Source organism: Canis aureus, chromosome 25 (genome assembly GCF_053574225.1).
Source record: "Canis aureus isolate CA01 chromosome 25, VMU_Caureus_v.1.0, whole genome shotgun sequence".
In the NCBI taxonomy this organism is placed as follows: domain Eukaryota; kingdom Metazoa; phylum Chordata; class Mammalia; order Carnivora; family Canidae; genus Canis; species Canis aureus.
The window spans coordinates 24,394,210-24,466,298 of record NC_135635.1 but is presented as its reverse complement, the minus strand read 5'-3'; positions in this window follow the sequence as shown (position 1 = coordinate 24,466,298).

The window sequence follows — 72,089 nt, the reverse complement described above, 5'->3', positions numbered from 1 at the left end:
AAAGAAACATGGATCTTCACTGGACAGCAGAATAAAACATACAAGAAGAATGAAAAAAAATAGAACAATGTCATACAAACTGGCATTAGAGAGATATAATGAGAAAAGAACATTTAGATCTTAACAAAGAAGAAATATGTAAGCCTGTTGTGTCTCTGACTGGCTCAGACAATATGCAACCAGTTAGTATCATTACAGGCACATGCTCCAAGACTGTTCAGTGACATTTATGTTCTTATTGGTGTTTATAAACTGGAGTAGCCTGCTGTGTTGACTGTTCTTCCTATTATAATTCCAAGGACAACAGACCACTTTGAAGATTGGAGAGAACCATGTCAGTAACTATATGCTATGTGCTATGTAAGTTGCTGGGGATACAAAGAACATGTGGTCTTTTCATGAAGACTAAAATCAGCTGAGAGAGACAGATATATAAGTAGGAATTAAAGTTTTCTAAATGAAAAAAAAAATGTTTTTTTTTTTCCACTGGATGTTAAGACAGGGTACCAAACCACACCTAACCCATGGCAGGGGATTTGGCAATACCTATCTGATTTCCCTGAGAGCTAACTAATGAGCTGAGTCCTGAAATGTGACCAGAAGTTCCTCACAGAAAGTAAAAGATGAAGAAATATCCATGGACAGAAAGAATATGTTCAGTGATAGGGGAACAGAGAGCACAGAGAAGGTGGGACTATGGGAGTGGATCACAGAGAAGGTGTGACTATGGGAGGATTTGCGATGTGTTCATAAAAATGCTTCAGTTGGGATCCCTGGGTGGCGCAGCGGTTTGGCGCCTGCCTTTGGCCCAGGGCGCGATCCTGGAGACCCGAGATTGAATCCCACGTCGGGCTCCCGGTGCATGGAGCCTGCTTCTCCCTCTGCCTATGTCTCTGCCTCTCTCTCTCTCTGTGTGACTATCATAAATAAATTAAAAAAAAAAAAAAAAGCTTCAGTTGACCAAAATGATGAGCCAGGAGACAACATTGTCAGTGAATTAAGTGGAATGACCAGGAGGGGCTATATATGACAAAAATAAAGACAAGAAGAGAGCATGTAGACAACATTAGAATAAGAGAGAGAGAGAGAGAGAGAGAGAGAGAGAAGCACTCTGAATCAGACCACGGAGGTGAAATAGTTTGGAGGTAGGTGGCATGGAGAGAGGACAACATTCCCACTTCCCAATCTTGACTTTTATAAAGTATGAGAGAATAAACTAAAATGAAAGACTAACCAGAGATGTGTTCTTCTCAGTAATTACTTAGGATTCAGATAATTTAGGCAGTTGGAGGAATCCTCAGGTTTGGAATAGATGAAAGGCAGATTGAAAACACAAAGACATCAGTGACTGTGTCAGTTAATAGATAATATGAGTAGAGATAAGTGTTGATCAATGATGGAAAGAAAGAAAAAGAAATGTCATGAAGGCCAGCAGCTATCAGGAAGCAGCTTCCTGAGTGGTTACTACATGACAAACTTTAAGAATTACAATTCATAGCAAAGCTTCGGTCATTGTGCTCGATTAATACCTGTAGAATAAGAGACGTTGAATCTTCAGGTGATTCTTTTATGCATTTGAGTTGTTTAACAAGTCCTTTGCACTGACTTCATGCTTATGGAACAAACATTTGATTATAATTTTATTTATAATGTGGGTTTTCCTATAGGGAGAGCATACCCTGGTCACACTGATGGGATATTAGAGCTGCAATTTATTAAAATGACCTGGCTTACAGATTTTATACATCAGTTTGATGATAATGGTTTATTGTGAGGCAGCTCCTGATGAAATAATCCTTCTGAACCTGTAAGGCCGAAGGGCAGAATTTGGACTCAGGGAAATTCATTAGATGTTACTTCTCTGCTATCCTTCCTCAGGTCTCACCACTTTTCTCTTATTTCTCCCTTGTTTGTTTGTTTTTAGTTTTAGTGTTTACAATGTTAACTTTATGGGATTCAAGAAAATAGAAAGTTGAGGATGGTGATGGGTTGAGTTTCAATGATGAAAGATTTGATATTCAGGATAAGAGATATAACATGCAATTGAAATATATGTAGAAGTTTCTCTGGGCTGGAGACATGGATTTGGAAGTCACCAGCACATTGAAGAAAATAATATTAGATAAGATCCCTCAGAAAGAGTGAGTACAGTGGAAAGACAAGAGTCAAGCCTCAAGGATAGCCAACATTTAAGAGAAAGACCAAGGAAGAGAGAAAAGAAGGAAGAGTGAGCTGAGAGGCAGGAGTGGATTTCAGCAGCATAAAATAGGAATGAGAACATTCCAAAGGTGTGGTCCAGAGTATGGAAGAGAAGTTAAATAATATGGAGTTAAAAGAGTTCATTGGATTTAACCAAGCAAGTTGTTGATATTGGAAAGAGTAATTTCAGTAAAGTCATTGTGCAGAGGCCAAAGGATTTGAGATGTGAATAAAACTTGAATAAACGGGAGGATTTATTCAAGAAAGTGGATGAAGAAAGTATTAATGCCCTGTGAATATTGAAAGTTCCAGGCCAATTAATGGAATTAATTAACTAATTAATTAACTTCAAGACTAGAAATGACTAAGAGGTGCTGTCAAGGTGTAAAGGGTAATGAGTGATTTTTATACTTCAATTTCCATTCACAGATAAAGCAAACTTTCTCAACTTATATTTGGTAAGAATTCAGCCTTAATGTACTAAGGATTCCATTGTATATGATCAACTAACTTCTCTCCTATGAGTTTAGAATGGTCCTAGTTGTGTAGTATCCTTGGAATAATGTAGACAACAGTCCACAACTCTGGGTTCTGGGTTCTGATGCGTTAGTATCACCTGGATTGCAAAAAAAAAAAAAAAAAAAAAAAAGGCAAAATCTTGGGCTATCCAGACCTACTGGATCAGAATCTGTATTTCAACTATATATTCTTATGACTTCTCCCCACATTACAGTTTGAAAGGCACTGCTTTAGAGCAATGGTTCTGAACCTTGGCTGCAGTTGAGGATCACCTAAGGAGTTGAGAAAGAATACTGATGCTCAGGACCCACCATCAGAAGTTCTGATTCAATGGGTGTCAGAAGTGGCTAATGGGTGTGGGTATGGCTATTTTTCAATAGTTTACCAGGTGATTCTTGAGTGAGGCCAGGATAGAGAACAACTGAACCTAGGAAATAAGAGCCCAAATAACAGGAGCCTTGAGCAGCATTTGAGACAGAAGTAGTTTGACCACTGTTCAGTAAAATGAGGGCAATGATGCTTCCTGATTCCTTGGTTCAGCAGGTGGGAGAAAGATAAATTATACAAAACCCATTAACTGCTTTGAGTTTTGTAGGGGAAAGTTAACTTATAAATGTTATATAATATAATTATATGGTAATGAAGACAAATATGCAAATGCCTAATTGAAACATAGAGAATAAGATACAAAATGAAACAGACCTTGAGAAAGCTTCTTAGGAATTGAAGAGTAATAAAAAATAATAAAGTGCTTGTCTGGGAAAATACATTTAAACTCTAGCTTCCAGATGAATTTTAACGATAAATTTAGTACCTGTTCTCACAATTTTTAGGCAAGAGCATAGATACTAAAACTTCTAAAGTAAATTTTTTAATCCTATAATAGTTATGGTAATTATTGAAGTCCAATGGGTTAAATGAGCTGTTTTAAAGGTTTTATCTATATTCCAATGGAAATAGAGATTTGCACATTTATCTATCCAGTTAAGGACAATCTATGCATCCATAGGACCAAGACTTGCTTAGTCCACAGTAAGGTATTCTGGTTGGTGTGAATTATTGGTACAACTGAGTCATCTTCCAAACTCATGAGGAAGAATGCAAAACCTGAGATCTGAGATCATTACTTCCTTCATTCTGAGAATGAGTCATAGCTCAGACCTTACCCCCAGGGGGAAATAGAACAGTCCGCTTGACTGTTTTTCTTTCCTTTTTCCTAGGTCATAGGCCACCAGAGTTTTGGTGGTGTATTGTTCTAGACTATTTGTTTTCCTGTAATAGGATTCTAGTTTTAACCTTCAGAAAAATATCCATGCAATATTTGTATGATGCTTTAACAACCATTTTCTCATTTGAGACTCACTAAAACTATATAAGGTATACGACCAGAAGTTACATTTTCCTCTTATGGATGACAAAACTGATTGATATTCAAAAACAGAGTGAGTTCCCTAATGTCTCAGTGCTGCTTGACTTCACTATTTATTGCTAGTAATGTCCTTCTTCTGTTGAAAACATCCATGTCTAGAACCTGGGTTTTGTTCAGAGATCCAAGTGCTCCTTTTCATTTTCTTTCACTTACATTTTATCTTACAGGTTCCCTGTTTTCCCCTCCATTTCCATTCTTTTTCTTCTCTTTTTAACTTTATGTAATTTGTCATTTGTTGTCTTATTTCCCCCTTGTTTTATATTACAAAGTTTTAGTTTCAGTCACAGCCTTGTCTACCCTAAATTGTACTTTTATACATTCCTCTCTATATCATGGTAATAATAGTTGAGTTAAAAATTTAAGAGTAGCTAAACTATTGGTGTTTTGTAATTGGATTTAAATAACTGAGTAGAAACTTTTGGGAGGCCATTGGCAGTTTTCAAGTAGTTGCATACATTACACCTGTTAAAAGGGAGATAGCAGACTCAAAATAGAGTCATCTGTGCTAAGCTCTACATCAGCAACCAAGACTTACTGCAACCTAACTGCAGTCCTACCCTTCCTCCTCTCCCCCGCCCCAGGAATGTGACCTTTAACCTGTTAACCTGGAATTTCCTGATCAGCACTAGGAGATAATCCACTGATAGACCCCTCCTCTTTGCCTTAGGAGGGTGACCTTGTCTAAAACAATACACTTTTTGCTAATAATTTCCTTTTTTCCTGACTCCTCTTTCTTTGAAACTTTCTAGCTTGTACATCTCCTTGGAGTTTCTTTCTATTTATTAGATGGGATGTTGCTGATTCATGAATGATTTAATAAAGCTGATTAGATCTTCAAATGTACTTAGCTGAATTTTTGTTTAACAGATTTGGTGGAACCAATGGGAGATTTCCAATGGAAGGAGACTTCCAATGACTTTGGGGACAAGAAGCACAGGTGTGGTACCTCACAAATCCTTTGAGTTCACTGTCTTGCCATTTCTGAGAACCATGAAAGTTCTCATGGCTCTTCTCAGTTCTGAGCTCTGCTGTCTGCGTTGAGCTCCTCATCTAATTAGCTTTTCTCTACAGGGCAGATTCAGCTTGAGCTGGCTTGAGATTCTGCCTAGAGCTAAACTGCTAGCCTTTCTGACTGCAATTCCTAGGTTTTGGAGTGGAAAACCCAGCCCTTGATTCTGCCTTCAGATTTCACATTGGGGACTATTGGTGTTTTAGTATGAAGTTCTCCATTTGTTTGGAATCCTTCCCTAGATTCCACAATGGAAACTGTTGGTGACAGCGATTATCCTTCATTTTGTTTGGAACTAGTCCACAATCCCTATTCCTTGAGGTTTGCTGGTTCAGTCCTTTACTGAGTCCAGTGTTCCATCAGAATTGGTGGTACACACAGGGCCTTCTTTTGGTCAAGACACAGTAACATCTGTTGGTTACTGCTGATATATTAAGGTGCACAGGTTTGTTCATCTTGTTTTATGTAGATAATGGATGGTTATTGCTAAAAGGGACCTTGGAGATGAAAAAGCTACAAAAATAGGTGGGCATGGGTTGAGCACTTAAGTGTTAGAGTGCTACTTAACCCAAAGAATCTTGTATTATGATAAACTCATTGTGGAATGGGTCAGATTGATATGAAGTCATTTGCCAACCTTAGGGAAATTTTGTGCAGCAAGGTACACTGTAAAAATACACAGTCCCCAACCCCATGACACATTCCTTTTAGATATTAGTTTGGTTCTGACACATCCAAAAGCTTAGCTAAATGAGTAAGTAGATAAGTTGATATATAGATAGGATCCTTAAAATACAGACTTAAGCCTGCCACTTTCTCGCACACCAGTTTATTTTGTCTAAAAACTATGGTCCCAGTAGCTATAAATATCTATGAAAATGGCAAAATCTTACTGAAGACAACCCAGAATTATAATGGCCATTATGGGGAATATTCTAGTTAGACAAGGTCATTGATTAAAGAAGTGCACTTGAAAATAAGGGTTTCTGAATTAAACAATATGATACCTATTTTAATTGGTATGCAAAAGCTTCCAAAAGTCTTCAAGATTCCAAAATAGTTTCATTAAAGGATTCCTTACAAAAGGCTAATGAAAAATTAAAGAGGCAAGAGGTACCTAAGCAAAAGTCGGTACGACTGACATAACTCTTACTCCTCTCCTCTGTAGTTTACCTGAGCGCCCACATTTTACTAATTCTCTGTCTGAATAGTCTTTCCACTCTGAAGAAACTATATACAGTTATCTTTTAAAATAAAACTGCCTGAGATTGTAGCAATCTTCCTCAGATAGTTTTCACTCCTTGATCAAAGATGGAACTAAAGCTATTGTTCAAGATTTTTCTAAACTCAGTGAGGATCCTCAACATTTTTTTAAAAGATTTTATTTATTTATTTATTTGAGAGAAAGAGAGGGTGAGAGAGTAAACATGAGCAGGGGAAAGGGCAGAGGGAGAGAGACAAGCAGATTTCCCACTGAGTGGGGAGCCCAGCATGGGGCTTGATCCTAGGACCCCAATATCATGACCTGTACCGAAGTCAGATGCTTAACTGACTTAGCCATCAGGTTCCCTTCTTCAAAAATTTTTGAAGAGTTTAGAAACCTTACTGGAGCCTATGACCCCAGCCTACCAGATACTTATCAGTTTGTGCATATGTTTGTAGGACCTGGGGAAGCCAAAAATGGATTCAGAGAGCAGAATGGCATAATCTCAAAGATGATATGTGAGATCCTTAATCTCCAACATAGTCCTTTAATGGACTAGAAGCTCACAAAATAGCAACTGACTTTTTTTTTCTTTTTTTTTTTTTAAGCAACTGACTTTTAAAAGAGTCTTTCTAGAGTCTTCCCTGCCTGCACTGATTCATCTATTATTCAAACATGCAAGCAAAAGAAAGATGAATCTGTGGCTGGCTTCCAAGCCTGTTTGGAAGCTCTCTTTCTGTGATATTCTGGATGCTATACAATAAACAAGGCCACTCAACCTGCTCTAGCCCCCTTATTTGTAAATGGATTATCTCCTGAGATTAGTGGCTTAATAAAAGGACAAACACTAGAATGGGTAGTCACCAGGCTTGCTGAACTCATGACCATAGCTGAGCATTTTGGAAGAACTTTAGAAAAAAATCATAAACAAAGGTCCATTAAATATTGACTTTTTAGCTACAATGCTCCAAGGCTAAAGACCTAAAAGAGAATAATACCTGGATGTCCCACATAAATCTTCCTAGGGTCCACCATCAAAATAATGGCCCAAAGATCAATGTTTCATTTGTAATGGACTGGGACACTGAAAAAGAAATGGTCCTCAAAAATTCTATGCAAATTCTTCAAGGGAGGACCCTCATACTGGCTCTTCCTTCAAACTAATGGGACTTCCAGGAACCCTCCTCTAACCTGTTACAAGAAATAACCTTAAGTCGCCAAGGAGAAACTAAAATTGAAATTAGTAGAAAGCCTTACTGGATTCTGGTAGATACTGGGGCTACACTTTCTCCTTTAAACCCCACCTTCATAGGACAACAAATCCTTCAAGGAAATCTAATAAAGTTTAGAGAGAATTTGTGCCTCAATCACTACAAATGACTCTGGGAAATTTTACTGAAAAACATTCCTTTTTTGCTATATGATATAGCCCCAATCTATTAGGTATATAATTCCTTTCTAAATTAAAAAAAGCTAATATGTTTTTCTCCAGTGGAAGCTTCCACCTTAAAGTTTCCTGACCGTCTCAAACCTGATCTTCTATGTTCTTTACAATCTGTCCTGGACATAGAAGCAGAAGAATTCCAACAAAAATTTCCCAGTTTGATTGAGGTGCCCCCAAATCTTAAGCTACTTCTCATACTGACATTGGGAGAATAAAAAGTACAGAGACCATAAAAATTCAAATAGACATAACTAAATCTGTTCCTGAATTGCCTTGACATCGATTAAAACCTGAGGCCATACAAGGTCTCACAGCAATAGTAAAAGACCCAATGGTCCAGGGTTTAATCATTCCCTGTACCATACCTGTAATACACTGATCTTGCAGGTCCAAAACCTAATTGGTGGGGATGAGGATATATCTAGGACTTAAGAGCTATTAACAAGGTAGTTATTTCCCATTTCCCAGTCTTTCCAAATCAAAACATCCTTCTGTTCCACATTCCATCAGATTCAAAATAGTTTACTCTTGTAAGCCTTGGTTCAGTCTTTGTCATCATCCCTATAGACTCCAAAACTCAATATCTATTTGTTTTTACATGGAACAATCAATAATATCCCTGGGCAGTTTTGCCTCAAGGCTTCACTGAGTCCCCTTCTTATTTTTCCCAAGTACTCTACCAAGATTTAACACCTCCAGTTCCCCAGGAAATTGATCCCTTTACAATAAATACCCTATTGCTATGCTCAGTTTCCAAAGAAGTACCCATAAAAGATTCCATTTATTTTCCAACAATTAGCTGAAAAGGGACATACAGTGTCTAAGGAAAAATTACAATTATATCTGGATACTCTTCATTACCTGGGTCATAATTTAAGGAATCCAGTTGTCTCCAAAAAGAATTAAGCTAATCCCAAGAATTTCCCAGACCCACAAATAAGAGACAGCTTCATATATCTTAGTCCTGGCTAGTTCTTGCAGTCTGTGGGTTTCTAACTTTCTCTATTGGCTTCCCCACTCTATGAACTTCCTAAAATTTCTTGAAACCTGAGATTAAGCATACCTGTGTTTGTTACTATGTTCTTGCATGAGCAGATATGCCTATTACAGCTACAACTATAGCATATAGTGGATCACTCCTATCTCAGCTGTCTTCAGGCTACAGATGCATCTGCAAAGTTAGTAGAAGCCTCAGATGATTTAATCTTAGAAAATGACATTTATTTATAAACTCCATATGCTATTCAAAGTCTTCTTATCTTAGATTGACTCAACATTTCTCGGCAAGCATACTAACCTCCCATGAGACACTTTTGCCTTCATCACCTAATCTGCATCTTACTTAATCCTGCACATTACTACCACTGCCTGAGGAAAGCAAGCCTCATTACTGTGAAGTAATAACATCCTACATTGTGATATCACATCCTGATTTATGAGACACTCTTTTGATTAATCTTGATCAAATTTTCTTTGTTGCTAGGTCATACTGTAAAAATGAGAAAGGGAATTTTCAAGCTGGTTATGCTGTTACTAACTAATATGAACTTGAGAGGAGAAATCTGTAACCTAAATATGCCCAACAAACTTCTGTGGTTGTGCCTGATTTTAGGATATTATGGAAAGTAGGGGGTTTTCTTACATCCACTGGGATCCCAGTCAAAAATGGGCAACAAGTAAATGAACTTATTACTGCTGTTCTCTTATCTTCTGAAACTGCTGTTTCCAAAACCGTGTCTCACACTAGATAGACTGAACCTGTCTCAAGTAGATGCTCTAACTGACTTTCATGCAGAAACAGCAAAACAGAATCTATAAAGATTCTGTGGGACATGTAGGTAAAGTTCATCCTACTTCTACAAAAAATGACCTCTTGTAGTCAGACTTTTGCCATCTGATATCCTCGTGACACAGCAATGGTCTGCTCCTAAATCAGAAAAACTAAGATGGGCAAACACTGATTGTAAATTCAATAATAGTCAGGGCAAGTCAGGGAAATGGGAAAACCCAGATGGCCATTTGGCTCTTCCTGGCTCCTGGGCAAACCCCACTTTTCAGTTTTTGCAGTCTTTCACCCACCATAGTGCATGCAAGATGACTCAAATTAGGGGCACCTGGCTGACTCGGAAGAATATATGATTCTTAATCTCAGGGTCATGATTTTGAGCCCCACATCAGGTGTAAATTACTAAATAAATAAATAAACAAATAAAGATGACTCGGGGGGTGCCTGGGTGGCTCAGTGGTTGAGCGTCTGCCTTTGGCTCAGATTGTGATCCTGGGGTCCTGGGATTGAGTCCTGCATCAGGCTCCTGTGAGAAGCCTGCTTCTCCCTCTGCCTGTGTCTCTGTCTCTCTCTCTCTCACTGTGTCTCTCATGAATAAATATGTAAAATCATAAATAAATAAATACATAAATAAATAAACAAACTAAGGTTTTTTTTAAATATGATTCAAATTCTAAATAAGTATTGGTGAGGAGACTTCTATAAAACTGAAAAAAAAAAGAACATCTTCAATGTCAGATCCATAGTCCTCAAAAAACTTTTTTTTTTTTCCTCAGAGACCTTAAGCTTTCTTTCTCTGAACCCTTGAATACCTGTGGCTGAACTTCATTCAATTACTACCTAGTATGTGTTATCCATATGTTCTTGTTATTGTGTGTATGTTTTCTGGAAGGGTTGAAGCCTTCCCCTACTGAGAGGCTCATGCAGTGCAACAGCAAAGGCAGTGTTAGAGGAAATATTTTCACTTGGGATATGCTTTCCATAAATGAGATCTAGAGATGGAGGAACCCACTTTCCTGGGCAAATCATATAAGCCTTGGAGAAAGGTTTACAAATTTCTTGGAATTGTTACTTTCCCTATCACCCTCAAACATCAGGCAAAGTTGAAAAAAATTAATGGGCTCCTCAAACTTAACATCTCTAAACTTGTTGAAACTACTAGACTCTTTGGCCTAAGGTGTTATCCCTGGCCTTACTGATTCACAGTACCTCCTGTGGGAAACATTAACCCATTTCTCATAAGATAGTCACCAGTAGGCCAGTGTCCACTGGTCTATAACTCTTTGCTAATCCCTTGTTATCACATGCTAATAGGGCCAGTTACTATACATCTTTAATGTCTTATGCTAAAGCCTAGTATCAACAGCATAAAGAAGCTTTCCAGGATCCCAATTTAAAGGATCCTGTTAGTCATAGTGACTAACCTGGACTATCCTGGAGCCTGGTGATTGGGTATTCTGGAAACTTTATCAAAGGAAAACAGCCTTTGAACATTGTTGGAAAGGACCTTACCAAGTGCTCCTAACCACTGACATTGCTGCAAAATTAAAGGGCTTTGAGCCTTGGATACACTTCTCATAGCTGAAGAAAACTCCACCTGATAGCTGGTCCTATGCAGAAGCTGGAAACCTCCAAATCAAATTGATGAAGAAAAAAATAGCTTATGTGGAGGTAGGCTTCCACCCAAGATGCCAGTTCAAAACTTCATACTTTAAACATTAGACACTTTATTCTTCTCTTTCTTTCCTTTACTCTGGCAATGTCCTGAAATGATCACATCCTCATCTGTATCTTCCAGATGATTACTGAGAGGAGTAAAGGATGCTGGATTTCTCACAATAGATTCTGATCTTCCATAATGCCAAAGAGCCCCTGATTCTGCCTGTGATCAATATCTCATTTATTCCCAATGTCACTATAAACCACAATTCACCCCTCCTTTAACTTTCTTACTGATGTCAACTCTTAAGGTTTTAACATCCTATACCTTGTTCTTACCTTTCCCATACCTAGGTAGACACAAATACTTATGTAAATCTAACTACCTTTGTACTTCCATGTTTCTATGATTATTTAGATCATATCTGCCTCCACTCACTATGAGATCTCACCAGCAGCACCCATCTCCTCAAGGCAGAACAACTTTTTATTTCAAGCTAGGAGATTTTTTTCCCTATATGTGTTGAAGACCTAACTGACCTGTGGCTTGAACAAGCAAAGGCAGCAATTGCTGTGGATGAATCTGTTAACAGCACCACCTTAACAAAAATGGTTTGTGCTCAACAGGGTTTGTCTATGTTGTGGTGGTTATCATTTTCCTTGAGCCCATGAATGCCTTGATAACTGGTACACCACCAGATAACTTCTTGCTGGGCCCCTAATTTTCTACAAACAACCTAAGATACTTCACTGGTCAACTCTCTTAGATTTACATTGTTGAATTATAAAGGAATTATTAGAAGGCATTAATAACTCAGGATGCACCTCCTTTGGCAAGGCCATACTGTCCTGGTTGGGAGTAAATGTAAATGAGACTATCAGAAATATTTTCTTAACTCTTGAGGCTATTGTAGGATGTATTGTTAAGATAATAGTTACCCAACAAAGATCCTTAGACTCTGACCAAAGTTGTTCTCGAGGGTAGAAAGGCCCTTGATTATATTTTAGCTGAGCAAGTAGGTATCTGTGTTATGGCCAGCACCACTGGCTGCACCTGAATTAACTCTTCTGGGGAAGTGAAAACTCAATTACATAAGATGACTGAGCAAGCCACTTGGCTTAAAAAGTTGAATCCCTCAGTAGGGTCTTTCTTTGGTTTATTTGATTTCGATAGGTTTGGGTCTCAGGGATCATGGTTCCAAAGTGCATTCCAAACACTGGAAAATATCCTGCTTGTAACTACAATATCACAGTAATTTCCTTGGTACATTGTATTCTCTCAAAAGCTTTAAATGCATGTGCATAGCTGCTAACCCCAAGCAAATGATTTCCCTAATATTGCAATGTTGGGAGAGGAATGGAGAGGAGGATTGACTAAAAAATTGTGAACCTGAAGTTGTGGCCTGTGACTATCACGGAATTTAAAAAGAAAAAAATGTTGTGACCTGGGACTACCACACAAAGGATCAGTAAAATTTTGCAAAGACTGTGGAAACTACAGGATAATAGCTGAGAGTGGTACTTATATCCTAAATTTTGATCACATCTCAGTTAAGCAGAGAGTCTAACCAGAGATGGAGAGTTGTTAAAAAGGAGACAGCAGGCCCAGAATGGAGTCGCTTGTGCTAAGCCCCACGTAAGCAAACAAAGACTTACTACTAACCTACTGTAGTCTTAGTGTGCCCCCTCCCCACCCAGGAATATGACCTTTAACCAGCCAACCTGGAATTTCCTGGTTAGCACTAGGAAGTATTCTGCTGATAGACCCCTTCTGTTCTCCTTAGGAGTGGGACTTTGTCTGAAACAATATGTTCTTTGCTAATAATTTCTTTTTCTGTATCTTCTATGCCTTTAAAACCTTCCACTTTGTGTATCTCCTTGGAACTCCTTTCTATTTGCTAGATGGGATGCTGGCTGATTCATGAATTGTTAATAAAGCCAATTAGAGCTTCCAATTTACTCAAATAAGTTTTTATTTAAAATATCTTACTAAACATAACTAGTCTGTGCTCTTTGAGTTCTGGTTTCTTTCCTCAACAGAAGTGAAAATCAGATATTTTATCAAAGTGACAGTGTGGTATTCATGTTTCATATTTCTACTTCTTGGAAGGGTGCCTTCAAAAGCCACAAAGTTCTTTAATTGTCCAGAGCACCTGCTTCAAAATACCTCAGTGTTAAACTATTTGTTTTTTCCCTTTAGAAGACCATAGTACAAGTTCTGTTAACACTTTGACACCATGCCAAAATATACAACATTCATTTAAGATTGAGTATTAAAGGCCCTATTCACCATTTTTTTTAAGAGAAGGGAAAAAAGGAATAAGGGTCTTTCACACATTCCCTCTGTAATTATAAATGTAAAACTATTCTGGATTCATCTACCTAGCAGATGGAAATATTATGAGAGTTTACTGTATAGTTCACTCGTATTTTCCAGCAAAAAAAAATATATATTGATTTTATTCATTTATTTTGGATTTCTTTTGCCCTTTTTTCCCCCTGGTACTCAAGGTGCAAAAATAAGAACTTTTTATATTAGTTAAATCAGTCATGCATATAGGAAGGTGCCTCCATGCCCAGAATAAATGCCGCTGGGCATCTAACCACAGCTCTGGCCAACTACACATAGCTACTCTTGTTCTATCAGGCCCTACCCCTTTCCTCCTCAATGCTCCCACAGTGCCTGGATCCTGGACATATTTGAAAGAAAGGTGTGCTTGCTTTGTGTGCTTGCTGACTGGTAATTCCTATGCCCTGTAGGCTCAAAGTGTCCCGCTACTCTTTTCCCTGACTTTTCCAGTGGAAAGATATTGGTGAGCAGCCTTGGCAAGTAGTTAGAAGTTACTTTTCAATGAATTTTACTTGAAATTCAAATTCAAATTAATTACTGAATTAAGATAGATATACATAAACGCATATAGAAAAATGGCATGTGTATGGGCGATAGTCACACCCATACAGTGTTAGAAGGTGGATGAAGGACAGTAAAGTATCCTCCAGCTGGAGGAGGAACTTTGAGACCAAAAACGAAGTAAGCCACTTCATACTGTTTATACAGAGTTTTATTGAGGGTAACCCACTGACAGGAGGTTGGGCAAATGATCCCACACTAAGCAGCTATTCTCCACCTCCATCCTGGCCTTAACCCATGGCTTTTACAGAGCAAGAGGCATTACGGTGAGGCCAAAGGGTAGTTATCTAAAGTGGAACCATCTGTAATCCAGTGGATTGCTAATAGTTAGATGTGTGCTGCTTTAGGGAAGATCAGAACAAGTCTTCCTGTATTTTGGTCGGGGCACCCATTAACCTCCATGGAGGCTGGAACACATAGCCCTGAGGGAGGTCATTATGTGGGCATGAACAAGATGGAGGGCCAAAGATGGAGTCAGTGTCATCAGCAGTCCTACACACACACAATATTTGTAATCACTCCATGCACAGCTTCTTTCTGAGGACCTTGCATAGTTCTTCATATTTTCTATAATATAAATTGGACAAACTAGGCAAAGGTTAACTCAGAGACCACCTCTGTAAAACTAGCTAACAACCTAAGCAATGAATGGCTCTAAGAATCCCAAGAAGGAACCTCAAACCGGATGATAACTGACTGAACCAAACAGATTCTCTTTAAAAAAATATGAAACGCAGAAAATGTGACAACAGTGGCAGATGAACTAGAAGCAGAGATGTAAGAAAGGGAGATGTAATCTCCAAAGTAAGAGTGTTCAAATCCTGTGTTTGACCAATATGACCAATATGATTGAAATGGCTTCTGTGATCCAGTAGCCCTCTGAACTTCCCATCTCTGTGAGTTTTTCTTCTACCGTACTTTAGTTATCCTTTCATTTGATCCAAATCACTAATTCATGTCATTGTCTATAGCGGTTTTATGTTTCAAATCACTAAATAATCAGTTCAATTTTTGCCACCATCTTCATTCTGTGATCTCAGTGAGATCCTCCAGTCTCATGAATCCCCTACCTTTTCCCAACTCCTAAGTTATATCTTTATTCATGTGTCTCTTATCCAGGTTAGATTCCATTATACATCATTAAGTAAGAATATTCCCTAAAACCTGTCTTTTTGTCATGTGCATCCAGAAAATCTTAAAAAAGGATAGCCTCCCTTTCTTTGGACCTGCACCTTGCTATAGAAATTCACACAGGAGGACAGACTGGTTTCACTAGAAATTCATGATTACTAAGAAGGAAACCAATTGCTTGGCAGCTTTGCAACATTTCTTTAGTCAACTCACATTTACTCCCTGAAATTATTTTCTAAAACATTTGCTGCTGTCTTCCAACTTATTTCCCTTATTTCTTGCTACTTGTTGCAAGAATCCTTCATCATTCTAAAATCAAATATCCTAATCAAAATATGCCTCATTAGTTCCTATCCCTTCTTCTAAGGTTAAGAATTCTACTTTTTTTTTTTTCCTGCATCCCATTCTTTTCTTGCTTTTGAGAAAATCTCCATTTAGTTCTCCCTTTTGTTGATTCAATGTCTCACTCTTTCAACTGGGTCCTTTCCATTGACTTTTTTGTTTCATTGACATTTTGTTTAAGTAAACAAACTTAAAAAATGTATTCAAGAGAATAACATTACAAATGCTTATTTACCCACTTCTCAGAATTAATAAATGGTTAATGTTTTGCAACGAATGCCTTAAACTTATACTTTATGGGACAAAATATAGAGAAATTTTTAAATAAATACACTTTCATTTCTTTCTTTTCAAGTTCTTCTCTTTCTCTTTTTAACCAAAAGCATGAATTTGATGCATAGTCTTTCTCTCCAATCTTTAGATGCTTATAACAAATCTGGGTACACATAAACAATATATAGGACTATTTTATAAGTTTAAAATATTTTCTTAGAAAATATTCTGATATATTCAATATTATGTAGTGAAATCTATTCATGTCAATATGTATAGTTTTAGTCTATTCTCATTTTCTATTATATATGATTTCATCGTATGAATATACTTATGTAACCCTGCATTTTTTTCTTTTTCTTTTTTTCTTTTTTTTTTGCTCTTACAAATGATGCTGTAGTGAGCATCATTCCATTTGTTCTCTCCATCGGTTTCTTAATAAACTGAGTCTGGCCTTATTCCTCATCAGATACCACTTTCTTTCTTTAACTTCAGAACTGCTTGTCTATACACAATGCCATTTTTTCCTACTGTTCACTTATTCCTCAAATTGCTTCATTTTCTTGTTGATCTAGAATTCCACCCAAACAGTCTTGCTTAATAAACAGGCAATGAGGAAGTTGAACATAATGAATGTGATTCATAGCCCATAAACTCTATCACTACTGTCTCTTATGCTAAACCACTAGATCTACCATTCGTTTGCACTGAGGCCACAATGTCAAGAGCAAGGTGACAATGGATCTACTAGCAACAATGAGGCATTGCTAGCGTTCTATATTTAAAGTTTTAATTTTTTTTTTATTTATGATAGTCACAGAGAGAGAGAGAGAGAGGCAGAGACATAGGCAGAGGGAGAAGCAGGCTCCAGGCACTGGGATCCCGACGTGGGATTCGATCCCGGGTCTCCAGGATCACGCCCTGGGCCAAAGGCAGGCGCCAAACCGCTGCGCCACCCAGGGATCCCCTATATTTAAAGTTTTAAAGCATTATGACATATCACAGAAAAGAGAGGATAAGTATTATTCAGAAGAAGCCTAAACCAAAGAAGTGATTTAGTGAATTGTCCAAAGTTCCAACTAATATTCAATGTGTGGGAAATATTACTTAGTTCTCATTCATATATTTACTTATTCCTTGAATAAAAAATAATATTAAACTATGTGCTCAGTAAAGTTGTACCAAGTTCAAGTTACACGAAGAAGAAAGCATCACTCTTGCTTTCCTGGAACCCACAGATGAGAACATCAGATGTGATAAGCTTTGTATTAGGAGTGGAAAGGAAGCCTGACTGCCTGAAGGAGTTAGACAAGCCTTTACAGAAGGGGACCTTTTAGGAGATAATTAATGGCTGAGGATGAATACAGCTGAGAAAGAAGAATATGGGAAAGATTATTTCAGGCATAAGGGGACAATAGAGCCTGAGAGCACGTGCAGTTTGACACATAGTAGGCACTCAATAAATATTTGGTAACCATGTAGTAAATGAATGAATAGGGGAAATGGACACTTCCTTGCTGCTGAGAGGATGATAAGAAAGCCAAGGAATTTTTCTCTCATTTAGTTGCACTGTTCTGATCCATTCTGAAAGAAGAAAAAAAAAAAAAGAGGAATAATGAGTAATTTCTGTGTCTTCCATGTCATTTTACACAACATGATCTAAAAGTTGTTACAATAATTCATTTACTGTTAGGACTTCTAATAAATGCTTTTAAACAGGTGAGTTTGATAGTGTTGCAGTGCCTGTCTGATTTCTTTGGCAACCCCATGAATGGTTGTCAAAGTGTAACGATGATGTGATTGATACAAAAGGCACTGATAGAGATGCCTGGGTGGCTCAGCGGTTGAGCATCTGCCTTCAGCTCAGGGCGTGATACCGGGACTGGGATAGAGTCCTGCATTGGGCTCCCCACAGGGAGCCTGCTTCTTGTTCTGCCTCTGTCTCTGCCTCTCTCTAATCTTTCATGAAAAAATAAATAAAATCTTAAAAAAAAAAAAGGCACTGACAGACAAAGCAAAGGATGAAGTTGTTTAAAAGTAGGCAAGATAAATAAATAAATAAATAAATAAATAAATAAATAAATAAACAAATAACTAACTAAATAAAATTTTTAAAAAGTAGGTAAGGTGACACAACTTACATAGATGGCTACACAGTGCAAGGGAGTCAGAAGCATTCCAGGTCAGATAGGAAAGCTTCTCTTGTCTTCAGATTTCCCCAGAAGTTTTCACCTGTCAATGATGCCACCTGATTCGATGAAGATACTGCTAGGCTCTTTGAAAAGCTCCTATTTTCTGATCTCTTAAAAAATTCAAATTTTCTGGCCCTCTCCAATGTTCTGAAGACTCTGGTAATGTGCTGATCACCAAGCAGAAGAAGCTAAAAAGAGTTTGTATTAAAAAGTTACTACTTCTTGGGACTTTCTATAAATCTCAGTAAATCAGAAGTGTACCACCACACAGCATGTGCAGATTCAAACCTTCATTCTGTTACAGTTTTATCCTAGCATGCCCTAAAATAAATTTGCTCTTTGAGACATAATGGTTTTATGACATCAACAAGTAGAACAAGTATCCTAAAAGGTTCTTTAATGCAACCTGCTGTTTTTCTGTCCATTAGTTTAAACAAGACAAACTAAAAGGGGTGAGAACCTTTGTGACATAGTCATACAAAAATATCCAAAAAAATGAATGCCATTGTAATAATTTCAATTAACAAATGTTAGGACTGTAAGGAAAAATAATATTTTGGGCTAGATTCTGATTTCCTGAATGTATATCCAGTGTGATATCCTTTGTGTTATATTTTATCATACAATGCTTTTTACCTACAAATATAATTACAGTATTTATTTTATTATTATTAATCATAATCCATTTCTACATTATTTGAAAGAGACTAAGAGAAGATAGAGAAGGAAAGGGGAAAGTATACTGAATGGAAAAGTTCATGTAGTTGGAAGCCTAGAGATTATCCTTGTTATTTATTATCTCTAATATTACAAAGGCCCTAGAACCCATTTCTGTCCATGCTTTTGGTTTCTGCTGGGAGAAAGAGAATAAATGGGAAAATAGTTGCCTTCTATCTCAGTTATAATATTAGCTAGAGTCAATCATACAAATTTTATGACTTAAGACCATATTAAACTGGAGAGAATCTTTGAAACCATTATCTAACTCCTTTGAATAAAGGATGTAAACTGAGGGTTGGAGCCATAAAAACACTATACCCTATAGTGGCCAGGGACTAGTGGTTAGTTTTTGGATAGACTCATAGGAAACTAATTTATTGAGTACATTTACAAGTTCTCCCCCCCCCTTTTTTTAATAATTCACATTTTCTTCATCAATGAAAAAAACCCTTTCATGTTAGTTAACTTGCTTCTGTAAAACAACTTGCTTTTCTACATTAGGTGTTGAGCTGAGTATTAAATTTAAAAATTAAATTTATGTAGTCACATACTACAAGCTACCCTCCCCCCCAAATGGTAGCTATCAGCCACAGTAGCAGCATCAATTATTCACATTAAACCTAATGTTATAAGGGGGCATCTGGGTTAAGCGTCTGCCTTCAGCTCAGGTCATAGGGGGTCTTGAGATTGAGCCCTACATTGGGATCCCTGCTCAGTGAGGAGCCTGCTTCTCCTTCTCCCTCTGCCTGCTAATCCCCATTTGTGCTCTCTCTGTCAAATAAATAAATAAATAAATAAAATCTTTTTAAAAATAAAGTAAACAAAAATTTAAGACCTAGTGTTATTAGGTATTTGTAGTTTTCAGTAAAAGACTCAGTTATAGGGGATCTCTGAATGACCCAGCGGTTTAGCGCCTGCCTTCGGCCCAGGGCATGATCCTGGAGTCCCAGGATTGAGTCCTATGTCGGGCTCCCTGCATGGAGCCTGCTTTTCCCTCTGCCTATGTCTCTGCCTCTCCCTCTCTTTCTGTGTCTTTCATGAATAAATAAATAAAATCTTAAAAAAAAACCCTCAACTACATTAAAGCTAATGAAATAGAAATGAATTTTTTAAGTATGTATTAAATTTAATTCTGTGATTTTTGGCAGTTCAGGAAAAAATTTATGCACAATTATTTATATAATAATTATTAACTGATAAAAGGAAAAAATTCAGTTATTCAGAAACAGATTTTCTTTTGGTATTAAAGCATGACTGTCATTTCTTATAAGATACAGTTTATCAATGACACTAAATCATGTAGTTGACAATGTAACTCATCAATGATTTTATAGCAAATCCCAAAGCTTTCTTTGTTAAGTTAATAAAAATAAAGGGCATATCATTTTGTACTCACTTAGCAAAAATATTTACAAGTAAATTGCTTAACTTCTAGTTTTAGAATCAAAAACAAGCGTGTAAGGTATGTCTGTTAGAAAAAGGAAAGGATCTCAAGTCAGTTGCTCCTAAAGATGATTACATATCAGAATTATTCAAGAAACTTTTTAAAAAATAATTCTGGGATACTATCACAGATCTACTGAAACTGATTTTCCTTGGGTGGGATTCAGGCATATATTTTTAAAAAAAACCAAAGAACTCTTCAGATAATTCCATTGAGCAGCCAGATCTAAGAATCACTACCTTAAGCTGTCTTCTAGTCTACCACTTGTTTTAACTGATTAAAATAAGTAGAAATTTTAAATCATGAATAATTTAAAAATGTTTAAAGACTTTATTTATTTATTTGAGAGAAAGAGACAGCATAAGTAAGGAGAGGGGCAGAAGGAGAAGCAGAGGGAGAAAGTTACTCCTCATGCAATGGGGAGCCCATCACGGGATTTGATCCCAGGATCCTGGGATCATGACCTGAGCTGAAGGCAGACACTTAAACTGAGCCACCTATGCACCCAAATCATGAATCATTTTAAACAAAATATAACAGACACCTATTGCCATGAAATTTAATAATGATGGACATTTTTGACATATTTGCTTAGACTATTTTTAAGATTTTCTCTTAAGTTATGATGTTTTAAAAACAGCTTACCCCTCAGTCTGATTCTATCCTTTCCTTTTCAGAAATAACCAAGATTCTGAAAGTTGTATCATTCCCTGCACATTTTTGTAATATTACTACATATGCAGATACTATAAATAATATATCATTATTTAGTATTGGTTTAGTATTAGGGTTTAGATAAACATATGGATATAGATCTAGATAGATCTAGATAAATTTACTGCATATAAATTTTACAAGTTATGTTTTATTAATATTATATTTTAATAAGTAAATCAGCTCATTCATGTTAATGGCTGAGTGTTTTATCAATAAACCATTTATTTATCCATTCCCCAGTATCCCCCAAGAGATGAATAATTAGCCTGTTTCCATTTTTTTTCGATATTGCATTTTGTAACAATACAGACATTCTTCTCTATAGTTAAGGTTGACTTATATAGTTGAGTTTCTTTATGTCCTAAGAAACAGAAACTTTGGGAGCCTTATCCACTATCCCCTCAGCACCTTCCTGCAGCTTTGCACACACCAGAGACTTCCTCTTCCAAGCTTCTGCATCTCTTTGCCTGAGGGCTTTTTCTGGTCCCTGGAGAAGCTCTGCAATGCCATGAACTGGCTAATAGAGCTAAGAAATTTATACCCTCAGGAGTAACTTTCAACCAACAGGAAATGAGAATTGGTAGAAAATACTTTAGCTTCTTTGCTACTTGGTAGGACATTTCTGACATGTGTTCTATCAATTCTCTCAGAGGACTCCCACCCAGCAGGCTGTTCCCCAGGAGGACCTTGAGAATCCTTCCTCTGGGTGGAGGAGGGGTGACACAAGCCTGGTCAGTAAACTCAGGGGTGACTGTTCTTGGTAGGCCAGAGTTAATAGTAGCAGATGCTATTAGCCCTTCCATTCCTGACTTGAGAGGGATGACAGCAGTCTGTAACCAAAGAGGCCAACTGGTGACACTTAAGTGTTAGAGGCAAGTGAGAATAATTACTGCAACAGGTAGTGAAGCTCAAGAGGCAACCAAGATGCTTAGACCCTCTGAGATCTGTTGACAATGGCTAAAATACCACGTTGTTACCAGGGGCAAGATAGATGGCCACATGCAATAAAATAATAGCTTAATTTATATAAGCCAAAAGCCAAAAACAAAAATAAAAAGCTGATGGGCAGTGACTATAATGGAAAATTATAATCTTTCATGGCGTATCTAACCTGATACTGATACCACAAGGCCCAAAATATCATCCTAATGTTGCTGATAGAAAAGCGTTAATACAGAAGCTAGGTGATAAATGAAATCTTGGCCCAAGTCTACCTCATGCTGGCCCAGTGGGTCCATGGACACATCCTATGATCAGAACCCTTACATCATTCCCTGGCTTGTAGATTAACAGTTATCATGGTAGGAGAAAGGCCAAGTGGAAGCTCACAAATCTCTACCCATTTCCCTTCGTCAAGATGATAAATTAGAAGATAAATTAGAAGCAATATCACATCCTTGGTGGAATAGTAGAGTTTAATGCAATCCTAAAAGACTTAAAGAATATAGGGGTTGGTGCCCCACAATTTCCTCATTTACATCATCATTATGGCTCCTACAAAAATCAAATGAATTATTGTGGATTAAAGTATACTGCCATGAACTTATGAAGTATAGCCACAATCATAGCTGCTGTGCCAGAGGTGCTTATCTTTCCTAGAGTGGATCTGTCCAGCTCTGAAACTTTGTATAATTCTACAGATCTGGTAAATTGGTAATTTTCAATGCCCATCAAGAAGGAGGATCAAAAGTAGTTTCATTCTGCTGGGAGAGAAAACAATACATATTCATAGTCTTGACTAGACACTACATTAACTATATTGCTCATTCACAATGAAGTCCTAAGGAACCTCGATCATCTTGACATTACATAGAATATCATGCTGGTCTGCTATATTGATGACACGATGCTAATCAAAACTGGGGTTTTAGTTTGGAATTCCCCAGAGAAGAACATGCGATTGACTTTCAAGTATGACTAGTTCATTTGGGGAGTACTCCTGGAAAGCTAGTAGAAGAAATGGGAAATGAGACAGAAGAGGGCAAACAAACAATAAGCACTGTGGATAGAGTTAATCTCCTTGGGAGCTATTGCAATATAGCATTTTAGAATTATCTCACCCAAGGAATGAAAGTGCTGGGGGCTTAAAAACAAACTCCCATCAGTTACCAGTCTGGGTCCAAATCCTAAATTTATTTTACCACAGATTGTTGCTATCTCTGCCTGCTATTAAGCCTTTGTGGACCTGGCAATGCCAGGTGGGCAGCTACAGTTGCATACACTTGATATCAGTGTCTACTGGGGTCCAGGAATTTACCAGGAAAATCTTTTCAACAGTGGCTAGCTCTGTACACTAAGGCTTTCCTCTTGAATCTTTCTGGAAACTGAACACAGCCTCCTTATCTACCACTGATATATCTAACATCCTGCAATATCCTGAGTCATTATGGCCTGAGTGCCATGGCAATTTGTACATAGTCTGCACCTGCTGCAAAGTCTTGTTCTGGGCTCTACTCAAAACTAGGAGCCTTTTGGGGATCCCTGGGTGGCTCAGCAGTTTGGTGCCTGCCTTTGGCCCAGGGCATGATCCTGAAGTCCCAGGATCGAGTCCCGCTTTGGGCTTCGAGCATGGAGCCTGCTTCTCCCTCTTCCTGTGTCTCTGCCTCTCTCTCTATATATATATGTCTATCATAAATAAATAAATAAATAAATAAATAAATAAATAAATAAATAAATAAATCTTTAAAAAAACCCAAAAAACTAGGAGCCTTATGAGTCAACTAAAAAGTTGGTCAGAGCAGTATTCTCTAAAATCTAAACAGGCTTACTAAGTATTGTGTTTCTTTTTTTAGTGGTCAGAGATAAAAATACAATGCTTTGTCCTTAATCATAAGAGGTATGCCCAAACATGAACAGGACCGCTGGGTCCCGAAAAGGATCACTGTTACAAAAGGGCCCTTAGTCTTTGTAGAGCTTATCTCCCACCCTCTGAAACATGTGTCTTTGTAGGACATCCAAGGAACTTGCCATTCCTTGAATACCAGGTGTAGCAGACACAGTTAGTATACACCTATCTTTTTGGGTTACTATTGACTCTTGCTCCATATGCCCTTTGACTTTCAACTCTCAGCATCTGCATATTTTTGGCTGTCTTATTTATCTGGAGAGTCTGCGTTACCCATGCGCATAGCAACCAGAAGTGTCAGTAAATTATTACCCCCACCCCAGGGCTACTCAGTCAATGAGCAGCATTCAGATGTAGCAAGGAGGCATCCAGATAGCAAAATTTAAGGTGCTCACTATCAGGTACCTTCCATGTCTCCTTGATCCTGAGAGCTACTACCTCCATAAGTATAAAATGTACACCAGATTTCAAAGACTTAGCAAAAAGAAGAACACGGAATATCTTATTAATTACTTATATATAGATTACATTTTGAAATAATGGTAACTTGGGTGTATTCAGTTAAAATATATTATTAAAATTAATTTCACCTATTTTTTATTTTTAATATAGGTGTCATAATATTTAAGATTATATATATTATTCCTATGTGTGGCTTACATAGTGTTTCTATTGAATAGTATTCAGACCAGATATGATCAAACTATGGCCCATGGACTGACTTGTTTTTATTAAAACAAAATTATTTGGAAAACAACCATGCCAATTCATTTCCATACAATCTATGGCTGTTTTCAAGCTACAGCAACAGAGTTAAGTAGTTGATGGAGACTGTATGGCCAGCAAAACCTATTTAATCTTGGATCTTATAAGAAAATGTTTGCTGACCCCTGGTTTACACCATTTAAAATTAATATAATTATGAACATAGTCATTTTAAATCTACACTATTGCTATTTGCTTTCTTTTTGTCTATCTAGCCTGTGTGCCTTTCCTTTGCTCAATTGAATATGATTTCAATATTCTATTCCATCTCCACTATTGCCATATTGATGATGCCTCTGTTCCCTCCTGCTGCCCAGTAGTTGTTCTCTGGTTGTTTTTTTTTTTTTTTTTTTTTTAAGTTTATTTATTTATTCATGAGAGACACAGAGAAAGAGGCAGAGACATAGGCAGAGGGAGGAGAAGCAGGCTTGCTGCTGAGAGCGTGGTGCAGAACTCGATCTCTGGGCCCTGGGATCATGACCTGAGTCAAAGGCAGATGCTCAACCACTGGGCCACCCAGGTGCCTTTCTTTGGTTGTTCTTTAACTTATCACAATCTATGCTCAACTACTATCATACCACTATAATTTAAGAACCTTGCAACAGTGAATGTCTGTTTCCTCTCCCATCTTTTGAAAGATTTTATGCCTCCATAGTTTACTTTTATATATTTTACTTCTCCAGAGTTATAAATCCCATGATAAATTGTTATTGTTTTTGCTTTAATGATCATCTGTTAAGGAATGTAGAAAAGATGTATTGCATATATACTTTATATTAACCATTTTCAGTGAATTTTTTTTTTTCTGTGTGTAATTCTGAATTTCCATTGGGTAGTATTCTTCAGTCTTAGTGCAAGTCTGAAGCTATGAATTCTATCAGTTTCTGTTGGCCTAAAAAAAAAAAAAGTGTCTTACTTTCATTTTAATGAAGTTTGCTGGAGATAAAATTCTGATTTGAAAGATTTTTACTTCCTTTAACCTCTTTAAAGGCATCATTTGATTGTCTCCTGGCTTGTATTGTTTCTGACAAGAAGTCATTGGTATTGCTTATCTTTGATATCCTGCATTTGATATTTATTTTTTCTGTATCTGCTTTTAAGATTTTCTTTTAAGTTGTACCTTGGGGTGTTTTCAGAAGGAAGTTTTATCCTGCTTGATGTTTTCTGAGATTCTTAGATATATAGATTATAATTTTTGTCAAATTGGAAAATTCGAGGTCATTCTTTCAGCATTATTTCTTCAAATATGCCTTTACCCCTTTCCTGAACTCCAACTGCACATACTTTAAATCACATAAGATTGTCTTACTGGTCTCTGAGACTCAGTCCATTTTTTTTCTCCTTCATTCTTCTTATCCATCCACCCCTAAGCTTTATTCCTGTGGTTTCTTTTGTTATGTTTTCAAGTTCACTGATATTTTCTTCTGTAGTATGTGACCCGCTCTTTTACCCTGGATGTTTTATTTTTCAGTCCTAAATGAGATGTTTAGTTCTTTTATTTTCATTTCTAACTTTATCATATTTATATTTTATTTAAAACCCTTGAATATGCTTATGAGAGTTATTTTAAAGTCTTTGTCTGCCAATTCCATTATCTCTGCCTTTTCTGGGTCTCTTTCTATTCATCTAATTTTTACCTGGTGATAAGTCACATATTTTTTCCTTGGGATACATTCTGGTTTTTATTTAGCAATGATAGACATTGTTATTTTGGTGATTATTATATTACTGAATGCCTGGATATTATAGTTTTTCTTTAAAGTATGTAATTTGGGGATCCCTGGATGGCTCAGTAGTTTGGCACCTGCCTTCAGCCCCGGGCATGGCCCTGGAGTCCAAGGATCGAGTCCCACATCGAGTCCCACATTGGGCTCCCTGGGTGGAGCTTGCTTCTCCCTGTGCCTGTGTCTCTGTCTCTGTCTCTCTCTCTCTCTCTGTGTCTCTCATAAATAAATAAAATCTTTTAAAAAAATAAAGTGTTTAACTTTATGTATTTCTTTATGAGCTTATTTATTTATTTATTTGAGAAAGAGAGAGAGAGCAAAAGAGCAAGCAAGGTGAGGGACAGAGGAAGAGAAGACAGAGAATCCCAAGCAGATTCCCTGCTGAGCATGGGACCAACACCAATGCTTGGCTGGATCTCATGACCAGCCAAGGTCAAGCAAGATCAAGAGTGGAATGCTCAACTAAATGAGCCACCCAGGCACTCCTGAATTTATTTTTTGTAAGGCCCAGGCAATTAAGTTTCTTACAGATTAGCTTGATCCTTTTCCAGGTCTGTTTCATAAAGCTTTGTAAAGTCGGGTGTAGACTCTCCTTTACTTCAGGACTACTTTAGTCCTACTGTTAAGACATGGCTTTTCTGTGTTCTCTACATAATATCCCAAGTGTTTAATAAAGTCTCTTTGGCTAGATAAACCTTAAATACCTCCCAGTTATGTGTTATCTCTAGGATTTTTTGTTCACTTTTAAGTAGTTATAATTTATTTGATACACTTATGGCTTAGTATTCAGTAAAGTTTCAAGGCCAATCCTATGTAGGCTTCCAAATATTTTTTTTTCTAATTTTTAAATTTAAATTTTATTTTTTGTTAAAAACTCCAGCCAACTCAACCTCCTTAATCTTCAGTTGCTGTCTGCCTAACTCAGCACAACTGTTCCTCTCTGTTTCATATACATGATTTCTTTTCTTTTACTCTTTGGGTTTGAAATGTTATTGATTTATTAATTTCTTTATTTAAGTATTTAACTCTTTAATCTTCACCTTTCAAAATATTTGCATTGAAAGTTATACATTTTCTTATAAATGCAGTTAAGCTATATTCCTCAAGTGAAATCCTGGTCTCTTAGTTCTAAGTATATTCTAATTTCCATGATTATCTTTCTATTATACATAAATAATTTAAAAATGTGTCTTAAATTTCTAATTTATATAGTTTTTTCAATTACTTTTCTGACTTTTTTTTTTTTTTTTTGAGAGAGAGAGAGAACGTGGTGGTTTTGGCTTGGGAAGAGGGTCAGGGGGTGGCTAGGTGGCTCAGTGGTTGAGTAGCTGCCTGAGGCTCAGGGTGTGGTCCCCAGGATCAAGTGCCTCATCAGGCTCTCTGTAGGGAGCCTGCTTCTCCTTCTGCCTATGTCTCTGCCTCTCTCTGTGTCTCTCATGATTAAATTAAAAAAAAAAAAAAAATCTTAAAAAAAAGAAAGGAGGGGCAGAGAGAGAATCCTAAGCAGGCTCTATGCCCAATACAGAGCATGAGGTGGGGCTCAAGCTTATGACTCTGAGATCAAGACCTTGGTGGAAATCAAGAGTCAGATGTCTAATTGACTGAGCCACACAGGCACTCCTAACTTTCCTGATTTTTAAATTAAGGTGTGGTGTATACACCATATAATTCACTCTTTTAAATATTAAATTTTGTGATTTTTAGTAAATTCACAAAGCTATGCAACTCACCAATATCTAATTTCAGAACATTTTCATCACCCGCTAAATAAACCCTGTACCCATTTAGCAGTTACTCTCCATTTTCACCTCCTCCCAATCTCAGGCCACCACAAATCTACTATCTACATGGGTTTGACTGTTCTGGATATATCATATAAATGGAATCATACACTGTGTGACCTTTATGTATGTAGCTTCTTTCAGTTTGCATGATGTTTTCAAGATTCATCCACACTGTAGCATATATCAGTAGTTCATTCCTTTTATGGCTGAATAATGTTACACTCTATGGATATATAGCATTTATTTATCTATTCATCAGTTGATGGACATTATGTTGTTTTCACTTCCTGGCTATTATATATGATGCTGCTATAAATGTTTATGCACATATTTTTGTATGAATATATGTTTTCAATTTCTTATGTTTATGAGTGACATTGTTGTCATATGGTAATTCTGTGTTTGCATTTTTGAGAAACTACCAAAATATTGTCCAAAATGGTTTTACCATTATACATTCCACAAGCAATGCATGAAGTTTTTGATTTTTCACATGCTTTTCAATACTTGCTATTGTCCCCTTTCAAATTTTATTAAAGCCATCCTAGTGGGTGTGACGTGTTATCTAATTGTGGTTTTAATTTGCATCTCCCTAATGACTAATGATGTTTAATACCTTTTCACATAGTTACTGGTCATTTGTGTATCTTTTTTGGAGAAATATTTATTCATAGTTTTTGCCTAGTTTTCAATTCAACTTTTGTTGTTTTCGTTGTTGAGTTGTTACTTTGTCTAATCTAGATATAAATCTCTTAGCATGTTACAATTCATAAAGATTTTCTCCATTCCATGGTTGTCTCTTATTTTTTGGTAGTGTCCTTTGAAACACAAAGTTTACTCTTAATGAAATTCAATTCATCTCTGTGTTCATTTGTTTTTTCCTTGTGATGCTTGTGCTGCAGGAGTCATATCTAAGAAACGGTTGCCTAACCTAAGAGCAAGAACATTTACAACCAGGTTTTCTTCTAAGAGTTTTTAGTTTTAGCTCTTACACTGAAGTATTTGATTCATTTTGAATTAATTTATGCATGAGGCAAGACAGGAGTCCACTTTCCTTCTTTTGCATATGAATATTCATTTGTTCTAGCACCATTTATTTGAAAACGACCCTCTCCCCATCAAACAGTCTAGGCACTTTTGTCAAAGTTAGTTGATCATAAGTTTAAGGGTTTATTTCTGGACTCTTCTTTTCCATTGGTTTAGATGTTTATCCAAATACTGGTATCGTACTGTCATGATTTTTGTAACTGTTTAGTAAGTTTTGAAATCAGCACACGTGAGTCCTCTAACATCGTTCTTCTTTAAGATTATTTTGGTTATTTTGGCTTCCTTGTATGTTCATATAAATTTTAGGATCATCTTGTCAAATTCTGCAAAAAAAGGCAGCTGAGATTCCAATAGGGAAACTTGGATCAAAGTATTGCCATTTAACAATATTAAGTGTTTAAATCATTAAAATGAAATATCTTTCCATTTACTTATGTCTTAGTTCATTTCTTTCAATGTTTTTCAAGTTTTCATTGTACGAGATTTGTACTTCTTTTGCTAAATTTATTCCTCAGTATTTTATTCTTTTTGATGCTAATGTAATAAAAATTTTTGAAGTTTCATTTTTAGTTTGCTCATTGTCAGTATACAGAAATAAAATGGATTGTTGTGTATTGCTCTTCTATCTTGCAACCTTGCTAAACTTGCTTATTACTTTTAATATTTTGGGATTCCTCATATTCCTTAATACTGTATATTTTCTATATACAAGATCATATTATTTGCAAATAGAGGAAATTTTACTTCTTTTTCAGTCAAGACCTCTTATATTTATTTTTTTCTTGCCCAACTGCACTGGCTTGATCCTTCAGCAAAATGTTAAATACAAGTGGCTAGTATGGATATCTTTATTTTGTTCCTGATTTTAGGGGTAAAGTTATACTTTTTGGCCAATAATTATGGTAAATTTTAACTTTTTCATAAATTCTCTAATTTATATTTAAAAGTTCTCATCCTAGTTTCTTAATTTTTTTTTTTTATCATGATAAGGAGTTGGATTTTGTCAAATGCTTTTTCTGAATCTATTGAGATAATAAGCAGGATTTTTTTGTCCTTATTCTGTTATTGAGATGTATTAGATATATTGATTTTTGTATGTTGACTCAACATTACATTTCTGGGATAAATCCCACTTGGTCATGCTATAATTCTTTTTATATGTTGCTGGGTTCAGTTTGCTAGTATGTTGTTTAGGATGTTTTCTTCTATATTCATAAGGGTTATTTTTTTGTAATTTTCTGGGCCCCTCTTTCATTATTTGGAATACCTTGTGAAGTATCAGTGTTATTTCTTCTTTAAAATCTAAGTAGAATTCACCAATGAAGTCAGCTATTCTTGGGTTAATTTTTGTTGTTGTTCTTGTTGTTGAAAGTTTGTTAGTAATGTACTTTCAAATTTATTATTTATAATAAATGCTCACTTATTTTAATTGTTCTAAAAGAATAAGATCTACCATACCATACTGATTTTTGACTTTATGAAATATTTTCTGTATCTTTGTGTTCAATTTTTGTAGAACTCCACATATATTTGAAAAGAACAGAATATTTTCTAGTATTAATCATATTTTAAATTATACTCTGTGGTTAAGATTCTCTATTTGTCTTTTAGGCCAAAGTTGTTAACTCAGTTTTCTATATGTTTAGTATTCTTATTAATTTTTTTTTGTTTTCTTGTTTTATTAATGAGACAGATAAGTTAAAATAAGCACTGCATAAGCATATAAAGTGTTAATTTTCCCCATGATTTTTGAAGTCATTTTATTATATATTTTGATGTCTCTTTGTAAGGAGTATATATGTTCAGGATTATATAGTCCTAGACAATTTCTCTGTGATAAGTATAAAAGTTTCCTTTTGTCACTAATAATTTTTTTCTGAAAATATGTGTCGATTTTTTTTTTTTTAAGATTTTATTTATTTATTCATGATAGTCACACACAGAGAGAGAGAGAGAGGCAGAGACATAGGCAGAGGGAGAAGCAGGCTTCACGCAGGGAGCCCGATGTGGGATTCGATCCCGGGTCTCCAGGATCGTGCCCTGGGCCAAAGGCAGGCGCCAAACCTCTGCGCCACCCAGGGATCCCTATGTGTCGATTTTATTGGCATGACTATCCTAGGCTTTTCAGATATCATTTGTCTGGGAGTATTTGTACTTCTTTTCTTTCAGCCTAGCTATATTATTATTATTTACATGTTACTCTCAGTAAAAAGAACACAGACTTTTAAAATACCACTTTTCTGAAACTACCTTCTTTTTACTTGGCAAAATCAATATATTAATAATTGCATTTATCATGATTTCTGATACATCTAAATTCCTTTCTACAATCTTATTCAGTTTTCCTATTTCTGTGGTTTTCTTTCCTTCCTTATTAAATTATCTTTTTGCTTTTCATTGATTGATCAATTTTTATTTTATTCTCTTTTCTTCTTTATTGACATACATGTTAAATATCTATTCTTTTTCTATTCTCACAGCAGTTTCTGGATTTTAATTTCTACACTTGACCCAGAAAGTCTAAGGTTAATCAATAGCTTTATCCTCTTCCCAATCAATACAAGAATCTTAAAATGCTTTAACTCCATAACAACCATCACAAATAATACCCTTCTAATCCCAATTCTGGCATTTTAGACTATACTCTTCACCAGAAATTTAACTCTGAGTGACATCAGCAAGATAGCTAAATAAGATGTCCCTCATTCAAATCTCCCTCTCAACAACAATTTGGTGTCTACCATAGACAATGGTGTTTTGTGTGGGGTGTGAGATCCAGTACAATATGACAAGGGACAGGGGAGAAGACTTGCCCACCCATTCATCAGATAATAGGCATATAGATTTCATTCCCAGTTGTGGACCTTACAATGCCCATGGACTGGCTTTAGCTCTTTTTGGCTGTGGTCTGGGAGTCCCTGGAGAATACTGTCTTAGACATTCATCCATGGATGAGAGAGTGTTTGTGGAAGTCCAGTAGTATAGCAGAGAAGTTCTAGCATATCACTGGGACAAAAAAATATGAATTTGTATGCATCCGAGAGGGTAAAAGGAAAGTACCCTCCCTTTTAGGTCATTGAATTCATAAGGGAGATTTCAAAAAAAAGAAAGAAAGAAAGAAAATCAAAGACTGCTTTTATTATGCACAAATAGACTGACCCATGACTTGGAAGAGATGGTAACATTAATACAGTAATCACCATCAAAGCAAATTAAAACACAAAAATATATAAAATAGCTTTACAATAACATAAATGGATTGCTCATTAACTTTCTCACTTTATATTTTTATAGTATCTTCTCCTTTCTTGATTTTATTTTTTAAAAGATTTTATTTATCTATTTGAGAGAGAAAGAGAACATGAGCAAGGGGTAGGGGCTGAAGGAGAGGGAGAAGCAGGCTCCCCGCTGAACAGAGAGCCTGATGGAAGCTGATCCCAGGATCCCAAGATCATGACCTAAGCCAAAAGTAGATGCTTAACCAACTGAGCCACCTAGGCACCTCTTGATTGAAGCTTCAGATCAGGAATGACCTTAGCTATCATTTTCTCTTTGAAAGGGAAAAAATTCTGTCAATACTTAGATCCCTCATGATTATTCTTCCCCAGTAGTAAATGATGTAGAAAAATAGGGACAGTCCATTTCTTGGGACTTAACAAAGGAACATTTGACATCTCCTTCCTTCCCATTCATAGCATCCATAAGGGAGATTTTACCAATGTTATTATCCAAATTGGAAAGGAAGAAGTAAAATCATCTCTGTTTGAAGATGATATGATTTTATATGTGGAAAATCCTAAAGATACTACCAAAAAACATTGGTCACTTTGCAATTTCTACCTTTTTATATATCTATTCATATTTTGCACATGATTGTCAGATCTATTTCTTATTTTATTAATTTTTAATGTATCTAATATGCTTTCAAATGTTTCCTTGAGTTTTTAATTTCTATAACTTATATATTATTTCTTGATGTTAGTGGTTCTTTTTCAATTTTTGATAGGTCATTCTTGCCTTATGGTTTCTATTCCTTTTGTTATTTTAAGCATATTTATTTTTATACTTCTTTAAAGATTTTTAAATTTTTAAACTTGGGGAGATCATGTGTATTGAATCTTACTAGTGAGGGATTGTTTCCTGTGTTAAAAAAAATATATTGTAAAATCATCAGTACCAGGCATTGTGTGTGAGTTGTGTGTGTGTGTGTGTGTGTGTGTGTGTGACAGAGAGAGAGAGAGAGAGAGAGAGAGAGAGAATGCTAAATGAGCTTTAGATGTGGAATTATTTCTCCAAAGGAGTTTGAATTTGCATTTGCTTATACAAGGTGCCTGGCATCAGTTTTTTTTTTTTCCTGCATATTTCTTGGTGTGATAATTCTTGCATCCCTTGCCAAAATGTGCAGACCAAGCCCCATTTGCTCATGGCTCATGGTATCAATTTTCCATGGTAATTTTTTAAAACTATTTACTTATAGATATATCTATCTATGTTTTTTTCTTGAGAGAGAGAGAGAGAGAGACAGAGAGAGAGAACGTAAGGGGGAAGAGCAGAGGGATAGGGAAAGAGAATCCTAATTAAGCTCCATGCCCAGTGTGGAGCCTGATGTGGGGCTCAGTCTCACGACCCTGAGGTCATGACCTGGGCCAAAATCAGGAGTCTGATGCTTACCCAGCTGAGCCACCTAGGCACCACAATATGATTTTTTTTTTTTTTTTAAGTTTTGATCAACATCTTCAGGCAGAGGAGAGGTTTCCTGTCATTTTCCTGGTCGTATGTATGTGTGTGTGTGTGTCTGTGTGTGTCTGTGTGTGTGTGTGTGTGTGTGTGTAGGGTCTCTTTTCACTGAGGAAGAAGCCACTGATGGCTCTAATTTATTGGGGTCTCATTTCTACCTTCTTATTCAAATGTGCTCAAAGCTTGATTTCCTTTTGTGTCATTTATTATATTTTAAATGTAAGCTTCTAGCTATTAGAGCCTATTTCCAGATCACTACAGTATCTTCTAACACATGTTGCTACTGGATTCCAGGTTCATTTTTACTTCAGCATCTGGATATTTCTCTTTCTTTATTGTGAATACATCTCTCTATTTTCTTCTGTTATTCCTACAAGAATATTCCTTTTATTTTCTTAGGTTAATCATATGGAACATAGTGAAGTTCCCAAATCTTGTGAGAAGATTAAGAAATACCTGAGGGCACCTGTGGCTCAGTCAGTTAAGCATCTGATTCCTGATTTCAGCTCAGGTTATGATCTTAAAGTCGTGAGATCAAGTCTCACTCTGGTCCTGCGCTGGGTGTGGAGCCTGCTTAAGATTCTCTCCCTCTCCATTTGCCCCTCCCCCAGCCCCACTCCCTCTCTCCTTCTACGAAAAGAAGAAAAATAAATACTCTGGAATAACTTAGTGCATCATGCAGCTAGATTGAACTTTTGAAAGGAAATGGCAGATGACAATCCAAAGTATTTTGTCTGAAAGAGTAAGAGTGCCGTTTTATTGTGTTGCTAATGAAAAATGTCCCGTGGCTTAGGTAAGGAAATTACCTAGACCTAATATTCTTGGATTGAGTCTCAGTCTATTTTTTCATGATGTTATGGAAATATGTGCATATGTAGCACACAGTACTCTTTACTTCCAAGAACTATATATAAACATTTATTTGATTTGATTTTCCAAAAAGTTGACTATAGCCACTTAGAAATCTCAGGGGGTCTCATTCCCTGTACAAAAATTGATAGTGGTACCTACAAGTAGTTGGTTTATGGAATCTGGATTGACATAGGTATGTGCTTTTAAAGAAATATACAATAATGTCATTTGTTTTCATCATGAAATGTGATCTTGATTAGGTTAGTAGGGAAATACTGTCAGAAACTGAGTGTTCAAATTTAAATACTGAAGAGGAATACCGACTTTTGTTGATTGCTTACATCAATGTTCCAGGCTAATATTTATGAATTCATTTCATCCTTATCTCAAGTATACGTTTAAGTATTATTGCTCATTTTGTAAGACAAGGAAACTGAGGCTTAAGCAAATTCATACATCTATCCAAGGTGACATATCCAATAATGGTGTGTATGACTCTAAATTCATAGTTCTTTGCACTACGATACTGACTATAAAGCAAAAAAAATTTGAAAAAGTTGTAAAGACAAACTATCAACCAGTTTGAGTTTGCAGTTAAAAAAATTACTCTTTTAAATCAGAAAGGGTTTTGATATAGGAAATAAGGAAATACTAGAAGAGTAGGTTCTGGATCAGAACTCCAAGATCAATTCCCAGGGGAATAACATAGAACTGACCCAGCAGGAGAAGCACAATTAGAAAGATAAGAAGAACTAGGAAGCTATCACTTATACTGAAAGCTTCTGGGTGCACTTTTTAGGTGTGATGCAGGTTAGGGCACTGCATCAATAATTGTTGGCTCTGTAGTCAGGCTGTGCCTATTAGATCTCTCCACAACAACAATTAGTGTCCACATTGCTACTTGACACATAGACATCCACTAATACTACTACAACAAACCTCAGTACTTCCAGGGCTCTGTTTTGCCAACAGTCAAAATGATAAAATAGTGGCCTTTGCTCATACTTTCCAAATCATCCACAGGTGTATCTGATGGGGCAGACCTAAACCCTGAGGGGAACCCTAGCTGCAAGGGAGTCTAGGAAATGTACTTTTTAAGCTTTGTGGCCTCTTTTGCACAGAAAGACAAACTAGAAGAAGGATAGGGTAAGTATTGAGTACTAATTCACTGTATTCACTTTTCTGGGAATAATAATGGACAGATTCATGAGGATAGTCCTTCAGAGATCTGGATGTGTAAAAATTGCAAAAAATGAATCCACATAAGACAGCAAAGAAAGCCTCCCAGGAAGGATATTAAAAAAACCATTTTCCTAAGAAATATATCCTAGAGAATTTTTAATGGGGGTACCTGTGTGGTTTATCTTCCCAGAACAATACCAGAAATACACATTTCAAACTACATTTTCCTCCAGATTTATGACTCCTAAAATGTCATTTTATTTTTATCAATTGAAGTCAAATTTACTTAATAATAGTTTTTCTAATGAAAAATAAAGTAAATTAGCTTCTGTAAATAAGTTGCAATATTTTTGTTCATAATATGAGTTAGTCTATGTTATAATACCTGATAGAGAAAATACAAAAATTTTATAGATCCATAGTCAGAAAAATGATTTTATTTCTGCTGTTTAATTGACAGCAGCATTACTCATACATGTTTTATGGTACCAGCTTTTTATTCTTTTCAGGATTTCTGCATCATTTCACTACATCCCATATTATTAGCCTAAAGAAATAAATGCATATTCCTATAGGAGCAACTGAATTCCTTGCAAATATTTTCATGAAATCAAACCAAAATGGGAGGTAGGTTGTGAAGTTGTATTAAGCCTACTGCCTGATTCTCATTAGACTCATTCTACATTCTTTTGAGTCCTAGGCACATGGTCTTTACTTATTTTCATGACTGCTGTAATGGAATTACCATTTCAAGTTTGTAGGATTTGCAGGAGAAACATGATAGGAATAGCAGGAAGGAATGGCTCACTCATAAACAATCTACCAAAATTTTGAATTGATTAGGTTTGAATGGCTAAAAGAGAGAGTGGGGAAATGTACCCTAGTTTTCTTTCCTCCAGTTTCCTGTTGCATTATGTGGCTTCTTGAATGTTGCATAATATAAATCATCTTACAACTAGAAGACGAGTTTGAGCTTGCTAACTCAGCAGATTTACTTAATTTCATTTTTCCAGTTGGATATCTGCACCAGTTCAGGCCAAGAGAGTATCTCATGTCACCTAATGCAACAAATAGATCCTGGAGCTTTTGCGGCAATATCCACAATGTTGGCAGACACATGTTTCCTTTCCTCTGCCAAGCACCATCAAAATTATTTTTGGGTGGATCTGAATCTGAATAGTCCAGAGTTTCCATTACATCGTCCTAATTGTTAAAAAGGGGACCTGCTATAATTCTTGAAAACTAGTCTGTTTAGTCATAGTCGTTACCATAACATCAGATTGAAATATTGCTTCTCTCTGTTGGTTTGGCCACAGCATAGCAGCCAGCCTAGTAGCGTCAAGGCATTAGGAAGGCAAAGCAACCCACAGTCAACAGTATGAATGGAACAATTCACACTGTTGTACATAGATATAGAGGTTAAACCCAAACACATGAAAAAGTGATGCTGGAAGCACTTGGGAACAGCTGGGCCAGATGAATAACTCAATTGGATGCCATGAGGAACAAATTAAACAACTGACTGGAGACCAGGCTGCTCCTGTGACAGACACTTTAATCAGGAAGTCAAAAGCTGATTGACAAGATGAAAAGCTGGGTGACATGAAAAATGGAAACAGAAGGAACAACACAAGAAAAGGGCACCCCGGGTCAGCATGCTGACAAAAATAATCAAGTACGACAGGCCATAATCCAATCTTCGAATGTTTGGCATGGTGCTAGTTATGAGAATCTGCAGCCAAGAGGAAAGAAAACTATTATTAAGCAAAGAAATTATCTGGCTTTCTAGAACTCACTATTACATGTTCACTAGAGGATTTTCTTTGCCCCCTTTTTTTTAAACAAGCGTAATAGCTTTTGTTGAATGTCAAAAGATCAATTAAAAAGTGCTAATATATCTGGATATAAAACCTTAAAAAGACAATGTATAATAGTATTTTAAATTCATAGTTAAATAGGTAATATGCACATCGATTGCCTCAAATCACAAAGTGTAGGACTTTCTCATGCTCTTCTATTCAAGGCATAGAGGAAGAAGAGGTAGCAATTATCAAGAGGAGGTTTTTGTGGCCCACTTAATAACTCTTATACTGGATTCTTACTGCCGAATTACTGTTACTTGGAATTACTTGGAATCCAAGGCCCAGCTTTGTGCCAGATAAGACATTTATCTGTGCTACTTGAATTATATCTGCTATGTCTCAGATACCACCTGCATCCCCAAAGATACATTGGGAGATACACCATCTAAAGAATGAAATAAGGATCAGGTTTTTTAAAAATGTAAGTTTTTGTCATTCCTGAGATAAATATGTGCATGCATGCTATGTGGCTTCAGCTCTTGTAGTACTTTTATTTTAATAGCTTATAGTTTACCAAAAGAAGGTCCAGAAGTATAATCACTTTGCAGAGTGCAGTATAACTTCATACCTTTTCAACAAGCTCATCTGACCTTTGGAAAAATGGAAAACTTGCAGTAAATAGTTAAAGACCAGTTGACACTGTCTCCTTTGTATTTCTGCACTGGAGTTAAACCTGCATCTCAAGAGAAAAAAAGGAGATATTTTAATTCATTGTCTTAGCCCACTGGTTTACAAACTGTTTCAAATCTCTAGGGGTTTTTGAAAGAAAAGTATGGTCATGAAGGACATGTTTCATTTGTATCTACTCCATTACCTTCAGGTCCCACAGGTTTAGGAGTTCTGGGGCATAAAAAACACAGTGGAAAGGTTTCCTGGACTCAAAACTGTGTAAAAGAGGAAAAACATCACTTTGATGATATTACTCTTAGGTTAAGTGACTGTTACTTGACTATATTCAGCTCAAACAGTGGGACCAAGTTGGCATACATCACATGGAAAATGTATTTTATAGAAAGTCAAACTGAATATCTTCTCTATTGAATTCTAGATGTGCTAGGGTCATAACTGATGACTTTTCATCTTACAGAATTTTCGTGAGTGTGTCATTGCAAATCTTAAAACTTGAATCTTAGTTCTGTCTTGTAGGTAAATTCACTTGGGTCACAGATCTTCATGATTTTAAGTAATTTCTTCTCACTGACTTCATGAACATGTGTCTAAGCTGTCAAATAAATACCTGAGAAGGCCTTTAATTTTGCTATGAGCTCAGGGCTGACCTTTGAGTGTTACTAATGTAAAGGCATCTTAAAGGATGACGCAGAAAGTTTAGTAAGTCTTCAAAGCGTAAAGTCCCACAACATCAAGCATTGTAGGAGAAAAATGTATCCAGTGAATTTCTATTCTGGCTCACTTTGATCTTTTTGAAGGTCTGACTTATGCTCCGCCTATCTGCTATAAAAGGGAGCTGCATATATTAATCTAAAATATCCCGAGCTGACTTTGCTTCTTACACCTGCTTTTGCTTCTCTCATGCTCCCACCTGCTTCTAAACTCCTAACTCTGTGATCCCAGTGTTCCCCTACCTGCAGACCTTAGGAATCAGGTGTGCTCTCCCCAGACTTTGTATTTTCCCTGATCTTTGGCTTCATTGTTCCCTGACTCTACTACTGCCATCTCCACCGTACAAGTGCTTTCTAATCCTGATCTCAGCTACTCAGTCTTTTCTGGCCTCATGGAGGGTTGGGGACAGAGTGTGACAGAGGTTAGCAATGAGGCGGAGAAATTTGGCAAATTGAGATAATTGCATGATTCATGGCAATACTTATTATTAGGAGTAGGCATTTTCTTCAAAGACCCTATGATAAAATAGGATATAATGTTTAAAATAGACTTAGTACAACAAAGAGTTGCAGAAGAGGAGGTGGGTGAAAAGATAGGGTAACTGGGTGATGGACATTAGGGAGGGCACATGATGAGCACTGGGTGTTATACAATATGTTGCCAAATTGAACTTAAATTTAAAAAATAAAATAATGCTAAAAATACAAATCATTCAAAGAAGAGAAATCTTGGTATGTAATATGTTGTAAGATAGAGTATGTAAAAATCAGTTAATATATTTACTTTATTTGACCTAGCATAGATGATTTGGGTGATGTAAGTATTTGTTAAATGATGATTGTAGTGAGATCTTTGATTTTTCCCTTGCCATCAATCTTTGTAATTTACCAGCAACCAAGATTTATCAGTTATTCTTCCTAGAAAATGTGTTTCATATTTAGTTTCCATTTTATTTCCAGTAACACTATTCTAAGCTTCAGATTTTATATGGTATATGAAGGAAAGGCTCGATCGGAGACATAAAATACTGAAAAGACTATAGTACCTTCTACACTATGAATTTAGAAATACAAACACAAAAAATTTAAAAATATATGTGTAAGAAAGTCTGACCAAGTTTGGGTTTTTACTCGGTAACTATTTCATAGCCCTTTCTAAAATCATCAAATATTGAATATCACAATTTTCTAATTTTTGTTCAATGCTCTAATTTTTGTGTTTTATATCTTTGAGTATTAATTAGATAATCCATTGCTGGATGGGTATTATAGTAATATGCTTCTTTACAAACTCTGAAGTTTTATATATAGAATGCAAAGTATTGTACAATACAGTATAATACAGAAGTCATACATAGCTGAGATTTTAAATCCTTAACCCCTTACATTTTTGTAACTTCCTAGTTTACAAAATATCAACAGCTAACTGTTGCCTATAAATCCAGAGCCCTAATCTTTTATAAGATATCCTTTACTATCTTAATACAGACAAATGAGGAAAACTGATATTCAGTAGTTTATCGCTATGTGCTAGGAACTCTAATTCATGTGCCACTTAATCCTACAAATCTGATGAGTAGATATTTTAAATAATTTAAATAACCTGTTCAAGGTCACATAATGAGTGAATGGTAAAGCCAAAATTCAAAGCCAGATGTGTCTGTTTCTCCAAATCTGTCCAGAATATGACATAAAGGATGGCAGATACAGGATATATAAGGCCCTTCTCTTGACAAAGATTAAGGAAGTGGGGAAATAAAGAATAAACATTAATTTGGGAAATCTCATATTGAGTCTGATATCAGAGCCCAGCGGTAATAAGAATACGGAGTTGGGGGACACCTGGGTGGCTCAGCGGTTGAGTGACTGCCTTCAGCTCAGGGCGTGATCCCAGTCCGGGGATGGAGTCTCTCATCATGGCTCCCTGCATGGAGCCTGCTTCTCCCTCTGCCTATGTCTCTGCCTCTCTCTAGGTGTCTCTCATGAATAAATAAATAAAATCTTAAAAAAAAAAAAAAAAGACCATGGAGTTGAAGCCAGAGTCAAGAAGTAGAGATCAGGGGCAAAGGTCATATTCATACTTTCAATGAAAGTTAAGCCTTCATTCATTCATTCATTCATTCAGTAGGTTTTAGTCTGGTGGATTGCTTAATGGCCACAGATTCCTCCCATTCCAGTGTGCATATCCCTTTGCATTGTGACTGCCATTCTTCTGATTGAGAGACAGATGTTTCTTTACCTCCTTAAATCTGGACCAACCCTGTGAGTCTCTAATTCACAGAATATGACAGAAATGACATTGTACAAATTCCAGATCCTGGCCCTCAGGACATCTTGAAGTTTTTGCCCTTGCCCTCCTGGAATGAGACCCTGAGATTTCATTTAACAGAACCAGTCTGGCCTCTTTGAAGATTAGAGACCACACAAAAGAGAATGAAGACTCCCCAGCCACAGTCAATCCCAATCATCAGGTATACGAGTGAGGCCATTTTGAACCTCTCAGCTCAGATAAACCTACAGCATGAACAGGTACATGAAACCAGCAGAGGAACACCTCAGTAACCTGCAGAATTATATGGGAAGTAGGAATCATTGTTGTTTAAACCACTAGGTTTTAAGGGGGCTACACAGGTGTATAGTTAACTAATGCAGAAATTGGTATGTAGAGGTGGGGTGGTATCATAACAAAAATCTAAAACATGTGGCATTGGCTTTAGTAATGGGGAAGATTGGTGTCTAGGAATGCAGTGAGGAGATAATTAGTCAATGCTAGATTAATAAAGAAATTGCTATTGGAGAAAGGACCATCTTTACATACAGTGACTGAACTATTGGCAAAATGTTGCCTGCTACACTTAGAATATAGCAATTTTTTTTTTTTTAATGAACTCATGGATCTGGCTAGGAGATTTCTAGGCAGAATGTTATAAGTATGAGCTGGCTTTTTTTAAATGGCTGTGTATAATAAAATGCAGGAAGAGAGAGATTAACTAAAGAAAGTACTGTTCAGTTTGCAAGTTGAACTTAAAGAAAATGAAGACCTAGAATGTGCTGGGTTGGAAAAGATGATCAAAGAATTAAAATGTGACTGAAAAATTAATTCCAGGCTATATTAATAAAATGAGACCTTAGAGACAAGGTCAAATGAAGGATGTGGCTGTAAGACCCTTTTATAAAACCTCAGAATAATTTAAGGTGGTGCCCGGTAGACCTCTCACCTAAACAAAAGATTTTCTATGAATCTAGTCACATCACCCAAATTTGACACATTTCTAAAATTAGAGAGAAGCCTGTTTTGTCAAGAATAGTGAGCCTGGCTATTGTCCAATGCAGTAGACTTTAAGCTGATCCACAGAAATCCCATAAGGAATTTTAAAGGAGCTATATCAAGTTGGAATAAAATGGAAGCAAACAGTTTAAGAAGCCTCCGGTCATCAACTTCCTATCGGCACAGAGCAGACCTGAAAGAGCTACTTAGATGCAAGCATGGGTTATTTTTTATAGAAAGATAAGGACCTCTCAGGGCTAAGCAAACAGTCCAGGGTTTAGAAACAAAATGGCTTAGAGAACCACTCCAAAGGAGAAGAAATAGACCCTAATCAGGGAACATTCCCTGTCCTTGGATGTTTGTCTGTTTGGATCTCACAGTTGCTGCAGACCAGTGACTGCTGTGTTCTTTCTCTTTTTAAAAAGGAGTGTTCAGTGTGGTTATCTCTTCTTTGTTTCACCTTTGTATCATAGATATTTGCAGGGAGAGGGCAGATACATTACAGTTTTGGTTCAAAGATCTCTGGAAAGCTGAAGGCTCCACAGAAAATCCCCATTTGTATGTGGACCAGAAGTGAATCACAAGCTGGAGAATTTCAAGGTTGATGCAGTATTTTGGATGAGACATTTGCAGGTACTGAGAGAGAAGTTAAGTATATCTTACATGTGAGAGCTTAGTGAGAAATTTGTGGTTAGAGGGAAGAAGGTGGTAAATTGTTTTACAGACAAAAATTCCATTCATCCCAGTATGCGTGCCCTTTTTCTGGACCTTTCATCAGAGGTGGGTTCTATTTCTCTATCCCTTTCAATCTGGACTTGCTTTGACCAATAAATGGAATGTGTCAGAAGTGACAAAGTGTGAGCTCTGAAACCTGTGCCTTAAAATAGCTGTGAAGCTTCTATTGTCTCTCTGCTGAAACCCTGATACCTCCACACAAGGAAGTCAATCTAGTCAGCCTTCAGCACCAACTACCAGATGTGTCAGTGTGGCCGTCTTGGACCTGCTAGCCCAGATGACCGTGTGCTGAATAAGTGAGGTCAAGTGAAACCAGCAAAGGAGCTGCCTAGCAACCCACAAGATTGTGAAAATAAATTTTGTTTGCCTTATGCAATTACATTTGGGGATGACATATTATTAAGTAGCAATAATTAACTGAAACCCATTATTATGCAGCAGAAACCATGATGATTAAAATAGACATGGTCTTCACCTCATGGGAGGTGAGATGTATAGCAGAGAAAATAGCATCAGGCTAAGAAACAAAAATGCAATGACAAATGCAATCAGTGCTCTGAGGGGAAAGAACAAGGGGCTATGAGGGGCTCAGAAATCCTATTGAGCCAAGTTGGACCTCCTATAGGTGCTGTTGGAGTATGTGGCCAATACTAGGGCAGAGTCTGAAGAAGATTGATTGACAATGATCATCAGAAACCAAGGGGAATGCAAGCATGTGTCATTGGTATTTGTAGTAAGGTGCCAGGGTCTAGGCCCGGCTATACATTACTAAGAGAAAACAAATCTAACTAAAGCTTTTAGCACAGGGTCCAGCATATAATAAGCACTTGGTGTTAGCTATTATTATTACTGTGGGTTTATTTATTTTTTTTTTTTGTAAGGCATAGAAATGTGCAATTAAAAAGCAAGTTTAAGAATAGAAACACAACTCTATTTTTGGAAAGGGTCAATAAAAATAATTACTATGAAATGCTTCTAAACCAAAATAAGACTTTCAGTGGAAGCAAAAGTAGAATATAGTTATATAATCCCTTATCTGAAGGCCCTGAGGCCAGGTAGGCTTTAGAATTCACAAAGTTGAGGATTTTATTTTATTTTATTTTATTTTAAGATTTTATTTATTAATTCATGAGACACACAGAGAGAGAGAGAGGTAGAGACACAGGCAGAGGGAGAAGCAGGCTTCATGCAGGGAGCCCGACGCAGGACTCATCCCAGGCCTCCAGGATCACACCCTGGGCTGAAAGCGGCGCCAAACCACTGAGCCACCCTGGGCTGCCCACATTGAAGATTTTAGAAAAGTAATTTGGTATCTGTACCATACTTTATGTAATACTTCCAGCAGTGTCTGGGGTAGTACCTAATCATTAAGTTTCAGCAGCAGAATGTGTGAATATTCATAGTAAGTGAGAAAAAAATAGAAGGTAGCTTTATGCCTGTTCAATTATCAAATTGACAAACAATAAAAGATTTGGAACTCCAGAAGATTCTGGACTTCAGAATTGTGGATAGAATTGTGGACCTAGAGAAACATGGTGCACATGATTGGTCATTGACATCTTAATGAGCTCAATGGATCTCTGCTTGTCCAATGCAGCTGCAGAAATCTGTCTCAGCTTTACAAGTTGACAGAAATAAATCACACACTATATTTTCCATACTATGGTTCGTTTCACTGGCTCTATGTTGGTACAGCTGGAGTATAGCAGATTCGAATCCTTGTGAATGCATGTGTAACCCTTGTTTCCCTGAACCATGCCAGTAGTTTTAGTGAATACCCACGAGTATGAAGGATAATTTTCTCAGAGTCTTCACCCATCATTGCATTGTTATTCCTGGATTCCTAACCTTCTCCTTCCTCATCTCTATGTGTTCTCCCACCTTGGGGATGTCAGTGGCTCACAATCTACCTAGAAAATTTGTTACGTGACTTGGCTGCTGCCAAAGGCCCTGCTGCTACTCTGCCTCCTGGATTTCATCATTTCTGTCACTAAGGCACTCCTTAGCTGCTGTTTTTATTCCCAGCCATTTATTCAGATGCAGCCACTGCTATCATTGCTGAGTAGGCTTTCAGGTGGAATGGAGTTACACTATTCATCTCATTCCTTAGGTGTTTCAGTCTAAATAAATTAAATCTCTCGCTCTCTGTCTTTCTCAATATGTTATTTTTTTTAAATTTTTTTACTTCTTTAATTTTTTTTTAAATTGAAGCTTTATTGAAGTATAATTGACAAGTGAAATTGTAAGGTATTTAAACAGCACATTATGGTGATTTGATATATGTATATGTATACATTGTTTTGTTTCTTTGTTTGTTTAATAAATTTATTTTTTATTGGTGTTCAATTTGCCAACATATAGAATAACACCCAGTGCTCATCCCATCAAGTGCCCCACTCAGTGCCCGTCACCCAGTCATGCCCACCCCCTGCCCACCTCCCATTCTACCACCCTTAGTTCATTTCCCAGAGTTAGGAGTCTCTCATGTTCTGTCTCCCTTTCTGATATTTCCCACTCATTTTGTTCTACTTTCCCCTTTATTCCCTTTCACTATTTTTTAAATTCCCCAAATGAATGAGACCATATAATGTTTGTCCTTCTCCGATTGACTTACTTCACTCAGCATAATACCCTCCAGTTCCATCCACATCGAAGCAAATGGTGGGTATTTGTCGTCTTTAATGGCTGAGTAATATTCCATTGTATACATAGACCACATCTTCTTTATCCATTCATCTTTCGATGGACACCGAGGCTCCTTCCACAGTTTGGCTATTGTGGACATTGCTGCTATAAACATAGGGGTGCAGGTGTCCCGGCGTTTCACTGCATCTGTATCTTTGGGGTAAATCCCCAACAGTGCAATTGCTGGGTCGTAGGGCAGGTCTATTTGTAACTCTTTGAGGAACCTCCACACAGTTTTCCAGAGTGGCTGCACCAGTTCACATTCCCACCAACAGTGTAAGAGGGTTCCCTTTTCTCCACATCCTCTCCAACATTTGTGGTTTCCTGCCTTGTTAATTTTCCCCATTCTGACTGGTGTGAGGTGGTATCTCATTGTGGTTTTGATTTGTATTTCCCTGATGGCAAGTGATGCGGAGCATTTCCTCATGTGCTTGTTGGCCTCAATTATATATATAATTGCCATACTTCTCTCTTTCCTTCTCTCTCTTTACACACACACACATATACACACACATAGCCACACTTCTTTTAGTTTGCTATGTTTTGAGTTTATAATCCCTTCTTGTAGTAAACAATGTATACCCCAGGAATTGAGCCAGAGGATATTTACATGTCAACACCCAGTATTATAGTGTCATCCCTTCATTCAGTAAATATTTTTTTAATGCCTAAAAGTGTTAGGCACTAGTTTAGTCAATAAGGACCAATGGACCAGACAAACCAAATTTCTGATGTCAAAGAGTTTACATTCTAGTCTCTGTCAAAACTGTTTCTTCTGTTGGACAGGCAGTTGGCTCACAGGCTGAGCCATATGCCCAGAGGGCTCTTATTCAGATGAAGTTGACTTTTTGAAATGTGCCCTAACCCCAAAAGGTTGGATAGAGCTTTGGCCTCACCCTCTTTGCTCAAAGTAGTACTTTTGTGAGCCAAAGCCTGGTTGTTAGACCTAAATATTCTCTTTTATCCCACTAGGAGGCCTCTTTACAAAAATCAGTTCTGTGGTCCTGCTCTGATATCCCAGGTTCTCTGTGTCTCTAAGATAAATTCTCGCCACGCAGAATACAAGTTCTGTTCAACAGAATGACAGGAAGAGAGCTCAAGTGTGACCCAGTTGAGAAATAGCATATCTGGGGATCCAGGGTGGCTCAGCGGTTTAGCACCTGCCTTCGGCCCAAGGCATGATCCTGAATTCCTGGGATTGAGTCCCACATGGGGCTCCCTGCATGAAGCCTGCTTCTCCCTCTGCCTGTGTCTCTGCCTCTCTCTCTCTCTCTCTTTCTCTGTCTTATGAATAAATAAACAAAATCTTTAAAGAAAAAAATAGCAGATCTTTACCCTCTCGTCTCTTGGCCATTTTAATAGCCTTCATCAGTTTCCTATCTCCAATGAGTCCTACTTCCAACACTTTCCTGCCTAATATTTTTCAGGGGCTCTCTATTGCCTAGAATGCCTAATCTTTAGCTTGGTGATTCACAACCTTTACTACCCATGACAGATATAGAAGATGATAATATTTTCAGAGTGCATTTTGACAAATGGAAGAAGCCATTCTTAGCTATAGGTAATGGCCCCAGGATCTCTGACCACCCAAATTCTGCTGGCTGACCTAAGGAGGGCTTAAGAGACCAATATCTCTGCACATCTGTAACCCATCGACTTCCCACACAAGCAGTAAAAAACTAATATGCAATAGTCTTTACAACGAAGCACAAACCACATTTTTCTGTCATCTTTTAAATTGCTCTATACCGACTGGTTCTAAAAAAATTTGAGTAGCTCTTTTCTAATTCCAGAACGTTTCCCTTTCACCTTAAATAGCTTTTGCTAATTAGTTCTCCACATTCAATTCTCCTTCAGTCTTCCATGATTCTGCTGTTCTCGCTACCTGGAATGTCCTTTTTGCAATCTTATTTTGGTAAATTCCTGTTTATACTACAGGTTCCATTTCAAATGTCACTATCTGAGGACATTCCCAACTCCACTAGGCAAATTTAGGTTGTTCTCTCCTCTGGCTGTCAGAGCACTGATATGCATATGACAGTACTTACTACATTATTTGCCTGCCTTAGTTGGGATCAGAGGCTGTGTTTTCTATAAAGTTGTACCCTTCACTGGGCTTACCATAGTCCCTGCTAGCTCATAGCTCAATACACTTTTTGTTTAATGGATGAATGATTAAATCAATAAATGCAGAGCTGGAGAAATTGCTCACGCATTGAATTTGCATGAGTCTTTGGATAAGATTTGGAATGTTATTGCTTCTTATTCCCCGTATGCTGAGATGACAACATTTGTCTTTTCTTCTCTGAAATATAATGCCTTAACATTCAAAATATTAAGCTATTGGAGCTTTGTTATTATGTCCATGGTCACCCCACCATTAAACTTTGGCTGTCCTGGAAATGTATATTGAATCTATAAATTTAGATCTAGAAATCCTATCAACAACAGAGTTTTGGCACATATTATGTTGTCAGTGTCTCTCTAATAGCTGCTTGTTTATTATAATAATCTAACCATGCTAAAACTAAGAACAAAATCATGGAAACTGCTCATTTGGCAAAACTGTGAATGAATTTTCTGAATTTGTGTTGGATAAGGAATCTTGTTAAGAAACCAATGTCACTTATGTTCTAACTTGGGGATGCACTTTGGTCAAAAAGTATGAGGAAATATGTGCTTAGCAACATGTGATGGCAGGTCCACCCACAATTTTATATTGTGTGGTCCTTAAAATAGGCAAAAGTACAGCAAACTATTAGAAGACTTTTGCATTGCATTGGTACTAGCCATCCCCCCCGACCCCACCCCATGTGACTAATAGAATTCTCATTTCGTTATAATTTCTGACTTTTTCTCTTTCAAATGTTTCAAGAATTTGCCATTGTAGACTTTATTGTAGCCTACAGCCTATACTCTATGGGTGTGCGACAATGTATGAATGCCTGGGAATGCCATGTGTGAATTAGACTGCCATGTTCACATTTCTAAACAGCATGACTTTTAAAAAAATCATTTAATCATACATGAAAAACTATCAGTAATGAGGGTCAAGGTATTTGATCTTGTATTCTCTGGTATTCCTGGAGTGACACAAAGGTTGAATTTTTCTGTTATATCATGGCATTCAAATAATTTCAGAGGTCAAACTAATAAAAGAACATGAAAAATCTGCATCATTTTTAATCTACAAGAAGAGATTTTAATTATGATTATGGGTGGTATTTTTGGCCTGATAAATGTGTTTCTTATAAGGCTATGTACATTTATGCATATTGCATATTGGATAGGGGATATGTCTATCTATCTGTCTATGCATCCATCTTTCCTTCCATCTACCTATACATGTGTGCACATACAAGATATATATATATGTATATTATTCAAAATATTACTAAAAGTAACTTTATAGTCATTTAGACTATTTATGACTAGATGTTCTCTATAGGCTTTTTTTTTTTTTTTTGAAGGAGGGAGATAGAAATGTCCCTGTATCAGAGGGATATTTAAGAGATGAATAGAATACATACAAAACCTTTACTTCATTAGAAAGTGTCATCTTTAAAACTATCATCACTTAAATATGTAGAAATGTGAATTTCTTATATAAAGATAGTACAATACTTCCTAGCAGTATATTATTCCTTTTGCTTAGGCCAACCTATTCCATTTAACACCCTATACATCTATAGCTTATTGCAAGAATTAATTTATTTTGAAATTAAATAAAAATTCCTATTTTGGACATATAGGTTATGTGGATGCCAAATGAAAATTATAGCAGTTAGTGATCTAACATGTGCTTTTAAATACTCTTTGGGAGCCCTAGTTCAAATTCCATCAGCCCTTTTGAGAAACATAAATTGAATATCATGTTTATTCTGCAAAGGTCTTTCAGATGAAGCCTTAAAAACTGTGAAGTCTTCCTGAAATTTTCTCTGAGGGCATGTATGCATTAGCATTTCAATAATTCAACCTTCTGGTGGTTCCTTTGAAATTTCTTTAATCTCTGGCATTGAAACACCTAAGATGTATATCATGGGATTATGAATCTTTGTTCAGTAGTATTGCTATTACACTGAACAGATCTGAGGCAAGGCTGGGGATCTTTCTTAGCAATGATGATTTCTAATTTGCTGTAAAAATGACCAATTAAAGGCACTTGCAAGTGAGCAAAAATCTCATTTTCTTCTACAAAGAAACATGAAATAGTTAATTACATCTTTACTAAAAATACACTTAAAAATCAGGCAAATAATTTGTGTTTATTTTTAAAAAGTAAAAAATGTGTAGATAAGAGAGGAGGACCTTACCTAATAAAGTCATAACCTAGCAATAGAGACTATTAAAATTTTGTGTATACATTTTCAGACTTTTTCCTATGGTATACATAAGAAATATAAATAAATTTACATTAACTTAAGAAGGCAGAACATGTGAATATTATATTCTTGTGTAACTTAAATGTTCCTTGGACATCACCAGTTTGTGCATCCTAGGAGGATCACTAGAAGGGTTTGTACTGCTAAGTACACCTGATCAATTGTCCCGTCTTCTAAATAGAAGAAACAAACTCTTAAATCTCTTCAGGAGTCTCTGCTGAGGCCAGAAGATGGAGGCAGGAGAGTAGGAGGGGGTGAAGGGAAAGTACTCATCTAGAATTTGTACCAATTCCTTTGACTGAATCTCTCTTCTCTAGCTATTGCTTTTAGTATCCACAGCTGTGTCTTATTCCATACTGGTGTCATCCATAACTCCCTGGGATACCCTGTTCCTGATAATGGGCTATCTTCATTTCCCCCAGGAGCCTCTCTGTCATTTCTTATAACTTCATTGTCACCAGTCTTCTAGTGTCCTCAGGATAGGTTTTCAGTGTCTATGCTAGCTGCCAGAGAGAATTTTAGTAGCAGGGGTGCTCAAGTGGCTCATATTATTATTTTATTTTAACTGATTTGGTAATGTAGTCTTCAAATATGGCTGCCAACTATTACTGCCATTCCTCTTCATGCATGCTGCTCCTAACATTAGGAGGTGACTTTATGTCCCTTTTTGTGTATCTGGGTTTGCTTATGACTTGTTTTGACCATAGAATGTTAGTATAATTGATATTCTAGGACTTTTGAGAACAGGCTTAAGAGATCTAGCAGCATTTTCTTACTTCTTGAAATGCAACTAGTATTCAGGAAGTCCAAACATAACTATTGAATAGCTAAAGGCTACATAGAGAGAGGTCCTGGAGATTGAGAGGTATCTTGGGTGTTCTCAACCTCACCAAGCCCTCAGATGGATGCAGGGAACATCCCAGCTGTGTCCTGCCCAAATTCGGCCCACAGAATCATGAGAAATAATAAACTATGGATGTCCACGATAGATAGCTGAATCAAACATGCAACTCTGAATCAAGGTTAAGTTTAGTTTCATATTTTAGAAATCGTCCTTCATGCATTAAACAGAAGAGAGCACACCAAAACAAAACACTACTTCCACAACATAAAGTGTGTCTCTTACTCATACAATATAAGTGTCAAAGTAAGCAGTTCAGGGCTAGTATGGAAATTTTATTATCAGGCCCCAAAGCTACTTCTTTCTGCTTCACTTTCTTAACATATGGGTTTTATCCTGAGATCACCTCATGACCTAATAAAGCGGCTAGAGCTCCAGCTATCAGCCACATTCCAGCTAACAGGAGGAAAGATGAAGAAAGGGATCCAAGAAAAAATGAGGTTTCATACTAAGGCAGAAGGAAACAATGGATATTGATGAGTAAAAGAAAAGCCATCTCTGAAGCCAATCTTTTTTTCCCAGGGCAGAGAGGCATCAGAGAGGTATCTAAATCAGATACCTGATTTAGAGCAAATTTTATACAATCTCATACTTTACATAAGCCACAATTTTCTCTGGCATTCATGTTCTACATTGAGGTGCTGGATTCATCTTTCTTCTGTTAGTTTTCTCTCAGAAGCTCCATTTTTTCCTCCCTGCAATGTGCTTCTATCAAGGTGCTCTGTTCATCAGACATGTCAGTAGATCCTATGTTCATTAACGGGTGAGAGTATCTCTTTTCCCATGAGGTTCTGGAACTTAAAATCAGGGGATTACCATTTCCCATACTGATACCTAAAGGTCTACATCATACAGATGACCTTCAAGAAATGCTGCCTAACTTCTAAATAGCACATACAGGTTAGAATTCTGTCCCTAATTCCCTGAAACTTTCTGTTTTGTGCAGTACTTAATTAATAGAGAAACAGTAACAATGAAAAGAATATGATAGAAAGTGCATCGATGAGGGAAAAATAGAAATAATGAAAGATAAGGGAAGAGAGACAGAGGGAGAAAGGAAGTGGCAGGAATGGGGGTAGACAGGAAGGCAGAGGGACAGAGGCTCTCTTTCTTAGTGTCTTGCTCTTACCAGCATGTCTTCCCCCCACAATCCTCCAGGGTCTTTGCACCAACTGTTTCCTATGCTGATAATACCCTTTCCCACAAACATCTTTACTTACCTAGTCCCTATTAATCCTTTTGGTTTTAATTGTAACATCATTTTTCAGAGAGATTTTTCCCTGACCAATTTATCTCAAGTAGGTGTACCCTGCAGAACTCTGTCTTATTCGTCTCATTTCTTTTCCTTCATAGCACTTATCATAATTTCTAATTCTGTATTCATTTGTTCATTTGTTTAACATCTGTCTTTCTTTCTGGACTATAACCCTAATGAGACCAGTACCTCACTGTCTTTGCATCCCAAACACATGGTGCAATGTGGGCATACCATAGATGCCCAATGGCTATTTGCTGAAAGAATGAACAAGAGGGGGGAAGTTCAGAGAAAAAATTGTGAAGTGAGAAAATGAGAGACTCATCTTATTTTGAGATAAGCTAATGCTCAGAAGTCTCTCCATTGCCCAGCCTGTTTATTTTCCAGACAATTGATTCAAGTCTCTAGACAGAACATGCAGAGTGGGGGCAGAGTAAAAAGTCTTAAGGCCAGGCTGAGTGGAGGACAAGAGTTTTCTCACCCTGATTTAACACAGATCTGGCTCTGTATCAGAATATAAGTAACAAAACCAGGGATTTTTCTTTAAAGACTTATTTATTTTATTTGAGAGGGGGGTTAGGCAGAGGGGGAGAGAAAGAAAATCTCCAGCAGACTTCCCACTGAGTGAGGAGCCTGATGCAGGGCTCATTCCCACCATCCTGAGATCATGACCTGAGCCAAAACCAAGAGTCTAACACTTGGCCCACCCAGGTGCCCAAACCAAAGATTTTTAATGTGAGACCAGTTTCTAATACTGGTGGATTTCCTGAAACAATAGAACAACAATAAAATTGCTATGCAAACTGGCTGGAAAAATATTTTAGATAAGAGTGATTTGTCAGCTATTTTGTATTGGCATACTAGAAGATGGCTGCTCTTACATCTTGAGATGCATGTAATGGCTTATCTGAGAAATGCCTGCCCACCCACTCAGCACTAGATAGAACAGGTACATTCTTAGACCATATCAGGTTATAAAGCAATCAAAACTGCTGGCATGGCTGGATATCTGCTGCAGAAAGCATAAGAAAAGGGTCAATCTGAAAAGGAATGGAGCAGCTCAGGGAAACAACAGAAAGCCAGAGATAATCCCAGGACCCACCTAAAAGTCATCAATGAAGTTTCACTTACTGTGACTCACTGGTCCTCTTCTGGTCAATTCCTGCCACACCCAAGTGTTCCTCCCACTGTGTCACAGCTTCCTTCTCAGGTGCCCTTCCTCTTCTCTTTCGCACCAGACCTGCAAATACAGTCTGCAAGATGCTTGAGTCAGCAATGATCCAGAGTTTTGAAGCCATAACTTGAAAGTGATCAGAGTCTTGAGGATAATGGCCCTGAAGGTTGGTCTGGATTGAGAGCTGTTGGGCTTAGTTTGTTCTTCAGATGCTGACTTGAGTTAATTCACTGTTTTCTGCCTGAACAACCATTTTCTTGTCACCACATGATGGAGAACATTCTATACACTGGTGACAGATTAACCTTCCCCAAACACTTCTTTGATCATGTCACTCACTTTGTTCCAAAATCCTTAAATGGCCCTCTGTTATCTGTTAGGGTTCAAATGCTTTAGTTTGGTCTTCAAGGCCTGTCGGTATCTGACCTTATTGAAAATTGCTCCTGCCACTGAATCCTGCCTTGTAAGTAGGAGAGACCAAGCAGATAGACTCCTCAAAAGTGATCAATTTTCTAATTGGGCCTTCAATGGTTTCATGTAAAAATCATAATTCATATCAATAACTGATCCCACTAAACTTGCTATATACATATTAAATGTTTCATGCATTTAGAGCATCAGTAACGTGCAGCTATAGGCATTATGCAGAAATACCTTCTATCTTGGCAAGTACATGCAGTAGTAAATCCCCTGGGCAGTTGAGACTACTTGGAAAATTTAGACGTAGTACTGTATCCAGAATAATATAGTGATCTCTCACCACGCTGAGTATGATCATCAGCAGCAATGATTTAGAAAATGAGAATGATTTATATTTTTATTTTTGAGCAGTAAATTTTTTTTTTAAATTTATGGAGGGATTTAGATTTATATAGTAGACTCTAGTTTCCATCATGTGGTAGTAATCTTAATGGCCACTTTCGAATTCCATTCATCTTTACACTGGCCACAAAGCATTTGGAGACTAAAATAAAGATTTAGATGGTGATTTGGTTAAAATGCTCAAATTTTGAGTTTTAGCCTGAAAAATCAAATCCAGATGGTAGACATTTTTGAGGTAGTGAAATTCACCTTTCATGATGCATGGACAATAATATTTCATTTAGCAGATCAGTCACATTGAGGCATTAATGCCTTATCATCTTTCCTATTCTTTTAAATATAAAACTACAGATAGATTTTGTAAATCTGAAATATAATGACTTTAAAATATATTGATTAGATCCATCCAAATTAATTACAGGCATACTTCATTTTATTGTGCTTTGCCTTATTGTGCTTTGCAGATACTATGTATTTTACAAATTGAAGGTTTGTATCAACTCAGCATCAAATAAGTCTAAGGGTGCCATTTTTTCCCCAACATTTGCTTATTTACTGTCTCTGCATCACATCTTGGTAATTCTGGTGATATTTCAAACTTTTTCACTATTTTATTTATTATGGTGATCTGTGATCAGTGATGTTTCATATTACTATTGTAATTGTTTTGGGGTGCCCCAAACTGTGGCCAGATGACAACAAACTCAATCAATAAATATTGTGTGTATTCTGATTGTTTCACCAATTGGCCATTTCCTCATCTCTCTTCCTCTCCTCAGGCCTCCCTATTCCCTATGACATAACGATATTGAAATTAGCCTGGTTAATAACCCTACAGTGGTCTCTAATGTTCAAGTGAAAGGAAGACTCAATCAATGCAGCAGACTTCATTGTTGTCTTCACTGCCACAGACACTCCACCCTTCAGCTACCACTACCCTGACCAGTCAGCAGCCATCAATGTCACCAGCAAAAATACTGTGACTCCCTGAAAGCTCACATGATAACTAATACTTTTTTTTTTTACCAATAAGGCAATTTTAATTAAGGTATGTACATTGTGAGTTTTTTAGACATATGCTATTGCACACTTAATAGGCTGCAGTATAGTATAAACATAATTTGATATGCACTGTGACACCAAAAATTCCATGTGAATCATTTTATTGTGATATTCACTTTACTGCAGTGTTCTGGAATAGAACCTACAATATCTTCGGTATTACTTGAGTTACAGCCCTTTGTCCATCTTGAGTTCCTTCAGCAGAGTGGTTGAGATTATGAGCACTCTTTTCAAGGTGCTGGGGTTCAAATTCTAGCTGTTGGTCTTCACTAGTTGTTAGAATGTGGGCATATTACTTAACCTTTCAGTGTCTCAGTTTTGTCTTCTATAAAATGGGGATAACAATAAGGGTGCTGTGAGTATTAAGTGGATTAATGCATGTAAATTGCCTTGCACATAGATCAACAATGTCAGTTGTTATTATGGAGTAAAGTCATTAGGAACTATAGAAAGTTGTAGTAGGGGTGGGGTGTGCAGAAATTCAGATGCCTTCAGAGGCCAGACAGGTAATGAACCATGTGAGTGACTTGGTGGTAGAGATTAATGAAGTCTACAGAGGACTGTAAAGCAGGTGCTCCACTTAAAGTCTTAAAAACAAAGCAAAAGAAAGCACAACTGTGTGTGGTAGCCAATCTAGACATGTCTGTGAGCTAGGCTTGACCAAGCCTGTGGGCTGCTCACCAATTTTGACCCTTGAGTAGCAAGAAGAATGCCAAACCACAAGTCAGGAGTTACAGGCCGTGGCCCTGCTCTGCCAAACTCCAACTTCGTAAGCCTGAGCAGGCTTCTCACTCATCTTGGCCTCTGTTTCCCTATTTGTAAGATGAGAAAATAGAGGCTCTTTCTATGTCAAATATTCTAATTAGAGGGAGAAAAGGGGGAATAATGATTTTTAAAAACCACTGACATTTTAAAAAGGTATGTAAATAATAAAGGGTCATTTACCATACTTGAGAAATCTGTACAATATATAGTGGTTCCTGAGGGGAGTATCCTAGTAGAAGCTGAAAATGTTTTCTGGAGGAAAATTTGGTCTCAAATTCCAAAGGCAGAAAGGAGTGCAGATTGAATGAGGGAGGGGAGAGCAACCCAGACCAGGAGAGCCAGGCAGAGGCTGAGAGTCTAATTGTGCACGGGAGATAGTGAAGCAGTGTGTTTCACTGAAGTGGGGAACTGGGTAATAACAAATGATACTGTCCAGGGTGCGACTGTGGGAGAGTTTCAGAACCTGGTGATGTTAGGTGGTCTGAGCATGCTGGAGTTAACTTTTGAGCTATGGTCAGATGGAGAAAAACCAGACCAACACATGTAAGCAGGTATTTCAGTCTCCCCAGACATTCCTTTCTATGTCCTATTCTTATCAGGAAAACTGAATTCTTATTTGCTTTTATATTGTTCAGATTTCCTGGACTCATGATCTTGTTTCCTATTTTTATTTATGGCAAACTGCATTTTCCAAAGGCGGATGCCACCAATCTAGAGCTCCCATCTTATCTGCTGTACTTAACAGTGTTACTGATGTCCTGCCCACTGAGAGGTGGAGTCTGTGTTTCCTTCCCTAAAATCTGTGTGGGGGCTTTTGATTGCTTCAACCCATAAAGTGAGGCAGCAATGAAGCTATGGGTTATTTGACGTGGTCATAGAAAGGATATGACTTTCACCTGTCTTTTTCCCTTGAGTCACTTGACCTTGGAGTCCTGAATGCTATTCCGGGGAGACCAGGTGGAAAGATCTTATAGAAATAGAGATCCATACCCAAGAAGTCCCAGCTATTCTATTTGAGAAAAATATCCCCAGGTTACAGACCAATGAGTGAAGAAGGCTTTGTGAGGACCCTTTCCCCCTCATTGTCTGATGGCAATCTCATGAGAGATCCAAGCTGGAATGACCAGTCAAGCCACTTTCATATTCCTGACCTACAGAAACTGCGAGAGATAAAAATTGATTGTTGTTGATTCAAGTCATTAAGTGTTGGAGTAATTTGTTACCTAGCAATAGACTAATATATTAATGCATTGCTGCATCTCCTTCCACTTAGATTCTGATCTTCATGTTTCTAGCCCCAATTAGTAAGCTAAACTGAATTTACCATGGCCTTTTCTCAAGAGTTCAATTTTTCACATTTCAGTCCTTGAATTTCATTCCTGATTCCAGTTAATTCATCCATTTCTGTTTAAAGATATTTCAAACAAATATGCCTACAAAGACCATATAACACATGCAAACAGGGTAAGCAGGCCCAGGTATAGGGACAAGGGAGCGAAAAGAATTGTAATAAATTGGAGAGCTTACGTCACATTCAGTATCCAACTCTGAGAGATGGATACAATAGGACTGTGGCTTAATGATGCCAGATTATCAGTGTGTGTGTGTGTGTTTTTTTTTCTAAAGAATCCAGAAATCTAGATTTTTATGAGATCTTTTGATTGAAAAAATTAAAATCCTCCTCAAATTTGAATCATGTTAATTAAACAAAATATATCTGCTGGCTGACCCTAACCATGAGCTATCAAATTACAAAGTCTAATTTAATAGTTTTTAGCCACTATAATATTGGGGAAGACCTCAAACTCAGGATGAGGAGATTCCAAATTTCTTAACCACAATAACGCTTCTGAAAAAAGTGACAGAAGCAGCACAACACTTGAGGGAAGACAATTGCTACTATCGGCTGAATACAATTCAATCTTCAGTCCTTTGAAGTAATTGGGTAAGGCCATTTGGTCGTAGAGTGAGCTATTGCGGCCAATATAAGGTAAATAGATCCTTCCCTCTGGGCCAAGCATGGGCACCATTATCCTTTAGGGAGACTAAAAGGACATTGCCCTTAAAGGGAAGTCCCGTCAGCAGCCACCTGCTGCCTCATTAGACGTTTGTTATCTATCCTGGTGCTCCTTGGGAGCCTGATACACTCATGAAGACCCCAGAACCCATCTTCTTTCTGTGTCTCCTGAAAGATATCTACCGGTTTTGATAAATTCTGATTCTCTACTTTCTGAGCCCCTCCTTTCCTTTGGTCAGTTCAGCTCTTTTTGAAAACAAAGCCTCTTATGTCTACCCTGGGGCACACAGTGCTACAAGCTGAGCTACCCTCTTGGATAGGAGTGGAGGTCTGGGAGAGTGGTGGCAACACTTAATATCATTGAGTTAAAATCTCAATGAATTATCTCAGTAAATTACGCAATCAGAAAGATGAGCTCCTTGTCAATAAATACACACAACACTCTGCCTACAGACAAATGTATCTAGAGTTCACTCATACAACCCAATACCCATAAACTACCTCCATAAAGCCATGGAAAAGAGGAGCTGAGATTAATGAAGTTCTTTCAGCTTAGCCCACACAGGCTGACATTAATCTGCATGGATATAACCCACAGCATTCATTGTACTGGAGTACACATTTTAGAAAAATGATTTTGCTTTTTTTCTTATACCTGATAACCTGGAAAATACAGTCATCTGTACTCTGTCCTGCAGGCGTTAGTGCAAATCAGTAAAGAGGTTCCATTGACGGCTCTTTTTCGGACTCTAACCACAATTGAACTCTCTGCTTTCCATCACTCGCTCACCCCGTTGTGTACAAAGAAGCAGATATGCAATATAGCAGGAGCCCCAAGAAAAGGTCTGGCTGTTCTGTCAAAACTATTTAGTTCAATATTGTTCTCAATGTGGCACCATAGCCCTGGACATGACACCCAGCACGTCCAAACAGACATGATTATATATGAGACAGAAAGGCACTTACATCACTGCGGGTTGTTATGCTTTAAAGGGCTTTTTCCCCCCTCTTCAAATTAAAAGTTTTCAAAAATGAAATAAAAATAAACCTTTGAAGAAACCAGATTGAGACTGAATTTGGAAGGCCCTCCTGCCTAGTGTATACTAAAGAAACATTTTCTGGGTTTGTCCCTGATGATTTTCCTTGTAGTTGAGAAACACAATCCACTGGGAGCTTTTGTGGCAGAACAAGAATTTTATGAACACGAACTTTACAAAGACTTCCCTAGGAGATTTAAGGTCTGGAAATCAATAGATCAATCAGTAGCTTTTATCAATCTATAATGGTTCTCTCTCTTTGGATGTTTGGATGAAAATGGGATCAACGTAAATTGAACACGGAATCACTTATTCTTACAAGTTAAATTTGTCAAACTGTAAGGCACATAAATGACATGAAATATAATCATTTTTGAATTTGGGACCCTTTAGGGTGCATGTTGATTGAAGAAAAAAGAACCAGATGTTTCTTCAGCAGGACTAATAGAAGCAATCTAAATATTCTTCAATCCCTGACACTTCTGACCATTTCCCAAAGAAACCAATTCATTAGTTAATTATTAGGTATACTTATTGTGCAATATATAATTGGCCCCGGGCAAATAGTCTTCAAAGATGGCTGGCTGAGTCTGTAGAATCTGTTTTTGCCAAATTCTTCCCAAGAAATTAGGGAAGGATTAATGAGCCCTACCTCATCTTGCTTCCACTTTATTTTTAATGATAAAGTCCTGAGTGCCTGGAACCTCGCCTTCTTTATAAAGATAGCTTGGCAGGTAGTTTATGGGCAGAAGAATTAGGATAAAACATGAAAATTATGTTGGGAAATAAGAGTTATTTACCCAGTTCCTCCTGAAAAAATACAAATATGAAGTTGGATTTATATTTCCATTTTTGAGATATACAAAGGTAGGTTGAGTGGAACATTTTTCATTCCCATTCTAAATTTTTTCAATCAAAAAAATCAAAAGAATCGTGCTGAAAATTCCCTCATATTTTTTCAGCTTACCATCATCCCAGTATAACAGTAACAAAAATCAATACATATTGAGTATTTCCTATGTGCTTACCACATATTATCTCATTTAATCTTTACAGCAAATATCAATCACGGTCAATATTATTGTCTTTCATTATCCCTATTTAGTAGGTGAGAGAGTGGAGGCATTGAGAAGTTAAGTACCATATCGGGTTGCCAGATAAATTACAAGTTGCCCAGCTAAATTTGAGTTTCAGATAAACAATGGATACATTTTTTTAAGTGTAAATATGTCCCAGGAAATATACCAAATATACTACTATACTAAAAAATATATATCCATTGTTTATCTGAAATTCAAATTTAGCTGAGCATCCAGAATTTTTATTTACTAAATTTGGCTAGTCGTTGGCAGAGCCAAGCAGATCTTTCTGATTCCCAAGCTAAAACTCTTAACCACTACACCAAACTGCCTCTTTCCACAAAAATAAAGTTTGAAAACTGCAAATTTAGAAAAGGCTATTACTTGTTTAGACAGACAAACTAGCAGTGAAAGTGGGACAAATTAAGCTAATTTATAGAAGCAGTGTGACAGGCGTTTCTTTTGTCTGGGCAGTCCTGGAACAAGGAGTGGGGAAGCAGGAATCAGTTGAATAGTCGAGGAGCAGGGTGGAGAAATGTTTGCTTCCCCGTTAAGAGGGACTGAGTGCTTGTCATGAAGTCAACACAGTAACAGAACTATTACGGCTGTCAGCACTTCCAGAGGAATATCAAATGCAGGTTTGTTTTGAATAGAATGTGGCTGGGACCTCTTTCCCTACCTCTACCTGATTCTACCTAGAACAGTCCCTTCTGGTTAATACTCGAATTTAGCTCCCAAAACACTACACAGAGGACTATGGTGATGTAGTTAAGAGTAAAGCTTCCACGTGTGACTGCTTCATTTGATTTCTTAGCTCTACCATTTCTCTGTATTCTCAATCTCCTTCTGCAAAAAGGTGAAATAATAGTACCTATCTCTATAGATTTCATGAGTTTATGTGATTTCATACATGTGATACCAATAATAATAAACATTCAGCAAACATTTTCTACATGCCAGTCACTCATCTAAGTGAATTACTTAGTCCTTAAGTAAATCCTTACGTAAATTATTTAATCCTTAAAATGACATTAGAATATTGGTTTTATTATTAGTATCCCCCACTTTATGAATAAAGAAACTGAGGTAAAGATTAAGTAACTAGCTCAAGATCATATAGTCAGCCAAAAAGGAAAATTTTGAATTCAGACAGTCTGGATTCTGAGTCAGTGCTCTCAGCCCTTATTCTATACATGTGGAACACACTAAGACCAGTTCCTAGAACAGGGCCAGCCTACACTGCCTGTTAGCTACTACTATGAACTGTCAAGAGAGGTTTGGACATTGGTCAAATTATCCACTTTGGCCATAATACAGATTTATACCTACCAACAAGATGCCTCATGCTCTTCTGCATCCAAGGTAACTCCCAGGCTTCTGGAAGGTACCCTAGATTTCTCTGACTCAACCCCACATCCAGCCAGTTATCAGTTCCTACAGAAATCATAGCATTTCTCTTCCCTATCCTCATTGCCTCAACCTATGTTTAGTCTGAATCACTTCTCTCCAGCACCTGTACAATATGTTCTTAAAAAATCTTCATTTCTGGTTGACCTATCCCAACCCCTACATTTTGTGACCAGGGACAGCTTTCTAAATTAGGAATGTGACTATATGTTTTCTTGCCTGTAGTCCATCTCTGATTCTCCAGTGGCTTTAAGAAAACACTCAAGCTCAAGCTCCTTAGCCCCATAATGCAAATTCCATGACCTACCTATTCATCTCTAGCTATTTTCTGTATGGACCCCATCTTTCATTTCTACACTATTTATTTCCCTTAATATGCCATGTTCCTTCATTCTTTCATGCCTTTATGATGCTATCCCCCCCCCCAAATGTCTTTCCTTTTTGTTCTGCCTGTTAAACCCCTATTTATCCATTGAGACCTGGCTGATGATCATGTAGTCTGAGAGGCCTTCTCTGACATACTCCATTTTACTTGGAGGATCTGAGTTTCCTTACTTCTTTCCCCACTAGTCATGAGTACCTTAAAGACAAGGCCTTGGGGATCCCTGGGTGGCCCAGCGGTTTAGTACCATCTTTGGCCCAGGAGGTGGTCCTGGAGTCCCGGGATCGAGTCCCACATCAGGCTCCCTGCATGGAGGCTGCTTCTCCCTCTGCCTGTGTCTCTGCCTCTCTGTCTCTGTCTCTCTCTCTCTCTCAGTCTTTCATGAATAAATAAATAAAGTCTTAAAAAAAAAAAGACAAGGCCTTTATTTATCATAGTATCACCAGTTCTGAGCAGGCAAGTTTGTTAAATAAAGAGTGAATGTTTTACCTTAATAGCTATCTGTCCACAAAGCAAAGCTAAATATAACAACCCTCAATAGTAAGAAATGTAAGTGAACTTTAAGATGATAAGATTTAGCTAATGTCTTTCCAGGAATAATACCCATGAAGGAAAAGAGTGTGCATATTTTTCCTATAAAGAATGATCAAACTAGGGGTGACTGGGTGGCTCAGTCAGTTCGGCTCAGGTCATGATCCCAGGGTCTTGGGATTGAGCCCTGCATTAGGCTGCTCCCCCATTCCTGCTGACCCCCTGCTTGTATCCTCTCACTCTCTGTCAAAATAAAAAAATAAATATATTTTTTTAAAAGAATTATCAAACTACCTAAAATGTATACTTTTTATATCAATAAAGTCCTAGTCAGGGCCTAAAACTGATGTAACAAAGCACATACATATTTATAAGAGTTCTGCAAAAAATCAGAAACAGCTGGTTAATTTTAAGCCTTAAAAAGCACAACTATAAATGTTTTTCACATAGGAACTATATATAAGGGAAAGAATTCAGCCAACACTTGTGGAAGACTGAGGTCACTAACTAGCTTGGCTACTCTCTTTTGAGAGACATTTTAGTGTTTTTGGGGTGTGGTCAACAAAAAGAATTTGACTAAGGTCAGAAAACTGAACAAGCAGAGTTTCTTAAAGAAGCTTATCTTTTCTTTTTGGTGCCAACCACTTAGAGATGCATTATAATTAAGTCATAATTGCTTATTTCCCCTGTCTAAATAAGACAGGTGGTTTCTTAATATTGCATATTAATTCTAATTCAAATTATTGCCTTACAAGTAAAATTTGGCCCTAATATTAAAATGGCAGGTAAAAATTTAAAGTTGATCACTAATTTTTAAAAAATTATTGGCTTAATATTATTAAAAACTAACTTTCAGAGTTACATGACGTTTTCATTCTTGAAATCCTGACCTCAATAGCTGAAGCAAGTATATTAAAAAATGCATTAGAAAGTGAGCTAGGAGTTCACAATCTAATTTCATTCTCTCATCTGTCTACAAATGTGGTTCCATTTTACCTTCTCTTTTTCCTACCTGTGGACTCTGTACACTTGAGGCTTTGAGGAATAGTTTCATTCCATTCTTTTATCACTCTCCTGTTTGGATTCACCCCGTTTCTACCCTGGTTTATCTACACAAGTTCAGTGAGAAGGGAACCAAACTATAGACGAATTGGGAAATTTTGCTTAAGATAAACAAAAGGTATGAGGACTTTATGATTCTTTAAACTTTCCAGAACTTGTTCATTTTTGTGATGGCATTTGAGGAAAAAGTCACAAATAACTTTAAAAATTGTGAGGAGGGATCCCTGGGTGGCTCAGTGGTTTAGTGCCTGCCTTTGGCCCAGGGCACGATCCTGGAACTGGCATAGAGCTTGCTTCTCCCTCTGCCTGTGTCTCTGCCTCTCTCTCTCTCTCTCTCTCTCTCTGTGTGTCTATCATGAATAAATAAACAAAATCTTAAGAAAAAAAATTGTGAGGAGATTTAGAAATGGTGGGAAAAGATAACACCAGACAAATATGGGCTTGGGAGGTCATATTTTCAGGACAGTGGGAAAGGCACTTACTGTTGGCTAGAACCTAGTTTGACCTTTCCACAGGGGTGGTGGTGGGGTAGGTAGATAAGAAAGAGTGAGACATAGCAAGGCTGAATTGAGGGGCTCAAAAATTGTTCTTGGAGAAGTCAAATGGACTCAGATCAGAAGATGGATGATATACTTTTGCTGTTTCCTTGATCGATGAGCCAAAGACTAATCTGGCCAGATAACTCACTATCCTGTAACATAGGTGGGTTATATGGTTCCTTGGAATGCTCTTTGGTTCTTTTAATGGATCCCAACTACACATTAATTCTATGTAAAGAAATAGGGTTTTCCTGAATTTTTTTCTCCCACCCCACATCCTGTTCCTTTACTTTTTCAGCACTTTTCCAAATTTGTAATTTTATGTTGGTGTCAACCCACTTATTGTTTGTATTCTGTTTTGAAACTATAAGTTCCATAAACACAGAGATCCCTGAATATCGAAAGCATATAGTAGAAAGCCAATAAATGTTTGATGATGAGATACCTGAATTAATAATTTCATCAGAAGAGCCTTGGAAACCATGGTTCTAATCTAACAGAGCCTAGTTGCTGGTACTTCAGATTAGGTACTCCATAAATGTAACTAGAACCTACTGGAGATGTCATATGAGACACATAACAGGTATAAACTCTGCCTTTGGCATGTTAATGATCTAAAATGACCCAGTACAAACTCATCAGTACAAACTAATTTCACATGAATGTGTGCTTAGCGCAAATTAAATCCACTGTGCTTCTGGACTGTTTGAAGAAAGTGTGGAAGCTCAGTCTCATTGATCTCCACGATCTCTAAATCTCCTATGACTGGGACTGCAGCCACAAATTATTCTTTTCTCTAGAGTTCCTCATGTTTTTCAATATGAGTGTATGAAAGGGTCTGAGCATCAAACAAAGCCCAGCTTCACAATGTCTTGTAGATTAAAAAAAAATTAGGCCTATTCTATTACAACCGAGAATGGGAAGTAGCTATTAAATCATTCCCTTAAGGTATTTTTATTTTGTTGACTCATGAGAGTTGGCTCTGGTTCCTCCAAAGCATTCTGAAGCCATATTTGGAGAACTTTGAGTTGGTGAATTTACTTATGTGCAGAAAATATTGAGATATTTTTTACATTCTTTGCTAAATCATTTTGGTTTTCTTAAACAATTGGTATTCCTCCTACTTTTTCTTGCATTTATTCATATAACTAAATAAAGACTTAGCTGCATTTGTCAGTGAACTGAAACCAACTTGATGCTTGTCTTTTAAAAAATTATAACTTTCCATCCCAACTCTGATCTCCTAATGAGACATTTTGAGAGCAAATAGTTGCCACAGTCATGTTATTTAAGGATGTTGGAATTCCCACAAAAAACTTACATAAATAAAAAGTGATGTCATTTATATTATCAATTAATAGCATTATAACAGTAAAGATGAATATTCATTTCTGGAACACAAAAACCCTAACAGGTTTCAAAACTTGGATATTCCTAAGTCACGTTGAGTAATACCTATGCAAACTTGTTAACATATTAAATTAGCCTGGAAATCTTGTAAGCAGAAAAGAAAATCTGCCCTTCTGAGCTTTCTGCTATTTCCTGCCTCTCGTCAGACTGGAAATGTTTGAGGACTGCCTTTCTCCTGGTATTTCAACGTGCTGGCTTCTGGTCCCAGATGGAACCAAGAAAAGCAGAGGAGTGTGAAAAATAAAAATATTTTCAATGTTGTTAACCCAACCTTTTAAAGCCTTAAGAGATTTCCTTTGGATTGGTGAAAGAAATGATTAGAATTTAGGGGTGCTGCTTTCCTCCCCAGGCCAGATAACACATGTTCTCATGTTTCTAATGTCATAAAATATACTTTAAACTAACTAAAAGCCAGATTGTCTACAGGTTCAGCTGAGCAATTTGGCTTCTTAAAAAAATTATTACTTTTTGAGCTAGGATACTCCAATGTATGTGGAAGTTTCTAAAAATGTTTAGTCCTGCTATGTTTTTAATGACTTCTCCCAAGGATGAGCTCTCCTCGTAGCCTGTGAAGACCCATGCTCATCCAACATCTTGCAGCAGGCTCATTTCACAACAGGAAAAAGCTATGAAGACAATAGTTCTAGCTAAACTGTAAGAAAATTACGAGGAGACTTGAGCCAGTTCTTCACCACAAAATAGAGGAAGGGTAAAACATTCAGATTTCTTTAAAAATAAAAAACAAACAAACACCCACCCCCAATTATCTCCAGAATTTTTATACCAGCTCAGACACAGCAGCTCTGTTTATTTGCTTGTTTTCTTTCTAGTTTTTACTCTCTTGAATTGACTGGGTATTTACCCTATTTATCTTGGTATTATTTTATCTGGGGAAATATGATGACATCTTTAAATACCAGAGGTTATGAAAGGTTTTTTGGTAGATGAGGGATCTAAGCTTTATCAAGTTCTTACTGAACTCCGGGCATTACCATAATCACATATATGTGTTATTTCATTTATTTTGGAATAAGTTCTTATTTTACAAAAATTACTGCTAACAATGTGATAGGTTGAATAATGTTCCCAAAGATGCCCACATCCTAATCCTCAGAACCTAAACTTGTGAATGTGTTACCTTACATGGCAAAAGGGACTCTGCATGTATGACTATGTTGAGGAACTTGAGATAGAGAAATTACCTTGGATAATCTGGGTGAGTCTAACATAATAACAAAGATCCTTATAAAAGGGAGGTGGGAGAGTCAGAGAGATGTCAGGACAGAAGCAGAGATCAGATATAAGAGATATATGCTGATGGCTTTAAAGATAGAGGAAGGGACCACAAGCCAAGGAATTTAGGGGGACCCTAGAACCTGGAAACCTCCAGAAGGAGTACTAACATTTTCACTTTAACCCAGTGAGACTGATCCTGGATTTCTGATCTCAGAATGTAAGATAATAAATTTTTATTGTTTTAAGCCACTAAAATTGTGATTTGTTACCATAAAAATAGGGAAGTAATATAAACACTTATTAACCACTTACTATGCAACATACATGGAGTTAATCACTCTACGTAATAAGCCATTTCATTTTAAAAGCCTTTATTTCTTTTTTGACAGAGGAGGAAGCAGACAGTGGGGGAAATGAAGAACCCCAAGGCTAATAATAGGTAGTATAGCACTGGGACTCAGTGAGGATTTGCCTAATATTTGCATCCCCGTATTCCATAAAATACCAAGATCAGAACTTGATAAACATTATCTTCTTTTAGAAAACAACAACAACTACTACTATGTGAGGTCAGCATTTTTCCCATTTATAGATTGCAGCTTAAAGGTGATGTAACTCACTAAAATTCATGGAACTAGAAAGTCAGAGTCGAGATTTGAATCAGACGGTCTATCCTAAATTCGTGCATGTAACCACTACAGGGGATCGAGAGGGAGGCAAACCTCAAAATACCATCACCTAATGTGTGCTCTGGGGTAAGGTCTTTTTCACTTCAGAAAGCCCCTGGCTTGTCATCTATGGAATAAAGATAATGACTCTTATTCATAAGAATTTTGAGTGAATTACATGTAAAACTTTTAGCCTTAGGTCTGACACATAGTAAGTGCTCAGTAAATGGCAGTGAATTTATTGTAACTTAAAGAACACAGGAGATCTTTGCTCTCCACTACATCATCCACAAAAATTCATGTTCCACTTCCCACAGAGGTTTTTTTGTTTTTTTTTTTTTTTACAGGCAGGAGATAACCATCCAGCCAGTAACTAAATTTCTTAGCCCCATTTGTTTCCAGGTATGGCGATGTGTTAATTATTGCCAAAGCAATGTGAATGGAACTGATTCATATCAGGCCAAAGACTTTAAATGCGATCAAGCCTTATCCATTTTCTTTTCCTCATGGTTGACTGTATAGGACTGAGAGATACTGAAGGTCAGAGTCACCACAAGATGGAAAGGAGTAGATACCTGAATCATCAAATGGAGGAAAGCTTCATAGATTGTTATTTTTCCAAAAAATAAACTCTGTGTATACCTGTGGAAATTTTAGACTTGTTTGCTATCACAGTTGGTGTTAGACTGAGTAAAAAGCACATGCACACACTTTGTTCTCTCCTTAGCACTTGGCCTCTCCTGAGAAGTGCTCTACTCAAACTTTCCCCCTTTAGGTATCATCTGGGTATCATTTAATGTTGATGCAATTATATTACAGAATCTGCAGTCCACAATGAAATTTCATCAGTAGTTTCTTTTTTTTTTTTTTTTCATCAGTAGTTTCAATGTTATTTGTTATGGTGATTTTCTTCTGCTCCACAGTGCAATCAAGGAGCATGTATTGCACTTATTTATCATGACTTCTAGTCTCCTTAAATTAGGAATGACTCCTCAGCCTTTCTTGGCTTTCTTGACCTGGTATTTTTGAAGAGCACAGTCCAGTTACTTCTTAGAATACGTCTCTCTGTTGAGACTTGTTTGTTGCTCTCTCATAGTTAGATTCATGTAATGTGTTTTGGTCAGGAATACCACAATAATGATGTGCTGGTCTTCTCTGTATTAGGAAGCACTTGATGTTGGATTGTTTCAATACTGATGATGTTAAGTTTGATTGTCTTATTCAGCTAGAATCTGCAAGGGTTCTCAAAAGTAAAAATAACATTTTTCTAGGTGATACCAGCTTAAGAATAAATATTTCAAATATATAATTTTAAAACTACAAACAAGAGCATAGATACTTTAACATTCCAAATATAATAGGTTCTAAATACTTTACATTAGGATACTCACATATCAGCTGGAGAATTAAGTCAAACTTTGAAATTCATAAATACAAGATAAACATGTCATTGGAAATTCTAACACCACAGCTAATATTTCTCAGTAATTTTCATAGATTCTCAAATTGAAAAAATGAAGTAAATCTATTGCTTTTATAGTGTTTGCCTTTGCCTAGGATCCCTAGAATGCAGAACTTGAGGCAAAAATTAAGTGCCAATACTTTATTTAAACCTATAAACCCCCAAAAAATTTAAAAATAAAAAATAAAAAAAATAAACCTATAAACCCAGGGCAATGAGAATGAGAAAGAGGAAGAGGCTGACAAGGACAGGAAGCGATGAAACATGGTATGGTATTGCTCAGTTTGGGCTTCATGATGAACTGCAATGACCTAGAAGATCACTTAGGGGATATGTCTGTTCAACAGGACACATCATACTTCTCTGAACAAATGCATGACAAAATCTCAGAGCAGTTCATGTATTGGATAAAGGAGAGATAAGACCTACCCAGCTTCCTAACTCTTGACCTATCAGTTAAAGTTCACACAGGAGCCATTAACATCTAGGTTATAATATCATCTGTCCCTGGTGACACAGCCTCCACAGAATCCAGACTGAAGGGCTAGCCAGAAACTCTGGACATGAGACTGATTGACTTGACTGAAGGACAAAGAAGAGTGGGAGACAGACAGACACATACTCTCAGCGCAAGTGACTGGCTGGTCCCAGGCAGTAAAACCACAGGGACAGAACATACTGATTAGGTAGGCCTGATCAAAATCAGAAGGGATACATATCTACTTAAAAAATTTTTTTTGAGTATAGTTGACACACAATGTTACATTAGTCTCGGGTATACAACATAGTGATTCAACTTCTCTATATGTTTTGCTATGCTCATCATGAGTGTGGTTACTATCTGTCACCAGACAACACTGTTAAGTATCATTGACTATGTTCCCTATGCTGTGCCTTTTATTTCCATGACTTATTCATTCCATAACAAGAAGACTGTATCTCCCACTCCAGAAGGGACACATATCCTATCTTGTCTGATACAATATATTTCTTCTCTGAATTTCCTTATTTTTTTGGCAATGTAAGGCTGAGTATTTTAAAGTGATAAAGGCATCATCTTTATTCCCAACTTCTAAAGTAGACAACTGACCCAAGTGGACCTATCAGATGTTGTAGCAGTTAATGAAGATTTGGCCCTTTATATCATGATTCAGCAAAGATAAAGAACAATGCATAAGCTGAGCATGTGATTTTTTGCCTTTGAACATTCTAAAGGACAGTGAGGGAGGGGGAGTGTCAAAAGATAGCTCTTCTCTTCCAGTGACAAAAGAGAATCATTGTGGAGAATTGTAATGTTCTAATTAAAGTTCATAATAATTTGCACAAATACATGAGCTCAAAGAAGAAAAAATAATGGAGTAGGTCAGGAAATTGGTAATAGGTTAAAGAAATTTTCACTTTTAATAAAATGAAATAGCTGATTTGGATACAGTAGTTCAAGGTGAAAGTCTTAGCTAGTTAGCTTGTTCTATGAAAAATAAGCATGGGTATTTTAAAATACATTTCTCCAAGAATGTTTCCATTGCAGAGACTGAGTCAGATGAGATGGCCTCCACCATCAAATGGAGCCTTGAGACATTTAGAGAATGGAAGAAACAATGCAGAGACACACTGTTTGATGTAAATATCCAGAATGTAACTCATGTGTTTTGTGACATTTCTAGGTCAATGCCGGCTGTTTATGACGTTATATAATAGGACAGAGAGAAGGATGTGTGAGCAATGGAAAGACACATATATGTAGATATTAAATTCATTCCTTTTTCACAGAACTAGTCCCAAAACATTGATTTCATGTCTTCCATTAAAAGGATCAATTAATAGGCAGTATAGAATGAATGAAATGATCTTCTTTCCTAGAGGAGAATGGTTTGATTAAGCAGCTAAGTAAAAAAGAAGCAAGCATATGGAATACTTTGGCTTCATTTTAGTAAGTTCTGGAACAGAAACAAAGGTCCACTTGTTTAAGATTTCCAACAAAATAATTCTAAATATGACATTTAAAAATAAACACAATAAAAATTCAATCCTCAACCAAACATCCATAGAAGACAAACAGTTAGAGTGATTCTTTTACTGCTGTTATTATAATGATTAATTACATTTCTTTCATGGTGAGTCTTGTTTAGCTACAGTGGGTTTTGTAAGAGGAAAAACAGTGGCTTCTTTTGGGTGGTAATGGAGAGGAAAGAATATATAAAATTTTTAAAGTGTGGAATTAATTATTTTGAAAAATACTTTAGGGTTGTGAATTATCTGAAAGAAACATATCTGTTACAAAACCCCAAACATTATGTAACTGTATATCTATAAATATTATTTCAATAATAATTTTGCTTATGTTGCCAGTTATTTGTGTTGAACCATAGCTCAGAAATAGAAAAGTCACTCAGTAAGAGTGACATCATGGGGCTTCCATATTCTCTCTCAATGACTTCCAGATCAAATTTTCTCAGTGTATAAGTAAAAAGATGATGTTTCTAACCATCAGCCCTGCAGACTCGACCTGGGATCTGAAAATCCAGCTGTGTTCACTTTGCTTCTTACACCATCCCTGTAATGAACATGTACATGGCTGACAACTGTGTTGATGGTGCGTGAGGTTGAATATAATCTAGCTTGTCTCTTCTGTGAAGGATTTTCTGGCTCTGCCAGCCTAAGAAGAATAAAGAAAAATGAGTATTCAGGGTTATTGTTTTTATGTTTATTTGTATATTCTGGGAGAGATTAGGAAAGTAAGGGGATAGGACTTGAAAACACAAAGTACAGAATTATTGAATATGAATTTACAGTGACACTTTGAATTCTTCTTCACATAATATATTCTCTATGAAGGGATGGTAATTGAGGCTCTATGTACCTCACCAGAAAACAACCCACACACTTGTCACTGCTGTGATAAAGAGATGATTTCTGTGGGCAGCAAAATATTTAAGAGTTTAATTCTCATCTGATGTCACAAAATGCAAGTAATTCAAAATCATCCCTGTGTTACGAGAACAAGTTTTATATCATTTGAAATTCCTACTTTTTAGAACATTTTACTTGTCAATATTGTAATCATATAGCTCTCACCTGCCCTGAGTTTTCTAT